Genomic DNA, 72089 nt, shown 5'->3' on the forward strand with positions numbered 1-72089 from the left:
GGTTGCAGGCAATTCTTGTACTATGCACAGAAGTTAGCATTAACCAAGTTCACCAGTCTTTGGTGCTTAATAGGCAAATGGTTACCACTCAGGAGGGTTCTTGCTGGTTTTCAGAGTGAGATTCATTTTCCAGGACATCTTCAACTGATTCCTTCTCAGTCAGTCTTGCTGACAAAACTTGCCCCCTTCAGGGTTCTCCAGATGATCCTTCTTCTTTCAGGTCATCTTTCAGACTGCCAATCTCCTCCATTGACCAGGCATCCTTCCAAAGTTTGCCAGCTTGTCCTTTAGGAACCTGTTTCTGTGTCTCTCCTCTCTGTTTCACACCCTCCCTCTCTGAGAGCAAACCTCTTCTCCCCTGCCTGCTCTCCCAGGCAAGCTGTTGTCGATACTTTGTACCTGAACCTTTGTTGTTTGTAATATGTATTAGTGGGTTTGATGAAAATGTATATAGTCAGATGGGTACATTTGCAAGTGACAAGAAAATTGGTTGAGTTGAGGATAGTGTTACAGAGTTCTGTGTTGTGTATTGGCCTATGTGTTGTGTGGTTTTATGTTAAAAAGTGACAGTTTGCCTTAGAGAGCCAAGGTGAAGGTGGACTGCTGAGAGTGTGGGAGACGGACTGAGCATGTGCAGAAAATGATCTAAAAATTTCTGGACTTGGATGATAGACCACCACAGGGGGCCTGTGGAGTGGAAGAAGGCCCAGAGCATGAGTCATTGTCTGGAAGACAGTTTAGAATGTTGGGATTCCAATAAGGATGAACATTCTGAAGGCAGCCAGAAGGGTCCAGACCAAACCAGTTGTTCCTCTCTCTGCAAACAACACAAGACAACTTCAAATTTTGTGCTCTCTCTCTCTCTCTCTCTCTCTCTCTCTCTCTCTCTCTCTCTCAAAGATCTTTTGGCTTCAGTTTAGTAAACAAACTGAATTTTGTTTATGATCTTTGCTTCGGTTGAGAGCAAAATTTTGTGAGTCTTGTGTGTTTTGTGTTTGTTTTGTGTCTAAGCTTTTCTGTGGACTGGTTGGAAGTGTAGCTTAGACTTTGATTACATATGTTATATTTAGGCTGGGGAATTTATTAGTTTTACACTGTTATAGAGATTTGCATAGTAACCAGTGGGCATTGTTATAAAAGGGGGGATTTTTAATTAAAGTTTGAAGTTGAATTTTTTTTTAATAAAGTAATTGTTCATCTTTACCCCTGTGTGATGTGCCTTCTTTGTGGTTGCTGGTTTGATCTTGTAACATAATTTGGAGTCTTCGTCCGGGATCAAACCAATTTGGAAGCTTTAGGGGTGATTGACTTGTGCTTAGTGATCAGTTGTCTGAGTTTGACTCAACCTCCAGCTTGAAATTAAAAATAAACAGTGAGTGTATAAACCACCAGCAGAAAAACCAGCAACTATGAATATTGACCAGTTCAAACCTAACCCTTCAGTGGTTAATTTAAAAATGCCTAAAAAGTCAGAACTGATGGTTATATTTGGCAAGTTAAAACTTCTTACAGTAATAACTGGGATGAAAAAAAAAGGAAATTGCCCAAAAGATTGTTAAGCACAATGTAGGAAAGGGGATATTTGAAGAAGCTGCATTAGAACAGTTTTCAAAGGAGAAAACTTCAGAGGAAGTAAAGTTGGCTTTGAGAAAACTAGAGTTAGAGGAAAAAAGAGAGGCAGAAAGGAAAGCCGAACAGGAATCAGTAAGATAGGCAGAAATGGAGGAAAGGGCAGCTGCAAGGGAGGAGAGAGAGAAAGAACGGAAGCATGAGCTAGAACTAGCTAAATTAAAGCTGATCATAACGCAAGGAGAGGGAGAAGCCCAAAGCCCATGTGCTGGTCATGAAAGAGATTTCTGGTCAGTAGAAAAGTGAGGTTAGTTCCTCCATTTGAGGAAGCTGAAAAAGACCAGTATTTCTAGCATTTTGAGAAAGTAGCTGTAAATTTAAAATGGCCACCAGACGAGTGGTCACTTCTGCTACAAAGTGTTCTTAAAGGGAAAGCCCAACAGGTGTACTCATGTCTCACGGTGCAACAAGCAGCTGATTACAAATTTGTAAAGCAAATTTATGAACTAGTTCGAGAGGCTTATAGACAAAAGTTCAGGAGTTTAAAAATAGCAGCAACCCAGCCACAGGTTATGTGTTTTGATCAGTGGTGTGCCGCAATGAAAGTAGAAATTAACTTTGACTTTTCATTCACTATTTTTATTTATTCTGTAAGGTGGTTTATATGAATGTTTTTACTGTGACGCTACTGCAAAACAATGAATTTTGTGACTTGTTCATGAACAAGTTCTGATTCTGGTCTTCACAAATGCTCTCAGCCTTCGCAGAGTGATGAACATAAATAAGTGTGGATGTGAATTTACAGGATTAGTAAAAGGCCTGCTCTTCATCATTAAGAACTCTATCTGTGGTGAACAGTGGCCCTTTGGGTTAGAATAAAAGACAGAGCATGTTATTCTGGCTGTAGGCCTGAAACTAGCCATGTTCAACACTGGGGACCCTGTTGTTTGAGATGATATATTAATGTTTGGGACAAATTATAAGTGGGTGGGGAGGCAAGTTTGTAGATGACACAAAGCGTTATGAGCAGTGTAGAGGGTAATGAAAGGTTACAGCTTTGATTACCCTCATTGGATAGCACTCAGTTACAAACATGAAACAATTCACATGAAACCTTTATAAAGTTATTTCCCAACAAGGCTAAAAGTTAGGATGAGGTGCAGTTGGAATAGTTTTGATTAAAATGGACAAACAGTAAAAATAACATTTTGACAAGCTCCTCAAGAGAGTGGTTTTTAAAATTAGAATATTTTGTAGCTGTATTCAGTCAGCAGTTCAATGAAAAGTTAGACTTCAAAACCACTTTTAATCTCAAAATGCTCAAAAAAATTGATGCTTAAATTTTAGATCATCTGCAAGACTGCAAGTACTGTTAGTTCAAGATTAGTAACTAGATCTCCCTGGAGCCTCACCAACCTTGTGTGATGCCCTCTGCAAGAATGTTTCTTCACCCAATGAGCCACTTAAAATTATAACTCCACTTAACATTCCAGAATTGTGCCAATTTTGGGAAAATTTGCAGAAACCCCAGAGTGCTCTCTTCCAAGTTGTTCAAGAGTGATACAGTCAAAACAATTTCATGAATTTAGACAATTTCTTAATCATTGCCCAGTGTTATCTCCACACTAAAGTATGATTAAGCTGATTGGTATAATGGTAAAAGCATTTCAGGAAGCATAACTTGTTTTAATAAAAACACATGGATTTGCCAACCAGATGAATCCTGGTTGGTTTTAAATTAAAGTTTGCCACATACACTAAGGTATAGTGAGAATGCCCATTTTATGAGTGGTCCAGCAGTATTTTTAAAAAATATTTTATTTAGCAATTTTTAAACCGCAACATTAAATATCAGGGTGGAGAAGTAAAACATACCACCTCATTTATGAAACATGGTGGTGGGGGTGTAGCCTGGGTTGCCACAGGTACTGGCACACTTATCTTCATTGATGATGTAACTGGTGATGGCAGTGGCAAAATGGATTCTGAGGTGTATAGTGTTACAGTCCCAGAGGACCCGAAAACCCAGCAACAATAGATATTCACCAAGACAAATGGTTACTTAAACAAAAGTCATTTTTAATTTTCTTTAAACATAAAGATAGGATCAAACTAACTTATTACTATTAACTTAACCTAACTTAACCCTCTTCTAATTCTAAGCGCATGTGTTTATAATCTGTATATGTTCAGGAAAGTTCTTTGATTCACAGTCCAATCTCACTTCTCACTCCTCCAAGTTCACCAGTATCAGGCAATTCTTATACTGTTCACAGAATTTAACATTTATGAAGTTCACCAGGCTTTGGTTCTTGGAAAGTAAATAGTTACAGCTCAGGAAAGTTCTTGTCGATTTTCAGAGAGAGATTTGTTGCTCATTGGACACCCACAACTGATTCCTTCTGTTCACCCACTTCAGTGTCTTGCCAAAGAAATTTGCCCCATCAGGGTTTTTCAGATGATAATCTGTTTCTTGCAGGTCACCACAGAGTTCCTTTATTGTTTCCCTTATCTCAGGCGATACGTTTTGCAGCCAGCCATCTCCTCTTGTATGGACCACAAGGGGTTTGAACAGGTTGAATTAAGAATTCACAACTCATCTTCAAAATGAAGCTTCAACAAGCTTCCAAAAGTCACTGCAGAAGTCAGTTCTCTCTATTTATTTTGTAGGACTCTATAAGGTTGGCACAGCATCAAGGACCGAAGGGCCTGAACTGTGCTGTTAGATTCTACATTAAGGCAATTTTGTGTAATATGACATTTCTGTTTTATTACCATGACAATAAATAATATCTGATTTATTCTGAGATGAAGGGGAGCCATGACGGACAGAGACCGTAGATTGGAGATGCTATACAAAGGGGGAGAGGAGGCAAGGCAAAGCAAGGGGTCAGGTGGAGGAAGATGAGTCAAATGGGGGGAGTGGGTGGTTAGAAGACAAAGACTGCTAGTGCTGGAATCTCATAGGAAGAGAATGGGTGAATGGATGGAAGAGAAGAAGTACATTAGATGAAAGCATAAATTAAATTATCACAATAAGCTCAGAAAGAAAATGGAGAATAAAAAAGAAAGGATGGAAAAGTATTCAGTTGCAGTTAGTGCGAGAAAAATGTGATATTTCAGCTATGCAGGCGGAAGGGAGGAACGGTAAATTTCTTTACGATCATTTGAGGAGGTCAGAGAAATGCAGAAATAGTTTTCGAATGATTTTAACATGATCACATTTCAAACTCAAGGCATTATAGAAAACGAGCCCAAAGTTAGAAAAGATCTTTCCAACTTTATAATCCCAAACATAAATATAGTCAATCGTTGTCAAGCTTTTATAACGGGAGCCCCGAACAATTCCTGCTTTTTGCTTGAACTATTGCTTCTCTGCATTTTAAAATGTCGGGCTGATTTACATGAAGTAATGGAGAATTGCACAATTAGTAACACACAATAAGACGTTTCATGTAATTTCATAGGTTTCTTCACAATCTCGTATTTATCAGGATATTTAGTTTCATTATAATGTAATGACTATATTAGCATTTATGTGCACAACTTAATGAAAATATTGTTGTAACCTATGGTACACTTTTGTTTCCAGAAAACTTAATCCTTGTCATGTTTCAAGTTCAAGTTTATTGTCATGTGTACCAAAGTGATATGATGGAGCTTCTTTTGTGAGCCAATCTCATACACAGTACAACAATAAGATGATATACAAAAGTTCAGTCATGCAGAGTGACAGGGTGATCAGTTGGTACAGAGCAAATACAACATGAATGAACTGTTTGGCGGTTTATTCTGGAATCTGATAACAGCGTTAAAAGAAACTGGTGGTCCATATGACACTCTTGAATCTTCTCCCTGACAGGAGAGGTTACGGGAGAGTGTGGCTGGGGTGGATGTGTCTTTGAATATGTCCAAAACAGTGGGAGTCAATTGATGAAGTCAGTTGTGGGGGGGAAATTATATGTGATGGACTGAGCCACTGTGGCTGGGATCAATATTCGAGCAGAAAGATTTACTGGTGCTACTCAGAATGATGCAAACTAGATTGGCAGGGGAATGAGCATTTGGGGGCTAATACTGTACTCAAAGAGGAACTGTGGTGGAGAGGAGAGGCAGGAGCTTGACAAGGTGAGAGAAAATATGGTGGTATAAAGTGCATTTACTTCAATGCTAGGGGGAAGATGAGGTAAAGCAGAGGGGCTCAGGGAGTGGATTGACTCGGGAGACTGAGACCATAATAGAAACAGAAGGACAAGACTAGCAAGGTAATATTCCAGGACTTAAGTGCAACAGGCACTGCAGAGGAGAAGGTCAGAGAGGAAAGAAGATTGCTTTTGGTTGTGGAGAACATAACAGTGCATGAGAGGACATTCTGAGCCCATCACCCAGGGAACCTATATGGGTAGAACTTGGAAATAAAAGAATGACCACTTCTATGAAATTGAACTTTTGGTTAATACTGTTTGTACATACATATCTGGCCCACCCCTTGATGATTGTACCCGTGGGTCTTCCCCCTTGATTCCCCTAATAAAGGCGGCAATGTCATAACCCCTCCCCCAGTACAGGTTCAGATCTCAGGTCAGCAATGTGAGACATGCCATCTGTTTATGGTAATAAAAGCTGATCAGCAGATAACTTCTAGTCTTTGGGGTTATTGATAGTGCATCATCCCCCAAATTGTCAACAGGAATAAGAAGATCAGATTTGTAGGGAAATTTCAGATTACGGTGAGGATAATAGTGTGGCATTTCCAAGAGAATTTGACTTCCCAAGTAATAAATCAGGCATCCAAGTGTGTGAAGTACTTTGACGGGGTGAAATATGTTAAATGTGAGATGATGCAAATGACCACCCAAAAATGCTGGAGAAACTCAGCAGCTCACGCACCATCAATAAAGAGTAACCAATGTTTCAGGTCTAAGCCCTAAGTCAAGGTATGGACAAAAAGCAGACATTCACCTGACTAAGAAGTGGGAGGGGGTGGAGGATGGAAGGGGTAAGAAGTTTCCCACAGCAACATGTCTATCCATGTCCTTATGAATGGCCAAACTGAGGCAAATTGGAGGAATGCCACCTGATGTCCAACCAGACAGCATTAACATCAACTTCTCCAATTTCTGGTAAACCCCTCCCCTGAGTTAATCTCTTTTCTTATCCCTCTGTCTCCTTCCCCCCAGGTCCCCAGCCCCTTCCTTCCTATGATAAGAGAGCTAACCCCTTCCCCTATCACCACAGCTTTTATCTCTTCAACCCTCCTACTGTGTCCTCTTACCTGTTAGCCTGTGCTTCTCCCTGCCCCTTCCTCTCTCCCCTCCTCTCCTTCCCCTCCACCTACCTTTTCATTGAGGCACCTGTACCTTGAAGAAGGGCTCAGTTTGTCATTGGTTAACATCCACTTCCTATAGATGTTGTGTGACCTGCTGTGTTTCTCCAGTGCTTTTGCCTGCTGCACTCCAATCACAGCATCTGTAGACTTTCTGTTAAGGACAAGTGACTGACGTGTGAGAAGGGGGATAATTTGGGTCCAGTGACCATTTGTTTTAAAAGAGATATGGAGAGAGATGGGATTGGTCCATGTTAAGAACTTAAATTGGGGAAAGACAATTAGGCAGGACCTTGCAGGTATTGATGGGGAGAAGATCTTTCAAGGTAAGAGGAAGGAAGGAAGGTAAAATGTTTTTAAAGGTGATATATCAGAGTTCAAGCACAACGTGTTCCTGTCAGGATGAATAGAAAGGTGGGTTAGTTGAGTGACAAGGAATATTGAGTCTCTGATCAGGAAAATGAAGGAGACATATGTTGGATTTAAGTCATCTGGATCAAATGGATTTCTCGATGAGTATAGGAGGATATAAGAATGATGAAATAGTGGATAGCAGTAATGGGATCAGTCCGAATCAGCTTGGATTTACAAAGAGGAAATCACGCTCGATAAATCTTCTGAAATTGTTTGAGGATGTAATAATGAAACTGGACAGTGTCGTGACAGTCGGTGTCGTGAACCTGGACTTTCAGAAACACTTTGATGAGGTCCCACATAGGACATTAGTGGGCAAAATTAGAGTACATGGTATTGGGGGCTAGCGTAATGACATTGACAGAATGTTGGTTGGTGGACAGGAAACAAAGAGTGGGGATTTACAGGTCCCTTTCAGAATGACAGGCTGTGACTAGTGGGGAACTGCAAGGCTTGGTGCTATGACTGCAGCTGTTTACAATATACATGAATGATTAAAGGGATTAAAAGTAACTTTAGCAAATTTGCATTTGACACAAACCTGAGTGGCAGAGTGAAATGTGAGGAGGATGTTATGAGAATGCAGGGTAACTTGGACAGGCTGGGTGAGTGGGCAGATGCAGTTTAATGTGGATAAATGTGAGGTTATCCACTTTGTGGCAAGAACAGGAAGGCAGATTACTATCTGAATGGGTGGATCACACTGAGGACAGAAAAGGCTGATCACAGTGTCCTTTTATGGAGCCCAGAACAATGCGCTGGCTTCCCAGAGCAAAAGAGGGTGGGACATGCAGCACAGTCCCCCGTTCCACTGCCTGACAATCCCCCTCCCCTACTGCCTGACAGACCCCTCTGCTACTTGACAGCCCCCAATTGCCTGACAATCCCTCAACCCACTGCCTGACAGTCCCTGCCCTGCTCCCTTCCTCCTCCATTCCGTTCCCTCTCCGTTCACCTCCATCCCCACGCCCTCTCTCTTTCTTCCATTCCCCCTTCCTCTTGCCCAACCTCCCCACCATCAGCCCCACACCGATCCCACTGCCCTGCTCCAACCTGACAGCCCCATCAGAAGAGAATGGCATGAGGGAGAGGGCTGCGTCAGGGATTCAAACGCCAGTCCCGATCACTGGTGCTGTAAAGGCATTGCGCTAACCATTAGATTTTTCCCAGAGATATTTATAATTATGAGTGGGGTAGACAGAATAAATACAGGTAGTCTTCTTCTACTGAGGGTAGGTGAGATACAAACCAGAGGACATGCGTTAGGGTGAAGGCCTCAGTATCTTTTGAATATTGATAATCTGATTAGTGATTCGAGAATTAGAGGGCATGAGTTTAAGGTAAGAATGGAAAGATAAAGGTTCCATTCCTGTCATGTAATATTACATTTAGAATGTAACACACGCAAAGTTCTTTACCTTTTGTCGACTATAAGGCAGACAGAGAGTTGCTACTTTGTCCAGCGCCCCTCACAGAAACTGACAGCACCTGGTGTTCCTGGGTGGTCACCCCTCCAAGAACTGACAGATTATGTTGTATTTATCTTGTATATAGATATGATTTTGGGAGATAAATTGGGGAAGGATTTTTAGTGTAGGTCACATACAAACACTTTAAAACAGATCTCAGGTAAATACTGGAGCTCTGCTAATGCCAATCAGTTTGGCACCAAGAGCCTTTGCAAAAAGCTTTGGAGAGTGTTCCAGAGACTTCACTAATGGATTATTGTTTACAAAAAGGCAACAGATGAAAGAACCTGTCAGAGCCACAGGCTGTCTGGAGTACAGCTTGCTGTTCTAAGAGGGTCTGGTGGTTTTGCAAGCAGAGAGAGACAAACAGACATTTTTCTCCGTGTGTGTGTGTGTGTGAGAGAGAGAGTTCAGTTCTGCAGTACTACGTTCAACAGCAACAGCTGGGACTGGAACAGGACAAGCTGGCAAGCTTGTGGAAACCTCCATTTGGAAGATGGATTGTGAGTGCTTATTTCAGCCTCCAAAGTCCTGGTGGTTCATGCAAGAGGAGTGGACTGGCTGTCTAATGTTTCACTTGAAATAAGAGAAACAAAAAGAAACTTTGTGGTGACCTGAAATAAAGATGTTATCTTCTGTAAAACCCTGATGGGGCAAGTTTCTTCGGCAAGACAACTGATAGAAGTACATCAGTTGTGGATGTCCTGGAATAACAAATATCTCTCTCTGAAAATTGACAAGAACCTTCCTGAGTGGTAACCATTTACCTTTCAAGCACCAAAGCCTAGTGAACTTTATAAATGTTAAATTCTGTGCACAGTATAAGAATTGCCTGCATCCAGTGAATGTAGAGGAATGAGAAGTGAGATTGGACTATGAATCAAAGAACTTTTCTGAACTTACAATGCATACACGTGCATTTAGAATTAGAAGGGGTTTAAGTTAGGTTAGTTAAGTCAATAGTGATAAGTTAAAGTGTGATTCTGTTTTCATGTTGAAAGATAATTAAAAGCAACCTTTGTTTAAGTAACCAGTGTCTTGGTGAATATCTATTGCTGCTGCGTTTATGGGTCTTCTGGGCTCATAACACCGGTCCTGAGCCTGTTTAGCTTCCAAGATGTCCAGACCGTGATGCTCTCTGACAAGTTGCTTTCAATGGTGCATCTGTAGATGTTGTGAAGGGACACTGGTGACATGCTAAATTTTGGAAGATTTCTGTTTCCCTTTTGTGGGTGGAAAGTTAAGGAAATTGTTCAAGAAGCAAAGCCTTTCACCTGTGGAGCACACCAATTGGATTTAGCTTTTGGCAATGCTGAACACAACATTCTTACATAAGATATTTAACTTCGTCAAGGAACAACACAAAATGAATTTGCGGTTGAATCAAATTCAAACTTCAGAAAGTATTGATTTTCAGACTATCAACCAGTTCAGGCCATTACTTCAGCAGCTCTTTAGGCCTTGAGATCTATAAGCAGAAAAATATTTGAAGAATTCCGACACTGACTGATTCGCACCAAGCTTTGGTTACAGCGGCTGCTCTTATGTTGGGCTTTCAGTTCATTTTAATTGTTGGAAAATAAAAATAGACATGGAATAATGGGGAGCACAAAGTTTATATTGGATTGTGTAAACAATGGAAATCATTTCATGTATATCATATTGTGCATGTCTGTAATTACTGCAATATCATCTCAAAGGTGTACTTCGGATACCATGGAACCAGTCCCCAAAGCATGGAATTTTATCGATCTAGCTTCCTTAATCTTTAGCAGAATATATTTCAAAGATTGTGTGCCTGCAGAAATAGCATTATTTACATTCCCTGCCCATCTCTGTTTATAGATAATCATGATGCTAAATTGTTTATCTATAATTTATAATTCCATTGGATTTTTTTAGTGATTCGACATTAATCTTTGATCTGAAATTTTAATGTCAAAGTGTGGAAGCAGCATCGAACATAGTTACCCATATGGGAAATTGGCAATTAGAAATCAAGAATGATAACTTTGGTGACTGCAGGCAAAAGGGAGTGGGGGTAGGATGTGTAATGACACTGATTTCTCCCAGCTTACAAACAAATAAAGAACACACCCACCCATTTCTTCCAGCCACCATGAAGCCGACTTTCCTTTATTATTCACGGGACACAACACTGCATTCTTCACCTTCCCAAATACCACCAGGCAAATCCCTCCCACCTTCTCATTGTCCCACTGCCACACGGGTCATCCTGACACTCTCACTCTCCTCCTCCTCCTGCGTCTGAGACCCATCACCTGTATACTGACGCTTAACACACCTATGCATGCGTGCTTACATCATCAACGGTGGCCGGCACCTCTCCCAATGAAGGTTAGTAGGCAACCATGACACCCCCCCACCCCCAAGCCACTGAGCCATGCAAGGAGGTGACTGATTGGAATTGTCCAATTACGTAATGGTCTGGAGGGCTGACAGTTCGGCCCAACCTCATATTATAGGGCAGGATAGGTGATGCACGGTCTGACTAGCAAGGGTGTTACTGGTCCTCTGACCCTGGCTCCAGTGCAGAACATGGATATATGCCAGCTTCAACCTGTCGATTGAAACCGTGTCATCTTTTCCATTCTTGTCAATCACAAAGGGCTTTTGGTAGCGTGGTAAGATGTGAAAAGGAACGTTGTAAATGATTTTGAGCAGCATTATGCTGGAGGAACACATGAGTACAGCATAAATCATTCGGCACTTACACTGCAGGTGAGGCCTGACATGTAGGAGCAGGTTGGAGTAATCTCATGTTTTCCCAAAGACGATCAACATATCTAGCCAGATCATGCTTAAACTTGGATACACAATCTCACCTGGCCAGGTTAACATGGTGCCTTAGACTAGCTCTGCCGCTGAATATCCAAGATCTGGTTTAACAGCAGTACCCACTCCAAGGAGAACCAAGGGCAAACGTTCACTCCACGTAGATGCATCCTCACCTGCTCTTAACGCTGCCTTCAACTGTCGATGGAAATGCTCAATGAGGCTATTGGCCTGTGGAGGATGAACCATAGTGTGAATATGGGTAGTGGCCAGAAGATCAGTGAAAGCTCAGAGCAACTCCAACTCGAACTGAGACCCTCGATCCACTAGTGACTGGAACACAGAAAGATAGAATCCCATTACCACAAAAGCCCTAGTGACTGTCTCTGCAGAGATGTACTCCTGCCATCTGGTAGTCTGGTATTCACATGCGAGAAGATGAATATATCCCCGCGATGGTGGAAGCAGGCAAAAATCCAGACAATAATATCCCCCAGTTTGTATTTTATGCATCTGGAGACTACAGAGCATCGACACAACAAGCAGAAACTCAAACGTGCTAAAAAGGATATTTACTACCATCTTCATTATATCAGAAGACTCATCTGATATCCGATAGTAAACACATACTAGATCTATTTTCACAAATACGTTTGCCATGGACGTTTGCTGAAAAGTCTGGTAAATTGGGAATGTTGAATCAGTGGAATTGTTCAGGGCACGATAATCACCACAAGGCCGCCAATCTCCAGGAGATTTTTGGAACCATGTGCAATGGTGAAGCGCAGCAGCTGTCAGATCTGTGGACTATGCCCAACCCTTACATGTGGTGTAATTCTGATTTTGTGATGTTAAGATGGCCTGGGGGTAATTCACGAGTCCGTGCTACCACCAGAGGACCCCGAGTCTCTATATGGTTGGTTACTGTATCTTTAACGTCATTACTACCCACTGCCTTGTGGGCAAAGCCTCTTTAGGCAAAGGCTAAGAGGTGGTAAACTCTGAATTCAAACCACGGGCTCGGCTCGCCCAGCCGTCAGTACCTGGAAAGGGCCCCAGCTATGGGCAAATAGCACATGTCAGTCTGGCAGCTGTGACAGTTTCTAAGGCGGTCTACAGCAGCAAACACGGTGGGTGAAGGATCCGTAAGGACAATGGCCAGCGAGCATGGTCTTGAAACAAACCACTGCAGGGCAATCCCACGTCACTCTGGCTGTCGTGCCTCACACTCCATGAGGCTCAGTGGTGTGGGACCCAGAGGGAGGCATTTGTCTTGGGCAAGCACTCGCCTCCAAGTCCTTGCCCCGGCACACGGTGCCTAAAGCTGAAAAGTTACAAAGCACCATGTTCATCTTCACTTGCAAAGGGATGGGCCATGGATGGATGGGATGGAACATCTGTGTGACGATATGATGGGGTCACTAGGTGAAGGAAACATGAGCAAGTCTTGGAAAGGGACGGAGACAGGTTGAAGGCTTGTCAGGCAGCTGACAACATTGGAGGGACGTTAGATGCAGTTCACTTGCATACAAGAGCTGCAATCCACGATGCAGTGATATTTCAAATCCACCAACAAGAAACCTGCTCCAAAAAGGGGATTTGCTACATTTGCTACCGTGAAAACCAATGAAAAGGTTTCTTGAGACTGAAATCCAACATGAGTGACCTTTGGCCATTTGTATGAATATGAGAATTATCCACGGCTGAAAGAACACATGACATATTATGGCGTCTATGATCTTCCATGGTTGGAGTCTCATTGAAATCTCTGTACCAGAATCAACAAAGAATTTAACACCCAAGAGAGGATCTTGGAGGAAAAGCCAGTGTCCGATGTGTCCATGCGCACCAGGTGCCTTTACTGCCGGGCCTGGTCATTTCCCAGCTGCCATTTGTAGAAGTTGCAAGGTGTCTGACAGGATCAGGCAGGAGCATCAAATCTCCAATGCTTCCAATGCAGGGAGAAGGTCACATTTCTAAATGTTTCTGGATGGTACAGGTTGGAATCACAGATTCAGTTCAGCTGAAGCAGGAGCCTTGGAGTCAAAGTTAAAACATAAGATTTCCCACAAAGAAGTGATCTACTTAACCTTGAGGCAATTCAAGGAAGATTCACCAGACTGATTCCTGGAATGTTGGCTGAGAAGAAAATTGTTCAATGGATCTGCATTCACAATCTATGATTGTATTGTCTGGTGAAGTGAGCATAAAGGGTAGAGTGGCCTCTAATTTCTCTGCTTCTTTCATCATGCTGATGGGATAAAGTAAATGAAGGAAGCCCACTACAGCTGTGAGGTATCAGTTCACCAGTTGTGCTCTTCTAATGGGCAGCAAGTCATGTCTTACAACTGTTAAAGTGGGAATCTCCTTTTTGGTAGTTCCTCAGCAGGAAGGGGGCTTCCATTCTGAACTGACTATGAAGTCGATGCCATTGTACTCTCCACACTTGAGGCCATTCACAGGCATCCTGTGTTGTCTTGATGTATGGTCTGGAGGTTTTCCATAAAATCCCAAATGCTCCTTTTTCATTTTGAAGGCTCATGGGCCAGAGGTTTCCAAGAGGCAGGGAGAAGGTCACATTTCTAAATGTTGCTGGATGGTACAGGTTGGAATCACAGATTCAGTTCAGCTGAAGCAGGAGCCTTGGAGTCAAAGTTAAAACATAGGATTTCCCACAAAGAATGAATAAATGACACCTACTCACAATAACAGAACCCCAGAAAACAGATTAGGTGTGCCAATTTATTAGACCTTTGGGTGCCATGAAAGGCTTGTTCGATGACGTGATGTGGATATTCCAGAAAATAAAATTATAATTATAATAAAATGGCAACTTTGGTCACAGAAGCCAAAGGTCAGATGAGATCATGAGCCACTAATTGAGTCTGACCAGGAAGATTAACTGACTATTTCTACCCGTGGATGGTGCCAGACCTGCTGAGTTCCTCCAGCCTCTCCTTCTTCGTGTAAGATTCCAGTCTCTTCAGGTTTGGTGTTTCTCCATTACAGACTGAATCCCAACAGTCGATTGAATCCACAAGGTCTAATGTTTGGGCTTGTCAAAGAGATGGAAATAAACAAAACAGCTGGAGGAACTCAAAGGGTGAGGCAGCATGTGCCGAGGGAAGCAGACAGTCGTCATTTCAGGTTGAGATGCTCCATCAGAACAGAGGAAGGCAGCTAGTCGAGAGGGAGGGATAAGGCAGAAGCTGGCAAGCAACAGGAGGATCTAGATCAGGAAGGGTTAATGGGCAGATGGAGCTGGTGGGAAGGCAAAAATGGAAATAGAAACCGGGGCTGGGTGGGGGGAGGGGGATGTAGAGACTGCGGGTTATGAGAAAGGGACCAGATAAGGGAGAATAGAACAGTGGGATAGGGGAAACCCTGGATAAGAGTGTAGGGCAGATGGGTAGAAGAAGCCAGGTAGGTGAAAGAGAAAAAACTGTAATGATGGACACAGATTGCAGCGGAGTCCATCGTCCTCATCCAACATAATGGTAATGGAGTCACAGAGGTATACAGTGAAGAAATGGGTCCTTCAAATGCCAATCTCTTTTGTGCACACACATTCATCCTCAGAATCTGAATTTACTGTCACAAACAAGTCATGAAATTCATTATTTTTGTGGCAGCATCACAGTGCAAACCACCTTACAAAAATAAATAAAAATAGTGTATGAAATTAAAAAGTCAAAGTGAGACAGTGTCTTTAGTTCATTGATCATTCAGGAATCTGATGGCAGCGGATTGTGCCTCTGAGTGCTCGTCGTTAGGCTCCTGTAACTTTTCCCTGAGGGTCGCAGAGTGAACAGGGCATGGTCTGGGTGGGTGGTGTCTTTGAGGATAGAGGCTACTTACCGCCTCATATAGATGTCCTCGACGGAGTGAGGTCTGGTGCCTGTGATATTGCAGTTCGAGTTAACATCCCTCTGGAGTTTATTCTTGTCCTGAGTGTTGGCACCTCCGTACCAGCCAGCGATGCAGCCAGGAGGATGCTCTCCATGGTTCACTTTGACATCATACATAATCCTTCAATGCTTTTGCCATTTTTGTCTGTCTGAACTTCTCTTCCCCGAGGAATGCATCTGAATGCATCCCTTCGTTCAGATATCATTCATTTTCCATGTAAAAATATTTTCCCCTCAAATCCCATTAAAACTCCTTCCTTTCATCTGAAACCAATATTTACTTCTCTTTTGCACCCCTACCTTAGACAGATCCAACATCTGCACCTGTTTACAATCCAAGATCAACACAAACAAGCTCATCAGAATCATAAGTTTAAAGGAGACTTTGAAACCCAGTTAGAGTGTTAAATTTCAAAATGTTGTGAAACTAATTTTCATGCATTTGTTTATTTAAGAGGAAAGTAAGTGTGACTTTACTGTGTGTCACAGAAGGGCTGGACAAACTCAGCATCTACAGGGTTACCAACATTTCGAGCCTGGCCCCTTTGTTGGGGTATGTGCAAAATCAGACAGGAGGCAAAACAAAAAGGCAGGATGCACGGGAGCAGTCTGAGAACTTTGAATAAATCAGGCAGACTTGTTAGAGCTTCTGTCAATTGCTCTGTGCACCAAGACCTCTCAAAAAAGTGCATATCATACAGCTCTCTTCCATCCCCATATGATGTACTAAACCCTCAGTAGTGTTTTGGTCTTCCATATCTATACATTAGGGACTGGAACAATGATTGGTTTCTCCCCGTGAGGCACTATCCACTACAGTTTGGCAGAATCAAGAGCTGCACTTTGAAGTTCCTTTCCTTTCATTATCTGAGCATGATGGAAAGATTTTTTTTTTGTCAGCAAAAGCCGAAAAATACTTAGGCTTATTACTCCAAACTTCTAACAGCACGTTGATTTTCCATTTACTGTGATGGAGAAATTGGCAAGGACCAACCTCCACTTTGTACAGTCTTTACTCACGACCTTAGATGTTTGGGAAGGCAGGGCTGAGCCCAATGATTTGTCTTTCAACAACCACCAGGTTTCCAGTCCCATGCCAAGTGAAATTTTAACATGCTGGTGGTACTCTTGAGGTTAAAGTGCAATGTTAAACAGAAAGGTTGACATTGACTGTTTATCCCAAATATTGCCCCCTGTCAAAAAAGCAAAGTAAAATCCATACGACACTGGGTTGTTTATTTTAACAGTACAGCATGTTAGAAGGCCCTTCAAGTCCATGAAACTCATGCTACCCAATCACACCCAATTAACTGACCAACCTGGGATGTTTTGAAGAGTGGAAGAAAAACAGAGCAGGTCACGCAGACGGACAAATTCCTTGCATACATTGCCAGTTTCAAATTGGGGTCATTGGCCCTACCCGGTGAGTTCATCAATGCACCTCAAAACCCCCAGCAGTCACCGCATGGCACACGGGCCTCTTACGTCCCCAGCGAGCTGTACTCCAGTAAGTTTTTAACAGGCGGGGCCTGTCCACAGCACCTCTATAAAGTACATATGAAGGGCCACACAAAGTCATCCAGTGTTCAGGATCCACTTTCACACTGGACATCGGTGGTAAGAGGGAACTGTTTATGGTGGACAGGTTAAAGCCAGCCCACCTCGACCCCACCAAACCAGTATTTGTGGCCCAACCCAAGAAGTGAGGCCGCCCAGCAAAAAAGGACATTGACGCTGGTTCTGGGGTGGCTGTATGGTGGTACGCCATTAGGCAGGTGAACCGGCCCCGCTTATCGTACATGCAATGGGGCAGCTGGCCAAAATGGTGCCATCGGAGGTTTCTTCCTGACCTCGACATCGGTCTCAGAAGCCCACGCTTGGCAACCCACGTGATGCCCCGGTGTCGTGGGGGCACCCAGCGTGGTTCTTAGCCAGAAGCCAGGTCCAGGCTGGGAGTATAAGACCAGCCAGGCAGCCAGCAATAAATCAGTTTTGCTCACTGAACTCAACCTGTCTGGTTGTGTAATTGTTCAGTTAGGAGTGTAGGCGCCGCTACATGTTCATCTTTACCCCTGTGCGATATTCCTTCTTTGTGGTTGCTGGTTTGTTCTTGTAACATAATTTGGGGTCTTCATCTGGGATCAAACCAATTTGGAAGCTTTAGGGGCGATTGTCTTCTGCTTAGTTATCAGTCGTCTGAGTTTGACTCAACCTCCAGCTTGAAATTAAAAATAAACAGTGAGTGTATAAATCACCAGCAGAAAAACCAGCAACTATGAATATTGATCAGTTCATAGCGAACCCTTCAGTGGTTAAAAAGTCAGAACTGATGGTTATAGTTGGCAAGTTAAAATTTCTTACAGTAAGAACTGGGATGAAAAAAAAGGAAATTGCCTAAAATATTGTTAAGCACTATGTAGGAAAAGAGGTATTTGAAGAAGCTGCATTAGATTGGTGGTGTTGTGGACAGTGAGGAAGATTACTGTAGATTAAAAGGTGATTTAGGAAGGCTGGAGGTGTGGGCTGAGAAATGGCTGATGGAATTTAATACAGATAAGTGTGAGGTGTTACATTTTGGAAAGGCAAATCTAAATAGGTCATATGTATTAAATGGTAGGCAATTGAGATGTGCAGAGCAACAAAGGGATTTAGGAGTTCTGGTAAATAGTACCCTCAAGGCTGATACTCAGGTAGATGGTGTGGTGAAGAAGGCATTTGGAATGTTGGCCTTCATAAATCGGAGTATTGAATTCAAGAGTAGGGAGGTTATGATGAAATTGTAAAAGGCATTGGTGAGGCCAAATTTGAAGTACTGTGTACAGCTTTGGTCACCAAATTATAGGAAAGATATAAACAAAATAAAGAGAGTACAGAGAAGGTTCACAAGAATTATGACAGGATTTCAAGATTTGAGTTACAGGGAAAGGTTGTGCAGACTAGGGCTTTTTTCTCTGGAGCGTAGAAGATTGAGGGGGGACTTGATAGAGGTGTTTAAGATTTTAAAAGGGACAGACAGAGTAAATGTGGAGAGGCTTTTTCAATTAAGAGTGGGGGAGATTCAAACTAGAGGGCATGGTTTAAGATTGAAGGGGGAAAATTATAAGGGGAACATGAGGGGAAATTTCTTTACGCAAAGGGCGGTAGGGATGTGGAATGAGCTTCCGGCAGACATGGTTGAGGCGGGATCATTGGTTACATTTAAGGATAGACTGGATAGTTACATGGAGAGGAGAGGATTGGAGGGGTATGAACCAGGAGCTAGTCAGTGGGACTAGGAGGGTGGGGATTTGTTACAGCATGAACTAGTAGGGCCAAACTGGCCTGTTCTGTGCTGTAAGTGGTTATATGGTTATATGGTTATAGAACAGTTTCCAAAGGAGAAAACTTCAGAGGAAGTAAAGTTGGCTTTGAGAATACTAGAGTTTGAGGAAAAAAGAGAGGCAGAAAGGAAAGCCACTATTGTAAGAAGCCAGGGCACATAATAACAAATTGTCCTGTACTGAAAAGGAAGAAAGAGAAAGGGGTGGTACCAACTGCTTGTGTTCAGAGTGAGAAAGTTAGGGATATTTTTAAACCATTCATGACTGAAGTTTTAATTTCTGTTAAAGAAGGATCAAATCAAGTGCCAGTTAAAATCCTGTGGGATACTGGAGCAGCCTATTTGCTTGTATTAAGCAATGTTTTGAATTTTGGTGAGGAGTCCGAGTCCAATTAAAAGCATTGGTGGTGAAGCAGAGCCTATACCTTTGCATAGAATAGTGATTAAATCAGACTTAGTCAATGGCCCAGTTACAATAGGGATATGATCAAGTCTGCTGATGGATGGAGTTTTTCTTTTGTTAGGGAATGATTTAGGAGAGGATAAAGTCATAACTGTGGTGAATCACACATGTGAGCCATTGGTTTATGAGTCTGAAAAGGATTTGGAAATCTACCCTGCATGTGCCATTACTAGAGCCATGTCTAGAAAAAGGTAGAGGTAGAGAAAGTCTGTGATGATCCTGTCATGGAGGCAAGCATTGAGGACAAACCTAAGGATCCAGCTTTGCTGTTGTCAAGAGAAGAATTAATAGCTAGACAAAAGCATGATCTTGATCTTGCTGTGATAACAGATAAGATTCTGTCTAACCAGGAAATTAAAACTGTGCCAGTAGGTTACTTTGTTCAAGCTGGAATATTGATGAGAAAGTGGAGAACACAAGTGATACCTGCCAGTGAAAACTGGGCAGTAGTAAGGCAAGTTGTAATTCCCAAAATTTACATGAATGAAATATTAAAGTTGGCTCACAGTACACCTTTAGGAGGTCATCTTGGAGTGAAGAAGATGGTAGAAAAGATAAGGAAAGTGTTTTATTAAGAAAGGATGTTGTGAACTTCTGTAGAACCTGTCATACTTGTGAACTGGTGGGCAAGCCTAATCAAGGACCACCAGTGGCATCTTTACAACCCATTCTTCGGGGAGCTCTTCTAAAAAGTGATAGTGGATTGTGTTGGTCCATTTCCAAAAACCAAAGTGGGAAATGATTATTTGTTAACACTCATGTGCATAGCTTCAAGGTTTCCAGAGGCTATTCCCCTGAGAAACATTAAAGCAAAGACGATTGTGAAGGCTAAGGGCTTATTGCGTTGAAAATAAAAAGGATTGGGATGAAGGAATCCATTTGTTATTGTTTGCTCTTAGAGAGGCAACTCAGGAGTCTCTTGGCTTTAGTCCATTTGAGTTGGTGTTTGATCATGAAGTCAGGGGTCCATTACTAATATTGAAGGAACAGTAGATACATTGTGAGATTGCAAGGAAAAATTTTAAAACTGCTCAGGGAAAAATGAAAATTCGGTATCATCAAAAAGAAAAAAATAGGGACATTAAACCTAGTGACAAACTATTGGTTTTGTTTCCAATGCAGTCAACCCCTTTGAGAGCTTAGTTTTCAGGACCATATAAGGTGAAATCAAAAATTAACCAGAGACGCCTCATCATCGAAGAGAGACACAGGTCTGTCACGTGAAAATGCTTAAACCTTACTTTGAGAAAATGACTGAAGAGGAGACTAGAATTCCAACCAAGGTGCTAGTTATAGAGGAAAGTAAGGAGGAGATAAGTTTTGTGGAAGGTCATGGAGCACAGAAAGTGATAAGCCCCAGACCGGAAAACTCTATAGTTTTGCAAAACTAAGACGCCAAGTTAATGCATTTGACTAACTCAGAAAGGGAAAAAATGAAGGCATGAAATTTAAGGATATATTCCCAGATGTTCCAAGAAGAACTCCTGTGGCTTGTCATGATGTGGAGGTCAATGATGCTAAGCCTATTAAGCAGCATCCTTACCAAGTTAATCAAGAAAAGATAGATTGTTGGATCAAGAGGTGGATTATATGCTCAAAAATGACATCATCTGAAAACCAAGTTCAAATTCGAGTTCATCCTGTGTTCTGGTGCCTAAGCCAGATGGCTCAATTAGGTTTTGTACAGATTATCGAAAGGTAAATATGGTGACAAAGACTGATGTATTCCCTATTCTCAGAATGGATGATTGTATAGATAAGGTGGGGAAGGCTAGGTTTCTTACAAAGATTGATCTCTTAAAAGGATACTGGTGTGTTCCTTTGACAGAGAAAGGCATGGAGCTTTCTGCATTTGTTACACCTTCGGGATTGTATGAGTATAATGTTATGCCTTTTTGGGATGAAAAATGTACCTGGCACATTTCAGAAAATGATTAATGCAGTAATTCAGGGTTTAGAGCACACAGGGGCCTATATTGATGATTTAGTAATTAGTATGGATACATGGGAATTAGAGCAGTTATTTCAGAGACTGGTGGAAACACTCTTCAGAGTGAATTTGCACAAGAGTGAGTTTGGACATGCCACTATAATTTATCCTGGTTATGTGGTAGGACAGGGACAGGTGGCACCAATTGGAGTGAAAGTATTGGCTATCACTGTGTTCCCTATCCCCGGTAATAAGAAAGCTCTTCGGAGATTTCTAGTTATGATTGGCTACTATCGTAGATTTCGTAAAAACTTTGCAGAAATTGCACTACAATTAACAAAACTACTAGGAAAGAAAGAAAATATTATCTGCTTAGATGCACACCAGGAAGTATTTCTGAACTTAAAGGCCATTTTATGCCATCAGTCTGTACTTGTGTCCCCTAACTTTGAAAAGCCATTCTCTTTAGCTGTGGACACCAGTGACAAGGCAGTTGGTGCTGTACTGTTACAGAAGAAGGTTGGTGATGGAGTAGAACATCTTATTTCATACTTCTCAAAAAATTTTAATGACCATCAATGTAATTATTCAACCATTGACTAGTTATTAGTGCTTGTTTTGGCATTGCAACATTTTAATGTGTATATTTGTACCACTCAAAAACCATTAATAATATATACTGATCATAATCCATTAGTTTTTCTGTCCAAAATGAAAAATAAGAACAGAATAAGAATTGAAATGGAGCTTACTATTACAAGAGTATGATTTAATTATTACACACATAAAGGGGACAGATAATATAATAGCAGATTGTTTCTCAAGATGATAATCTGGGTAGATATGAATCTAATCACATACTTACTGTAAAAATGGAGAGTTTATTTTATTTTATTTATGTAATACCCATTAATTGTAAAAAGTTTGATCTTGTGATCTAATTTTTTTAGCAGGGGAGGAGTTACAGAGTTCTGTCTTGTGTATTGACCTGTGTGTTGTGTGGTTTTATGTTAAAAAGTGACAGTTTGCCTTGGAGAGCCAAGGTGAAGGTGGAATGCTGAGAGAGTGGGAGATGGACTGGGCATATGCAGATGATCTAGAACTTTCTGGACTTGGAAGACAAACCACCACTGGGTGTGGCTGTGAAGTGGAAAGAGGTCCAAGCAGTGTCATTGTCTGGGAGGCAATTTAGAATGTTGGGCATTTTAAAAGGAATGAACATTCCGAAGGCAGCCAGAAGAATCAGACCAAGCCATTGTTCCTCTCTCTGCAAGCAACGCAAGAAGGCAACTTCGAATTTTGTGCTCTCTCTCTTTCAAAGATCTTTTGTCTTCAGTTTACCAAACAAACTGAATTTTGTTTATGATCTTTGCTTCAGTTGAGATTGAAGTTTTGTGAGTCTTGTGTGTTTTGTATTTGTTTTGTGTCTAAGTTTTTCTGTTGGCTGGTTGGAAATATAACTTAGATTTTAATTACATATGTTATATTTAGGCTGTGGAATTTTTTAGTTTTACCCTGTTATAGAAATTTGTATAGTAACCAGTGGGCATTGTTATAAAAGGGGGGATTTTGAATTGAAGTTTGAAGGTGAATTTTTTGTTAATAAAGTAATTGTTCATCTTTACCCCTGTGTGATATGCCTTCTTTGTGGTTGCTGGTTTGATCTTGTAACATTAGCAAGGAAAGTTTCCAAAGCTGAATATAGACCAGTTAGAAATCTGGGCAAAGCAATTGCAGAGGAAGTTGATGTGGAAAAATATGAGGTGATGAATTTGGAAGGTGAAATGTAAATTTCATGGTTATTCATCAAGGAAACAGGCCCATATGCCCAACACATCCATGCCAACCATGCTGTCTACCTGAACTGGTCCTGGTTGCCTGCCTTTCCCCACATCCCATTACTATTCATATAAAGGCCCCTCTCATTTCCTCATTTCAAAAACTCATGACTAAATGGCTTCCCTCTGACCTTAAATTTATTGCCTCAAGTTTTAGAGTTTGCTACCTGAGGTAAAAAATAGACTGTAACCATTTCCTTTACCTCTGGCCCTCTGGAGGTTATATAGTCCATCCCAAGCATTTCCAGGATGAAATGTCCCAGCTTAAATCAGCTCTCCTTATATTTAAAGCCTTCCACATCCAGCAACATCCTTGTGAACCTTTCCAGCATAACAACATCTTTCCAGTAGCTAGGTGGCCGCAGGGGCCTGTAAAGTTCGACCATATTGACCCACTTGTAGCATTCACTGCTCTGAGCGATGAAGGCAAGCATACAAAACACCTTCATCACGACCTTGTTTACCCGTCATGCCATGTTCATGGAGCTAGGTACCTGTACTCGCAACTTCTCTTTGCTCTACAACATATGATAGGGTCCTTAACTTTCCATTGTCATACAAAGCTATTAATATAGATGACAAATACCAGTGGACCCAGCACTGGTCACAGGCCTCCCTCAGCAGTGTTGCTGTATGGAGAAGTTTTGCAATGTGTGATAAGTAGAAGTATTGCCTTCATTGATTATAAAAGCTGTAAAGTACTTTTGTAGGTGCATGAAATTTTGGTTAGGTAACACTGGAGAGTTTTGTACAGTTCTGGCATTTAAAATTGAGAGAAACAGATTCTTTTAACAAGGGTAATAAAGTCAAATGCTGGAGGACATAGGATGAAATCATGTTTTTCACAAAGAAGGTAAATACCTGGACAAGCTGTCAGAGGAGTTGGTAAAAGCAGAATCAAAAGTAAAGGGGCATTTTGACAGATGGATGGACAGGCAAATAATATGGAGGAATGGGCCATGTGCCGGCAAATGGAATTAGTTTCAAATGGCATCACGTACAACTCATACATTGTGGGCTGAAGAACCTGTTTCTGAGCTGTATTATATTGATATTCTTTTACTCAAGACAGACATAGAAAAGAGAACATGAAAGCACAGTGCAGGCCTGTCAGCCCTCAATGTTGTGCCGATCCATATATTCCTACCAAAAAAACTCCCTACCTCATAACCCTCTATTTTGCTTTCATCCATATGCCTAAGAGTCTCTTAAATGTCCGTATTGTACCACCACTCCCGACAAGGCATCCATACCTCTCTGGACAAAAAAAAACTTTCCCGTGATGTCTCCCCTAAACTTTCCTCCCTTCACTTTATTCAGATGTTCTCTGGGAATCAATACCTCTTCTTTAGCGTAAAGCCTCCTTTAAATGGTGAACTTGTCAGCATCATTCCCTTCAATAACTATTGATCACAAACTCAAACGGACTAGCCAATTTAATCACTGTAGCCTTCAGTGTGCATTGGAGTTGATGAAGAGAGCTCATTACTATAGATGTACTTAGTGTACAAATGCACCAGCATTCTTGATATCTTAAAATGTATAGTTTAAAATTAAGGTTAACTGTATTAAATCGAATTTTTGGCTTTGGCTGTTGCGAGGAAATGTGTAGCCATTACTTCGAAATCTGATATTGGTTTAGGGATGCAAAGATGGCACACTGACATGAGATCTTGTACCCCTCTTGAAAAAATAACATAATCTTCATGATAAATATTTTTTTGAAAATATGGTTAAAAGTAGGTTTAAAAATCTAAACTCTCAACAATTTGTCCTGATGGAACTTGGCTCCACAGCAGTAAATAGGAATTTACATATTAATCGATAATCTCTTTTCTTTCTTCTTCTTTGGGGTGTTGGGGTGAGGGGGGTGATGGGGAGGGAGGGGGGTGTTGTGGGGAGGGGGTGGTGGGGAGGGAGGGTGGATATACCACATGTATTCTTTTCTATATATACATGGATAACTTTTTATTAAGAGAATGTACTGTGGGGAATTTTTGTAAAATTTTAAATAAAGCTTTAAAATATAATTTTAAATATAAGCTTTAGTCCTGATAAAGGGCACTGTCCTGAAACATTAATTGACCATTTCTACTGATTTCTACCAGCAGCTCATTGGCTGATGAAGATTCCGGCTTCGGTGGTTTTGTGTTTCAGAATTCAGCTCTTGTATTTGGACTAGGGCTGGAATGATGAGATGGATCAAATTTACAAGTACTATGAACAGATGGACTGAAAATGAGACTGCAGCCTCACAGGTACATGAGGTTCACCAACTATAGTAGAAATTAATCTGGCAAACATAAAAAGAGATAAATAGGAAAGGACAGATCAACAGTTGGAGTCAGTGCAGAAACAGTAAGTGATGTTCCATAGTGCGGACAGACCTTTAGGTGGTCCGCAAGTAGTTTATAGTTAGGGAGGCTCAAGTTTCTCAGTTCAAAAACTGTTCTTGAATTCATTCTTTGGAGATCTACAATTGGCGTGAATTTCCATTGTGTACAAGGCCCAGATCAGGGTTGTAGAAGAAGAATCGAAGATATCTTAGAATTATGGGATTATAGCAGAACAGTATGACCCAGAGAGTCTTATTCCCCTGGTCTTTCCCTACAGCCCTTCAAATTTTTAAAGAACATTGCAACAACATTCTGCATAATTTTAAGGAGAGGACTTCGAACTGCAATAACTCATTCAATTCAAAATTTTTTCCTCATGCCACTATGGGTTATTTGCCAAACACATTAAATCCTTCCCCTGCTGTCTTTAATTCCTTCACTTGTGGAGACCATTGCCCTCTCATTCCTTTCTGTAAACTCATTATTTTGTACACTACAATCAAATCTCCTGTTGGAGCTCTGCGCAGAACAGCGGCTTGTCATTACAAACACCCTTTTTCAGCAGAGGGACAGCCTTAAGACCACCTGGATGCATCCCCGATCCAAACACTGGCACCTCCTGGACTACATCCTGGTGCGAGAAAGTGACAAACGAGATGTGCTCCACACCAGGGTCATGCCTAGCGCGGAATGCCACACTGACCACCGGCTGGTTCGCTGCAAGCTCAACCTTCACTTCAAGCCAAAGCCCAGGAACAGTAAAGCCCCCAGAAAGAGGTTCAATGTTGGAAACCTGCAGTCAGACGAAGCGAGAGGAAACTTCCAGGCAAACCTCAAAGCAAAGCTCGACGATGCAACCCGCCTCACGGACCCGTCCCCTGAAACCCTCTGGGATCAGTTGAAGACTACCATACTGCAATCCACTGAAGAGGTACTGGGCTTCTCCTCCAGGAAAAACAAGGACTGGTTTGACGAAAACAGCCAGGAAATCCAGGAGCTGCTGGCAAAGAAGCGAGCTGCCCACCAGGCTCACCTTACAAAGCCGTCCTGTCCAGAGAAGAAACAAGCCTTCCGTCGCGCATGCAGCCATCTTCAGCGCAAACTCCGGGAGATCCAAAATGAGTGGTGGACTAGCCTCGCCAAACGAACCCAGCTCAGCGCGGACATTGGCGACTTCAGGGGTTTCTACGAGGCTCTAAAGGCTGTGTACGGCCCCTCACCCCAAGTCCAAAGCCCGCTGCGCAGCTCAGACGGCAAAGTCCTCCTCAGCGACAAGATCTCCATCCTCAACCGATGGTCAGAACACTTCCAATCTCTTTTCAGTGCCAACCGCTCAGTCCAAGATTCCGCCCTGCTCCAGCTCCCTCAACAGCCCCTAAGGCTAGAGCTGGATGAGGTCCTCACCCTGGATGAGACATATAAGGCAATCGAACAACTGAAAAGTGGCAAAGCAGCAGGAATGGATGGAATCCCCCCCAGAGGTCTGGAAGGCTGGCGGCAAAACTCTGCATGCCAAACTGCATGAGTTTTTCAAGCTTTGTTAAGACCAAGGAAAACTGCCTCAGGATCTTCGTGATGCCACCATCATCACCCTGTACAAAAACAAAGGCGAGAAATCAGACTGCTCAAACTACAGGGGAATCACGCTGCTCTCCATTGCAGGCAAAATCTTCGCTAGGATTCTACTAAATAGAATAATACCTAGTGTCGCCAAGAATATTCTCCCAGAATCACAGTGCGGCTTTCGTGCAAACAGAGGAACTACTGACATGGTCTTTGCCCTCAGACAGCTCCAAGAAAAGTGCAGAGAACAAAACAAAGGACTCTACATCACCTTTGTTGACCTCACCAAAGCCTTCGACACCGTGAGCAGGAAAGGGCTTTGGCAAATACTAGAGCGCATCGGATGTCCCCCAAAGTTCCTCAACATGATTATCCAACTGCACGAAAACCAACAAGGTCGGGTCAGATACAGCAATGAGCTCTCTGAACCCTTCTCCATTAACAATGGCGTGAAGCAAGGCTGTGTTCTGGCACCAACCCTCTTTTCAATCTTCTTCAGCATGATGCTGAACCAAGCCATGAAAGACCCCAACAATGAAGACGCTGTTTATATCCGGTACCGCACGGATGGCAGTCTCTTCAATCTGAGGCGCCTGCAAGCTCACACCAAGACACAAGAGAAACTTGTCCGTGAACTACTCTTTGCAGACGATGCCGCTTTAGTTGCCCATTCAGAGCCAGCTCTTCATCGCTTGACGTCCTGCTTTGCGGAAACTGCCAAAATGTTTGGCCTGGAAGTCAGCCTGAAGAAAACTGAGGTCCTCCATCAGCCAGCTCCCCACCATGACTACCAGCCCCCCCACATCTCCATCGGGCACACAAAACTCAAAACGGTCAACCAGTTTACCTATCTCGGCTGCACCATTTCATCAGATGCAAGGATCGACAATGAGATAGACAACAGACTCGCCAAGGCAAATAGCGCCTTTGGAAGACTACACAAAAGAGTCTGGAAAAACAACCAACTGAAAAACCTCACAAAGATAAGCGTATACAGAGCCGTTGTCATACCCACACTCCTGTTCGGCTCCGAATCATGGGTCCTCTACCGGCATCACCTACGGCTCCTAGAACGCTTCCACCAGCGTTGTCTCCGCTCCATCCTCAACATCCATTGGAGCGCTTTCATCCCTAACGTCGAAGTACTCGATATGGCAGAGGTCGACAGCATTGAGTCCACGCTGCTGAAGATCCAGCTGCGCTGGGTGGGTCACGTCTCCAGAATGGACCTTCCCAAGATCGTGTTATATGGCGAGCTCTCCACTGGCCACCGTGACAGAGGTGCACCAAAGAAAAGGTACAAGGACTGCCTAAAGAAATCTCTTGGTGCCTGCCACATTGACCACCGCCAGTGGGCTGATATCGCCTCAAACCGTGCATCTTGGCGCCTCACAGTTTGGCGGGCAGCAACCTCCTTTGAAGAAGACCGCAGAGCCCACCTCACTGACAAAAGGCAAAGGAGGAAAAACCCAACACCCAACCCCAACCAACCAATTTTCCCCTGCAGCCGCTGCAACCATGTCTGCCTGTCCCGCATCGGACTTGTCAGCCACAAACGAGCCTGCAGCTGACGTGGACTTTTACCCCCTCCATAAATCTTCGTCCGCGAAGCCAAGCCAAAGAAAGAAGACAATCAAATCTCCTCTCTACCTTTTCTGATCTAAGAGAACAACTAAGTTCTCTCGTTCTTTGTTACCAGAATTCTTCATCTCAGAATGATAAAAGTGGGTGGCAAGGTTAGTGTAGTGGTTAGCACATTACAGCACCAGCAACCTGGGTTCGAATCCAGTGCTCTCTGCAAGGGTTGTGTACATTCTCCCTGTGCCTGCATGGATTTCATGGAAACATAAAAACTTAGAAAAGTTACAGCACAATGCAGGCCCTTTGACCCACCAAGTTGTGCCGAGCATGTCCCTACCTTAGAAATTACAGGTTTTCCCATAACCCTCTATTTTTCTAAGCTCCATGAACCTATCCAAACGTTGCTTAATGGACTGTAAAATATCTGCCTCTGTTACTGTTGCCGGCAGCCCATTCCATGCACCCACTACTCTGCATAAAACACTTACCCCTGGCATCTCCTGTGTACCTACTCCCAGCACCTTAAACCCATGTCATCTTGTGGCAACCATTTCAGTTCTGGGATAAAAGCCTCTGACTAAATGATAGCCACATTCCAAAAACTTGCAGAAATTTAGGCTAATTGATGTATTTTGGGGCATGGGGTTGAGGACTAGAAGGGCTTGTAACTGTGTTGTATGTGTACAATTAAACTGAAATTAATCCTGCACCTTCTCCCATGCCTTCACCCCCTTCCTAAAGTGTCCTGGTCAGATGTTAGTCATAGACTGCATTGCATAGGTTAAATGTTACCTTCTTGCTTTTGTATTCCATTTTATTTGAAGAATCCCAAAATCCCAACTCATATACTAGTAAATCATGAAAATCTACAGACACTGTGGTTGAAATAAAAATGCAAAATGCTGGAGAACCTCAGCAGGCCAAGATGAAGGCCTCAAGCCCAAAATGTCGGTTGTGTCTCTACCTTTGCTACATTAAAAGGACATTGTTTGACCTGCTGAGGTTCTCCAGCATTTTGAGGTTCTACTGCAACCACAGTGTCTGCCAGCTTTTGTGTTTTACTTCAGAGGGGAAAGAAGACACTCTTTTGTTTCTTCTGATATTCGAATCTAACTGCTCAGATCCTGAGACTCAATGAGCCAGGGTGTAGAGCTGTGACCTGTATGATCTGAGTCACTGGGAATGCTAGGGGGCCAACCAGGTCCTGGAAAGGATAGCAACAACAGCACTGATCAGAGATGTTACCCACTAGTTCTGATCTCGGTGTGAGTACGAGAAGAGACCTTTAGATGAGGACAAAGGACTATGCACACATAGATATTGGGATTATGGTGAAACCTGCACAAGACTTCACTTCACCAGTAAGACCATCATTTACCAGGCATCTCTAAATGGCTGCTGAACTGAAAGGATTATGAAACAATTTCAGAAGGCAGTTAAGAGTCAATGACTTTGGAAGGACTGGATTCATGTTTAGGCCAAGCTTGATAAGAAGAAAGCAAACTGGAGAGTTTTCATAGCAGCCATTCCCAGCCTTTAAATCTAAACATTTAATTAAACACCACAGCTGTCTTTGTGACATTGAAAGTATTCTCATTGGATCAACAGCCTATACATGAAATACCACTCCGGTTATTGAACCATATTGTGACAAACACAGAATTTGTCACTACATGAAGATGAGGAAACATTTCCAGTCGAGATCATTGTGTGGATTCGACCATCTTGGAGTTCCTATCATTAATCTCCCTTGTGACAAACAGTTTCCACAAAGTGTTGGTATTCATTTGGAGGAGGGCTTGCCCTACGGCTACCACAGAAATATTGATCTCGAACTCAAGGGGTGGTTGATGAGACAGCCTGTGTATGGGGTAACTTAGTAGTGAATGAACTGGAATGTTGACCATTGTGGCAACATCATGGAGGTAAGAAAACATTTGCAGACACCAATTAAACCACACGCCATCTCTTGGAAATGAGAGAAATAGGAAAAATCTAGACCATCTCAGGGAAGGTGTGCTCCATTCTTGCAAGTTTTCCTGCTGCATGATCTTGGAGAATTGTGTATACACACGAGTATAATGGTTGAAATTCAGGTTCTGACAGTTTATCTATAGTTTTGCATTTCTCATTACCATTTTTGCCATTTTCCTTCTCCTCCTCCTCTCCAAAGTCCTCTTCTCCTTTCCCTCCACTTCCTTGTCTTCCTACTTTTTCTTTCTCATTCTCTTATCCCTTCTATTTCTTGTTCCTCTTGATCCTCTCTATAATGAGGAAAGGGTTTGCTCACTTATGGTGAGGTTTAGTGTATGTAGATGGTGAACAAATGTAAGATCTTCTCTGAAGACGATAAACCAATTTGAGTTATTCTATAGAACCTCACCACTGGAGACCATAGAACATAAAACAGCACAGTACAGGGCATTCAGCCCTCAATGTTGTGCTGACCCATATATTCCTTCAGAAAAAAAGTACTAATCCCTCCTTACTCCATAACCCTCTATTTTTCTTTTATCCATGTGTCTAAGAGTCTTTAAAATGCCCCCAATGTTTCAGCTTCCACCACCATCCCTGGCAAGGCATTCCAGGCACCCACAACTCTCTGTGTAAAAAAAAAAATCCCCTGATGTTTCCCCCACACTTCTTTCCCTTCACTTTGTACAGATGTCATTTGGTATTTGGCGACGGTAGCAAATGACCTCTTCACCAACCAATGCCACCACTTTCATGGAACTATGCACTTACACCCCCAAGCCTCTCTGTTCTACAACATTCTCCTTGGACCTGCTTTAGTTAACCTACCTCACACTGAAGAGTTAGATTCCTTGGCCCACTTTCCAATGCTATTTAATCTTCTTTATAAAGCCATCAATTTTAGTGTCATCCACAAATTTACAAACCATGTTAACAACATTGTCATCCAAGTCATTAATATCGAAGACAAACAACAGTGGACCCAGCACTGATCCCTGTGGACAAACAACAGTGGACAACTGCTCTCCTTCCTTTCTTAATTGCCCTGAATGTGTGGATGAGGGATAGAATCTAAGGATGCTATTGGGAAAGATGAGTTGATGGGAGTGGGAGTGTTTTTCTAAATTTAGACATACAGCACGGTAACAGGCCCATGCTATCCAATTACACTTGATTGACCTACAAACTCCATTACGTTTTGAACGGTGGGAGGAAATCGGAGCCCCCGGAGAAAACCCACTCAGTTAATCGACCATGAAACGGAATCATTGTAGAATTAGTACAAGTGATGGTTGATGTGGACTGAATGTGCTAACAGGTCTCTTTCTGTGTTGTTTGACCTTGAGCCCCTAATTCCCATCAGAAAAAATAACTGCAGCAGCCATTTTGAATCAGATAATCTACTTCAAACAGAACAGAATTCCTTTAAAATTAGGCTCTGTTAATGAGTTCAGGGGCCCTTCAGGGGAAAATTAAAGCTAAAGAATAACATTTGTAAATTCCCATTACATTTCCCCTAATTCTGCCCATGAATGAAAACAAGTTTCAGATATCTCCCTGACAAATTGATTAACTGTGAACCTATCCAAAATAGTTTAAAGTAATGATTTTTTGCTCATGGTTTAGATGATATTTGCTGATCTAAAAGGTACGGATAAGAAAAAGATTGCTTGAATATTTAATCTGACACTTTACTGTTGAAAACAGAATATGATCCTAATCCAATTTGCGATTGATGACAGTAATCAGTTGGTTCACTGACTTTCTTTATTGTACTGATGATACTAGACTCTAAGTCATCAGTAATTTAACATCAGTTGCAAGTTTAGGGATAAATTATAATGATTAAGTGAGCAATATGGACAACACTGAAACATTTGCAAATATATTCAGCCAGAAATGCTGAATGGATAATCCACCCGAGTTTCCTCCTGGGATCTTTACCATTACAGTCTTCAGCAATTTAACTCAATACCAATAAACAGATGAGAGCACTGGATGCAGCAAGGCTTTTATGCAAGCCCACACCCTGCTGCATCACTGGATATCTGCTCCAGAAGTAGTTGTAACTCCCGTCAAGCTCTTGCAGTGCGGTTACAATACTGGGACCGATCCAATCCCCTGGAAAATTGCCCTGTTGACATAATCCAATCCTACACATTAGCAGGCAGACAGTATACTCTCAATTATTGGCTAAGTGATGAAATCTGCTATCAGTAGCTGGAGTAAATAGCACCTGTCTTTGATAACCTAACTTTTGTGTTTCACTTGAACCCGTCAGCATCACACCTCACGTGGCTGAATACAGCATCCAACTTTGGTAGGTGTGCTATGAATAGGATACTGACTGGTTGTAACACAGACTGGTTTGGAAACTTGAGTCCCCTTGTATGCAGAAGGCAGTAGAAAGTGGCCACACAGCCAGGTCCATTATAGGTCCCAACCCCGCATCCATTAAGTCATTGGCGGCACAGTCAGCGTAACAGTGAGTCCAGCGCCTTTACAGCACCAATTCCCGCACTGTCTGTAAGGAGTTTGTATGTTCTCTCCATGTCTACGTGGGTTTTCTCCGGGGGCTCTGGTTTCCTCCCACCATTCAAAAAGGTGTAGGTTAATGGGGTGTAAGCTCATAGGGCCGAATTGGCCTCTTACCGTGCTGTATGCCTATTTTTTTTTAAATTTTAAATTTATGTGAGTCAGTGCTTGAAGAAGATGAGCATTATAAAGGTCCCCTCCACATTGTACCTTCAGGCAGAAGATGCAGGAGTCTAAAGTCCAACACTTCCAGCTTCAAGAACAAATTTTTTCCCAACTGCTATGAGGCTTTTGTACCTCCTGCATTCCCCTTTCCCCAACCCATAACCCACTCGAGGAACACCAAAGATTTAACTGTACTGTTGAAATATCACTTTTTTTCTTGCACTAACTACATCTGTGAACATTATTTATCTAACATTTTATATAACTCTTTCTCAGGCTTGCAATATTGCACTGATTTAAGTCATATTATTGGAATTGGTGCATCTGTTTGGCTGCAGCAAGTACCGTATATTTTGGCATATATGGATTTTATGGTGTATCCAGCGAATAAGTCAACCCCCATTTTCTGGATGCTTGAGCTTGCCCTGTTGACCGTCAGATATGTCAACCCCCAAAGATCGAGATGCCTGAGATGGGCTGTTGACCGCGATTACGTCAATTCCCCCCATAGATCACCTGGATTGATCTGCTAGGCGTTGGATGGATATGATTGCTATCATGGAGGATCCATTGACACAACACAACACATGATGAAAATATGAAGCTGTGGCAATGCTAAAGGCAGAGCTGTTGAAATAAATGCTGTCCACACCAAGCAAGTAAACCAGTAGCTGCCTTTTATTCAAACTACTCATGATCTGCTTTAGGGGAGGGGACAGGCAGTCCTCTGTGCCGTGCAGTGCTGACTGTTTGCTATGGTGATTCAGCCCAATACCTGCTTGTAATGGAAGATTTCGACCAGCTTATGCAAGAAGGGATGCAGTTGCATCAGAAGACATAATCTAATTTACACCATGAGGCCCAGGATGCATATGAATCAGTAGAGAAATCTAAATTCCACCATGAGGCCCAGAGATGCAGTTGTCTTTTGTTGGTCACAGACTGTCAGGAGACCTTGAAGATAATTAAATCATTTATTCAAAGAGATAAGCTATGAGTAAACAACTTTTGGGTAATATAAGCCATGGTCCCACTGCTGAAGTTTGAGACTCTCTGAGAGGTGGCAACATATCTCAGCAAGAAGAAGAACTTCTAGACTCCAACCAATGTCCTGGTCAAGGGAGATGGAGAAGCTGCTACCGGCGCCCAGACAACCTACTACAAGTGTGCAGTCGTTGCCTCGCTTTGGCAGTTGGGACCAGTCCAGGCATTGATAAGTATAATTGGGAAGGGCTTGCATATTGCAGTTTGAATTCAGCTTTAGATTTAGTAATAAAGATTTGTATAAATGGAAGTGCTCTCGATGTGTGTGTCTGTTTTCTTTTTGTAGCTCAAACACTGTGACCAATCTAAAATGAACAAAGTGAGAGGTACAAGTTTACCCAGGACAATCCGTGCGTTGCTGGCTGTTTGCTACTGTGATTCAGCCCAATACCCCCCCACCCCCAAGAATCGCAGTCTCTTTGGGTGAGGTTTGGGAGATGGTCTTTGGGTGGGCGCACCCGCACCATCGTGTAGGGGCAGGGTAAGTCTCTGAACAGTCCAAGTGGGCTTTCTTGAGGCAGTCGACTGTAAATGCATTGTGCCTGCCTCCAATGTCTAGAGTATATACAACCTTGAAAAGCCCTTTGTAAGGACACTGCAGGGGGGAACCTGGTTTGACCCATCTTACAAAGACCAAGTCTGTGGCTTTGAGTTCTTGTGGGACATGGCTGGTTGGTGTCCCATGGGTGGTGGTAGGATGTGGACGTGAGTAGGCGGTGTGGTTCCTCAGCCGCTGTAGGACCTCCAGTATGTTCAATGGAGGGTCTGTGGAGCCAAAATGGACATTGACTGGGATGGAGAGCGGTGCGCCATAGACCATTTCCGCTAATTAGGTGGGGAGGTCCTCTTTAGTTGCCCAGCAGGACCCATGGGAGTTCATCCATCCAGTTGGGCCCAAGCAGCTGTAATTTGAGGGCTACTTTTAGATGACGGTAAAAGTACTCAACCAGCCCATTGGATTGGGGGTGGTAGGCAGTTGTGTGGTGTAGCTGGCTGCTGCAAAATTTGGCCATGGTCGCCCAGAGAGAAGAGATAAACTGGGCTCCCCAGTCCAAAGTTATGTGGGAAGGGACACCAAAACGGGAGACCCAAAGGCCCTCACACCGGTCTCCATGTCATAGGCCAGCATGGGTGTTGCCTCTGGTCAATGTGTAAAGCGTTTGCCACTGTGAAAAAGTATCTCATCCCCTGGCTGAAGGGAAGGAGCCCTACGATGTTCGCGTGCACGTGGTCGAACCTGTAGGTGGGAAACATTGTACTGGGCCTTTAGTGTACCAATTGACTTTGGCTCACAGGCATTGTACACAGGTTTTTGCCCAAAGTGAATCTTCACACCAAAGCCTGTGCCATACGAACCTGTCTGAAATGAGGCGGACTGTTGACTGAATGGAAGGATGAGAGAGTCCATGCACTTGATTGAATACCCGCCATCTCCAGGTCATGGGCAGGATTGGCCAGGTGTGGCCTGTAGACACATCACACAGGAGTGTTGAGCCTCCTGGGTCTGGAGCAAACTCCTCAATTTGTAGGCTGGTGACGGAGGTGCGGCATGCCTGTGTGTCGGCATCTTCAGCCTGGTCCCTGGCGAGTTGAGCTATGTCGATGCCACCATCACCTTGGAGATTGTTGGCCTGGATAGTGCATCAGCTTCCACATTGGATTTCCCTGCTATGTGGCGAATGTCTGTTGAATATTTGGAGATGTTCAAAAGGTGTTGTTGTTGCCTCGCCAACAGGGGTCCGAGATTTTGCCCAGCCCCAGCGCCTGCACCACCGGCTTGTGATCCATGCAGGCTGTGAACACTTGGCCTTCGAGGATGTAATTGAAATGGTGTATGGCCATGTACATTGCCAGCAGTTCACGATCAAGAGCGCTGTACTTCAGCTCGGGTGATTGGAAGTGTTTGCTGAAGAAAGCGAGTGGCTGCCACTGGTGATCCATCCACCCACTGCTGCAACACTGTGCCCACTGTCATTAACGACAGGGATAAGACTGTATCCGGGTATGCCAGAAACGTGGCTTTGGAAAGTGCTGTTTTGGTCTTCTCAAATGCCTGGAGTGTCTCCACAGACCAACTGGGCTCCTTGTTACCTGCCTTAATGAGGTCGAAGAGACTTTTAGAAAAATACTAAAAAAGACAATGTTCTTTGTCCAGAGTTGAAAAATCACGTTGCAGAATGAGTACGTGAACAGAGGCGAGATTGCTGCATAGTCACCCAGACCTCGGTAATGATTTTGAGGCTGCAATCAGCTGGTGTAATTGTTCATGAACAGGAAAAATCTGGTATTACACAAAAAACAAAAATTGCACAGAAACTAACACAAGATCTTGATCATCAAGTTGTAAGTTTTCACCAGTTTATTATATGGAAGTGACAGAAATACCAGTTTGCATTGGCAAATATTGGAAATATGGATGAAACCATCCCCCACCCCCCATGAATTTTGACATGATAGGCAATAGAACAGTGGAATGGAAAGGTGTGAAAACTGTCCAAACCAGAAGCACAGGCCATGAAAGGACCAGTTTACCCTGGTGTTATCGTGCATGGTTGACAGGACAAAAGTTAAGACCCATGGTAATCTTCAAATGCAAAATTAAACAAAAATGAAATTCCCTGCAGGTATTTTTGTACATTTTCAGGAAAAAGGATGGATGGATGAAAAAGGTGTAAAATTATGGATACACAACGTGTGGAACAAGTGGTTTACACAAAAAAATGGTGTTTGCTGGTCTGTGATATGTTTCGCAGCCACTTAACGAAGAAGACTAAAAGCAGATTAGGTCTAAATAATACTTACATGGTGGTTATCCCGGGTGGTTTGACCTCTCTATTGCAACCTCTCTGTCTGCTTGAACAAGCCAGTCAAACACCATGTGTGTGAGGAATGGAAAACACGGATGTCAAGTGCAGAAAAGTCTTTGAAAGAAGGCGGGGAAAAGTGTGCTGCATCACTTGATGTCCTGTGTAACTTCGTGCTCAAGGCATGAGACAAAATTAAAGTAGTGACTGTGATAAAATTGTTTAAAAAGTGTGGCTTGTGCAATTGATGGCAGGGAAGAGGATTTATTGTGGAACACTGACAATGAACCTGAAACTGCCTCAGGAGATATAGACTGGGACTCATAGTTTAGACTGTTTAGACATATAGACTGTTTAAACAGTGAGAGTATGGATGTGCTTGCCATCAACTTTGCCTCAGTCAATTCAATGATAGCGAGAGTGATTTTGAAGGATTATAAATGTGTTGTTGTTTTCAGACATTGATAGTGATTTTGAAGGGTGCTAATCGTGTAGTCGTTTTCAATAAAAAATGCTATGAAAATCTGTCATTCAGATTTCTTTTGGTTTTTAAAGGGTTGAATTATACACTAGATCAGCACAGATTGGAATTTGAGCTAAATTTAAGGTCTCAAAAGTATATCCTGTGATGAGTTGACCCCAATATTTTGAGAGATTTTTTGGGGTTTCATGACGACTTATATGCCAAAATATATGGTAAGAATTTCAGTGCATCTTTACATTGTATATGACAATAAACGTATCTTGTCATCTCATCCTTTCAGCCTTTGTTTAAAAATAAAGAGCTGAATTCTTGAGAAACATAAATGCTGCAGATTCTGGAATCTTTGGCACACAATGAGCTGCTGGAGGAGCTCTCCACATCAGAAATGGTTGTGGTTGTGGTTCCACGTGGGTAGAAATGGTTTCAGGTCATGACCCTTAATCAAGACTGAATGGTGTGATGTTATGTATATGAAGGGGGAAAGAAGCTAGGAGGAGTCAATAGGTGATAGGTTGGTGGGAGACAAGTGGGAGCGACCTTAGGCAATACTACGAAAGTAAAGGGAAAAGTATGAACAGTGGAAACAGTGGAACCAGATTGAGGTGGGGTTACCCAAAACTAGAAATAAAATCAATATTCATGTGGTTGGGTTGACGGCTGTCCATGAGACCATAAGACATAGGGGTAGAAAGTAGCAATCCAGCCCATGGAGTCTTCCCTGCTGTTCATCGTATCTGTGAGGAAGATGAGTGTGCAGAGTAACTGCCCTTTGAAAGATTATAATAACCATGGAGCACTGGAAAAACTGTGATCAATGGCCTTCAAGGGGCAAGTGTATCAACGATTTAGAATAAGAAAAGATGGTTGTGATTGTTGGTGGCCAATGGTGGAGTCCAAGGATCTTGTCGCAGTTCCTCAGGTTCTGGCCCAACTGTTCTCCTAACGTTTCATCCATTTAGTGTTACACAGAGATCTTTCAAGCCCACTTAACCATTCATCACAATCGTAACCGATCATCCATATTCAACACAGAGTTCCAGCTTCCTCCTTCTATACTTCAATTCCTCTGGTTCAAAAGGCAAAATCCATCCATTTCTGAACATACTAGTGATTTGGCTACTCGTTTTTTTTGTGTGGTACAGATTTCAACAGGTTCAACACTCTGTGGGAAAGGAAATGTCTCCTCATTACATAGTTTCCCCTTTCCCTTGAGACTGTAATCCTTTTCATGTATCCCTCAGCCACAAGAACATTCTTCCTTTCCAATCTATGAGATTCTTCTCCATCTTCAAAACTCCAGCCATGGACCCAAAATCTCTTCATGTGTTAACCCTGCCATTTTAGGAATCAGTCTGGGAAATCTTTTGCTCTACTCTCCTCATAGTAAGAACGTCTTACCTCCATCTTCTAACTTGAATGAATATGCCAGGACTGTCACGGACTTCATCAAGACTGGCATGGATGAGCATGTGCCCATGCACACCCGAACAAGAAGCCGAGGGTAAATCAAAGGTTCACTACCTGCTGAGGGCGAGATTGATGGTGTTCAAGACTGATGATCCAAATCTCTACAGGAAGTCCAGGTATGACCTTTGGAAGGCTATTGCTGCAACAAGGCAGTTCAGAGGGAAGCTAGCGACAGCAAGATACTTGCCAGCTATTGCAGGAAGTGCAGGCCATACATCCTACATGGCAAGGATGTGATGGTTGACTATCTGATATGCTGAACATCTTTTATGCTTGCTTCAAAAGAGAAAATTCAATGGTACCAATGCGAATCCTTGCAGAAGCTAGTGACGCTATGATATCTAACCCTGAGGCCAATTTCAGATCATCTTTTAAGAGGGTGAACCATCACAAGGTATCAAGATCTTAACCCACTGCAATTCAGCTACTGCCACAATTGCTCCACAGCAGATGCAATATAATTCCGTTCTGGATCACCAAGACAACAGCAACAGGTTCGTCAGATGACTTTTCATCAATTATACCTCAGCTTTCAACACCTTTTAGCCCTCAGTACTGGTCAGCAAGCTTCAAAACCTGGCCTTCTGCACCTCCCTCTGCAACTGGATCCTTGTCAGTCAGCAGGAGTTGGAAACAATGGTACCTCCTCATCTTCTATGTTTCTATCTATTGGATGCAGATGGGATGTTTCCAATTATGGGAAAATCCAGAACCCGGGGCCATGGTTTGAGGATAATAGGCAAACCATTTAGGACCGAGATGAGGAGGAATTTCTTTACCCAGAGGGTGGTGAATCTGTGGAATTCATTGCCACAGAGGGCAGTAGAGGCAGGTTCATTAAATATATTTAAGAGGGAATTAGATATATTTCTTCAGTATAAGGGTATTAAAGGTTACGGAGAGAAGGCGGGGAAGGGGTACTGAACTTTAAGATCAGCCATGATCTCGTTGAATGGCGGAGCAGGCTCGAAGGGTCGAATAACCTACTCCTGCTCCTATCTTCTATGTTTCTATGTTTGACAATCAATTCTGGTGCAGTTCAAGAATATGTGCTTAGCCCACTGCTCTACCCATTCTTCACCCATCAAAAGCCATCTACAAGTTTGCTGATTACACCACAGTTGTCAGCAGAATCACAGACAACAATGAGGAAGTGTACAGCAGGGAGATGGATCAGCTGGTTGAGTAGTGTCACAACAACAACAACCTCACGCTCAATGAAAGCAAAAGTAAGGAATTGATGGTGGACTTCAGGAGAAGGAATTCAGGAGAACATGAACCAGTCCTAATCGAGGGGTCAGGAGTGGAAAGAGTTAAAAACTTCCAATTACTGGCATCAATATCTCTGAAGGTCTGTCTTGAGGCCTCCGTGAAGAAGCCACACCAGCGGCTATGGTTTGTGAGAAGTTTGAGGAGATTCGACATGTCACCTAAGACTCTTACAAATATCAGGTGTTCAGGTGTACTATGGAGAGCATTCTGACAGGTGGCATCACTGTCTGGTTTGGAAGTGTCAATGAACAGGTCAGGAAAAGACTTCAGGGAGCTGTGAACTCGGGCAATGCCATCACGGGCACTGGCATACACTCTATCGAGGATATCTACAAGAGGCAGTGTCTCAGGAGAGCAGCCTCTATCCTTCAGGACCCCCACCACCCAGGTCATGCCTATAGTAATGGGCCATTTTGAACCATGAGTCTATGCTGCCCAATTACACCCAATTAATCCACAACCCCTGGTATGTTTTGAATGGTGGGAAAAGGATCCCCCGGGAAAAACCCATGTAGACCTGGGGAGAACATACAAACTCTTTACACTGCTACCATAAGGAAAGAGGTAAAAGAGTGTGAGGATGAAAACTCAATGATACACTTCTTGCCCTCCACCATCAGATTTATGAATGGACAGTGAACCACAGACATTAATTTTTTTTAAATATAATGAAATTAATAGTCATTTTGTGCCTGTTACGCTGCCGGAAAACAATGTGGTGATGTTCATGGCAATAAATTCTGATCCTGACATCCTACATCGAATCCAGAGAGCAAATACACAGGAATGGGAATACCACCTCCCAGTGAGAATGATGCCCAACTTCGAACCCAATTGAAAGGTTGCTGCGCCAAGGGCTTTCTCTCAATATTTCTCCTGTGGCTCAGCTCAAGGCTAATTGTTGTGGTGAAGAGAAAGCTTTGACAAATTGTGACTATTCAATTTGGACAGGTGAGCATTAGACAGGTGTGCATTGGACAGATGTGCACTGTGTCAATTCTGGACTGCCAGTATTTTCTTCATTCTCACTTCAAGGTTAAAGGAACAAGAGAAAAAGTTAAATGTTCAAGTTTCATACCCAGCTGACAGGTTTCATTTCTGCTACATCATCTAGTGTAAAATTTCCATTCCTTACATCTATTATCCATCATAATGGTTGAACTGCATGCTGTGTTAACCTTTACAAAATCAATTTGGCTTACATTACACATTGAAACCTAAATTTGGTAAAGTACTGATGGCAAATTGTCTCTCCCAGATGAACCCAATGCCTTCTACACCCGATTTGACAACAGTAACAACAAAGAACTCCCACCTCCCCTGACAAACCCACTCTGTCCGTATCTGAGGGTGATGTGCGTGCTTCCTTCAGGAGAGTGAATCTGAGGAAGGTATCCATCCCGGATGGAGTTCCTGGTTGAGTACTAAAGATCTGTGCCGACCAACTTACAAAGTATTCGTGGATATCTTCAATATCTCACTCCGGCAGGGCATGGTACCCACCTGTTTCAAACAGGCATCAATCCTACTGGTGCCCAAGAAGAGTGTAGTGACCTGCCTTAAAGACCAGTACACACTAACACTTACATCAACAGTGATGAAGTGTTTTGAAAGCCTAGTGTTGAAGCAGATCAGCTCCTGTCTGAGGGGTGACATGGATCCATTCCAGTTCGCCTATCGTGACAACAGAACTATGGCAGATGCCATTTCACTGGCTCCACACAAAGCTGTGAAAAGCTGGACAGAAAAGATACACACATCATGATACTCTTTATCGACTACATTTTGGCATTTAACACCACCATCCCTTCGAAACTGATCAGCAAACTCCAAGACTTGGAACTCAACACACCACTGTGTAATTGGATCATGGATTTCCTCAACCCCAGACCACAATCAGTGAGGATTGGTAAGAACTTCACCTTCACAATCTCCAACACTATTGGAGGACCACAGGGCTATGTTCTTATCCCCGCTCTAATCACTTAACACCTACAACTGTGGGGCTTGGTACAACAATAATACCATCAACAAATTTACCGATGATACCACAGTAGTGGGTTGTATAAAGGAAGGGGATGATTTAGCTTACGGAGGGAGAATGAAAACTCGGCTGAATGGTGCACCAACAACAACCTCGTACTCAATGTCACCAAAACCAAGGAGATGATTGTGAACTTCAGGAAAGGAAAGCCAGAGGTGTACGATCTAGTGATCATTGGAGGATCAGATGTGAATGGAGTGAGCACATTTAGGTTCTTGGGAGTCATGAAGAAAGCACGTCAATGCCTCTACTTCCTCAGGAGTTTGTGGAGGTTTGGCATGACATCAGAAACCCTGGCAAATTTCTACAGATGTGTGGTGGAAAGTGTGCTGTCTGGGTGCATCGCGGTCTGGTATGGGGACAGCAATACCCCTGAGTGTAAAGCCCTTCAAAAAATGGTGAACACAGTCGGCATTATAGGCAAAACTGTCCCCACGATTGAGAACATCTAAAGGAAATGCTGCCATCGTCAGAGAGCAGCAGCAATCTTCAAAGATCCACGCTACCCAGCACACGCTCTGTGTTCACTGCTGCCATCAGGAAAGAGGTGGAAGTGCCTCAAAACTTGCACCACCAGGTTCAGGAACAGATGCTCCCCCTCCACCATCAAACACCTCAACAACAAACTCAATCATTTAAGGACTCGCACTTGTGCACTTTATTGATTTTCTTTTATTCTCCCTGTATTCGACAGTCAGTTTATTTATATTCGTTATCTGTTTACAGTTCATTTATTTGCTTATATGTTTACATTGCGTACAGTTTATTTTTTGCACTACCAATTAGAGGTGATTCTGCCTCAATCTGAAATCTAAAATTGTGTTTTGTAAAAGCCAAAGAAGGAATGTGGAAACTAAAACAAGTTGACAGTAAATGCAGTAATTTACAAAAGGTATTAAATCATTTTTTTTATTTTGAATTTATATGTTTAACATTTTATTTAAATGTAGAAGATTCTGGCCACTGAAATTCTTGCTGCCCAATTACACCAAATAACCAACAACTCCATGCATTTTGGCGGATGAGAGGAAACAAGAGTACCCAGGGGAAAGCCACATGTGTCACAGGGAGAATGTATAAACTCCTTTCAGACCATGCTGTTATCGTGCCAAGTTAAATGCTATGCTAACCATATGTTGTAACATAGTTTCTGATAATTTCCAACACAGCATTTTATTACAATGTGCAATTTGAAACTGTAGCAATCTCCAAAGGCAATCTCCAATCTCCATTTCTCATTATGTTTTTCCTGATCCACACCTGGCATCCATTCAGGGGACGGCTTATGGTACTTCATTAGGAAAGTTTTAGATGGAAGCAATGTCTTTCACAGTTTTATGATAGCAAATGGATAGTGTAATTTGAAAACCAATAAAAATTTCTCCACTGGTAGATGTGTTTATGGCACAATAAAGAGTACAAACTGAGAAATGAGTTACTTTGAAATTAATTAACCAAATATCTTAACAAAATGCAAGAGGCAGACTTCAAAGTACAGCCTTAGGTGACCCAGGTTAAAACAAGAAAGCCACGAACGACCAACAGGGAGAGGGGGGATGCCAAGAAACAATACCGAACTAGACTTGAGTCCCAAACATACCTCACAGATTACTGACAGTCCAGGATCTCCAACTGGAAGTCTCTTCCTGACAAGTTGATTTGGAAACCATAAATATTCCTCTATTACTTGCTCCCAGTTCATTTTCATTTGAGTGGGACTGTCATTTAAGAGAATAAACCAAGGTGGAAGTCCTGCAAACTTTGGAGATTGACTGTGGGCTGACAGACTGGGGACATCGTGTACTCAAATTATCTACTTCTGAAGTGAGAGGAAATGTGCCAGGAATACAGGTGCAGAGACCATGTAATGAACATATTAAAGAAACAGTACATTTTTTTCATCTGGGGCCATTTTAAGCAATTCTCTGAGAATTACGGTACTGAAATGATTTTGTGTGGCCAAAGAAAAGGTCATGTTTGAAGGGAAATTGTTTAAACCCCCATCAGGACCATTGTGACAGTTATTTCAGCCGACCCATAAAAGAGTTCTGGAAGCTTTGTGAATGCCACTCGCTTTGTTTCCCCTATAAAAGGAAAAGGGGAGTTTTGACTACCATTTGTCTGAAAAGACATTCCTCGGGAAGCAATTCAACAAGGATTTTATGAGTTTACAACAATTTGTCGCATCACTCTCTTACAGCTCATTCGAAAACAATTTTTTTGCATCAATTTATGAGTCTGCATGTCAACATTGGATTCAGAGAATGGACATTGAACTGATGTTCAATAATTGAGCTTAAATTGGAATGGTTTGGGGGATTTACACACACACACACACAAACACTCAAACACACACACTCACACAGAAACACATTCACACAAACACTCAAACACATTCACACAAACACTCAAACACATTCACACAAACACACACTCTCAAACACATTCACACAAACACACACTCTCACACACATTCACACAAACACTCAATAACGAACACTCACACACACATCCTCACATACTCACACAAACACTCAAACACACAAACTCAAACACACACTCCCACACACACACTCACACAAACACTCAATAACACACACTCACACAGACACACTCACACATACACACACTCTCACACAAGAAACTTAAACTAACACACACAATCCCACAAACACCACAGACACGCACACCCACACACGCATGACCACACACATACACACACACTCACATCTAAACACACATCCACACACATACACTCACAAAAACACTCAATAACACACACACCCACACACATTCACATAAACACTCAAACACACACACTCACACAGACACACACTCACACACACACTCTCACACAAGAAAAATAAACTAATGCACACAATCCCACAAACACCACAGACACACACATCCAGACACATACAACCACACACACACTCACACACAAACACAAACATACACTCATACACACACCCACAACCAAACACACATCCACACACACACACTCACACAAACACTCAATAACACACACTCACACACACTCACACAAACATTCAAACTCACAAACTCAAACACACTCTCACATACACACTCACACAAACACTCAATAACACACAATCACACACACATACTAACTCATGCACACAGACTCACACTGAAATACAGTCACACACACAAACCAACAAACACCCACACACACAACCACACACACATGCCCACACACACCCACAAACACACACATACAACCACACACAACTGCCCTCACACACACACTCTCACATACACACTCACACAAACACTCAATAACACACAATCACACACACATACTAACTCATGCACACAGACTCACGCTGAAATACACAGTCACACACACAAACCAACAAACACCCACACACACAACCACACACACATGCCCACACACACCCACAAACACACACATACAACCACACACAACTGCCCTCACACACACACTCAAACATACACACACACACACTCACAATCACACACACCCACACACATACACCCTCACTCACACACTTACACACACACTCACACATACACACACCCACATGAACACACATACACACACATCCACATGCACACACAAACAAACACACACAAACACACACACTCACACAAAGACTCAAAAACATGCACTCCAACACACTCTTACACAATCAACTCACACACACTCACACACACATACTCTCACACACCCACACAAATACACAATAAACACACACACTAACACACAAACAACCAGATACACACAACCACACACACACATGCCCACACACACACATTCACACATACACTCAAACACCCGCTCACACACATTCAGATATAGCCAAACACAAACCCACACACACATACTGACTAACACAAACATACTCACTCACACACACTCTCACACTCAAATGAACACCCACACACACTCATACACACATACTCAGACACACACAAACACTCACACACACAATCCCAGAAATGCACACACATACAACTACACACACATGCCCACACAAACCACAAACAAACACACAGTCACACTCACATACACACATACTCTCTCTCTCACACACACACACCAACACACACTCATACACCTAACCACACACCCAAAAACAAACATACACCCACACACTTATACACACACCCACAGAAACACACATGATCAATAACACCCACCCCTAAACACACACAAACACAAAAAAACCACATGCACACACACACACAACCACACTCACACACACCCACACACACTCACACATAATCTCAAACATACATACTCACACAGTCACAATCACAAATACACATACTCACACACACATTCTCACATACCCACGCAAACCTACACTAAAATACACACTCACATGCACACCCACAAATACCCACACACACACACACACACACACTCATGCACAGCCAAACACATACCCACACATATATACTCACATACACACACATACATACTCACATACACACACACAAACACACACTCAAATATTCACTCACACACATACACAACCAAACACACACACCCACACACATACTCACACACCCACACACCCCCAAACACACACCCACACACATACACCCACATGCACACTCTTATACACACACATTCACACATACACCCACACACACATATTACACATACACACATGAACACACATACACACACACCCACATGCACACACAAACAAACACACACACATTCACACACACTCACACAATGACTCAAACTCATGCACTCCAACACACTCTTACACAGTCACTCTCACACACACACTCACACACACATACTTTCACACCACACAAACACACACTCAAACACACAGTCACAAAAATCCTCAAACACCCACACACACGTACATGCATATCCACATACACACAACATCACACACCCCCACAAACACACATACACCCACACACACACTCAAACACCCACTCACACACAGCCAAACACACCCACACACATACACCCATACACACACAAACACACATTCAAACACCCACACTCAAAAACACAAACACACATGCAAACAAACCCACACCTACACACATATGCCCAGACATATACACATTCTCACTCACCCACACAAACACACACTCAAACACAAACTGTCACACACACAAACCCACAAAAACCCACACACAGCCAAACACACACAGCAAAACACACCCACACACACATGCCAACATAAACACACAAAAACACACACTCAAATACACACTCACACATACACAAAAATCAACAAACACCCACCCACACACACACACATACAACCGCACACAACTGCCCACACACACCACAAACACACGCACATTCAAACATGCACTCACACACACATTCACAATCACATACTCACAATCACACACACACACTCACACATACACCCACACACACATAGTTACACACACACCCACACATCCATACACACCCACATGCACACACACAAACACACACACTTGCACAAAGGCTCAAAAACATGCAATCCAATACACTCTTACACAGTCACACTCACACACATTCACACACACACATTCTCACACACATACACAAACACACAATCAAACACACACTCACACACACAAATCCACAATCACACACACACATACATGCACACCCACTTACATACAACCACACACACACATCCACAAACACACGTGCACCCACACACACACACTCACCCACACACTCAAACACCCATGCACACCCACTCACACACACACAAATCCACAATCACACATAGCCAAACTCACATCCACACACATAAACCCACAAACTCAAACACCCATGCACACCCACTCACACATAGCCAAACACACATCCACCCACATAAACCCACACACATACATCCACACAAACTCCCCCATACACACACAAACACACATTCAAACATCCACACACAAACACACAAACACACATCCAAACAAACCCACACCCACACACATGCCCACAATCACACACACACACTCACACACACACACACACACACACACACACACACACACACACACACACACACACACACACACATTCACTTGCCCACACTAACACACACTCAAACACACACGCCCACAAAAACCCACACACACATGCCCAACCACACACACACATGCCCAGACACACCCACAAACACACATATGCACACACACACTCACACACACTCAAACACACACTCACACATGCACAAAATCTCACAAACACCCAAACACACCCGCACACATACATACAACCACACACAACTGCCTACACACACCACAAACACTTACACATACTCAAACATGCATTCACACACACAACGGCACACCCACAGACATGCACCCACACATATACACCCACACAAAGGCACACACACCCACAAACTCAAACACCCACTCACACAGACTCACACACACCCAAACACACACCCAAACAAACCCACATCAACACACACATGCCCACAATCACACACACTCTCACTCGCCCACACAAACACACACTCAAACATACACTGTCACACACACAAACCCACAAAAACCCACACACACATGCCCAACCACACACACACATGCCCACACATACATGTGCCCACACACATTCACACACACACACATACACTCAAACACAAAATCCCATAAACACCCACACACACACATACAACCACACACAACTGCCTATGCACACCACAAACATCTACACACACTCAAACATGCATTCACATGCACAACCAAACACACACCCACAGACATACACCCACAGACATACACCCACAGACACATACCCACACACATACACCCACACAAATACTCACACACCCACACATGTACACCCACACACATACTTACACACACCCACACATCCATACACACAATCATGAACACACATACACACACACCCACATGCACACACAAACACACACACATCCACACATACTCACACAGACTCAAACACATGCACTCCAACACACTCTTACACAGTCACACACATACTCTCACACACCCACACAACCACACGCTCACACACACAAAAATCCACAAACACCCCCCCACTCATGTACATGCACACCCACATACACATAACCACACACACACCCAGAAACACACACGCAGAAACACACATATACCCACACACACACATACACCCACACACACACACTCACCCACACACACACAGCCAAACACACACCCACACACATAAACCCACATACCCATGCACCCACACAAACACACATTCAAACACCCAAACTCAAACACACAAACCCACAAAATGACCCCCATGCACACACACAACCACACACACCCACAAACACACATATGCCCACACACACTCATACACACAAAATCCCACAAACACCCAACCACACACACACATATCCACACACATATACAACCACAGAAAAAAACTGCCGAGACACACCACAAACACATTCACACACTCAAACATGCATTCACACACACTCACATAAACACACAACCAAACACACACCCACAGACATGCATGCACACAAATACTCACACACCCACACACTCAAACACACACCAACAAACACCCACATGCACACACTTACACACCTACGTACACACACACTCACACACATCCACACATGTACACACATACACATATCCATATGCAAACACAAACACACACCCACAAACACACACTCAAACCCACAAACACTCACACACACTCATGCAAAAACTCAAACACACACACTGACATAGTCACACTCACACACACACAATCTCACACACTCACACAAACACATACTAAAACACACACTCACACACAAAAACCCACAAACATCCAGACACACATGCCCACACATACCCACAAACACACATGCGCCCACACACTCACAATCGAACACACACCCACAGCCAAACACACACTAACACCTACAAACACACATACACCCATACACACACTCAAACACACACACACACTCAAAAACACACACTCACACAGTCACACTCACACACACAAACCCACAAACACTCACACACATACACAACCTCACACACAAATGCATGAATCAGACACACGCATGCCCACACACACATACTCACACCCACACACTCAAACACACACACATACTCACAGACCCACACACTCAAACACACACCCACATACACACCCTCAAACACACACAGATACTCACACACACACACACACTCAAACACACACCCACAAACACACACTTACACTCACACAAACACACACACATCCACACACACATAGAAAAAAATCACATCCACACACACACATACACAGCCACACACACTCACATAAACACTGAAACACACATGCTCACATTCACACTCTCACACACACACACAAACCCACAAACACCCACACACACATGCGCATACACACACCTACACACACAACCACACACTCACATTCCGTCACACACCCACAAATGCACATACACCCACAAACGCACATTCACATGCACACTCAAACACCCACTCACACACACACTCATACACAGCCAAACACACACCCACATACATACACCCACATACTCTCACACAAACACTCAAACATACACTCTCTCACACACACTCACACTCTCACACACCCACACAAACACACACTAAAACACACACTCTCACACACAAACACCTACACACACACAGATGCACGTCCACACACACACATGCCCATACACACTCACACAAACTCTTAAACATACACACAATCAGACGCAGCCAAACACACACCCACACACGTACACACACACCCACAGACACACACAAACACACATACCCACACAAACACACATGCACAAACACACCCACCCACCCACAAGTACACACTCACACACATGCACACACACACACTCACAACCACACGCACACTCACAACCAAACATACACTCACAGCCAAACACACATATACACTCACAAACACACATTCTCACACACACACTCACACACACACACACATTCTCACACACCCACACAAACACCTACTAAAACACACACAACCCCACAAACACGCACACTCACACATGCACACCCACAATAACCACACACAAATGCCCCCCCACACACACACAAACACAAACACACATGCCTACACACACATACTCACACACACACACTCATACATGGTCTCACAACACTCACACACCCACTCTCTCTCTCTCTCTCTCATACACACACACACACACACACACACACACACACACACACACACACACATGCCCATGCACACCCACAAACACTCACACACCCTCAGAACCACACTCAACTGCCCACACACACCACAAACACACACAAACACTCAAACATGCACTCACATGCACACTCACATATACACACAATCAAACACACACCCACACACATACACCTGCACACATACTCACACACCCACACACTCAAACTCACACCCACACCCATACACCCACATGCACACACCCATGCCCACACACACCCACAAATACACTTGCACCCACACACACATGAACACTTACACAAACACACACACACACAGCCAAACACACACCCACACACTCATGCCTACACTCACACACACCCACACAAACACACTCTTACACACACAAACCCACAAACAACCCCCACACACACACACAATTACCCACACACCCCCATACACACACACATACACACATACCCACACCCACATGCACACACACAAACTAACACACACCCACACACACTCACACAAACACTCAAACATACACACAAAAACACACACACTCACACATCACACTCACACACTCACATGAACACATACTCTCACACACCCACACAAACACTCACTCACACACACACAAATCCACAAACACCCACACACACACGCGCACATGCACACACACACACACACACACATATGCCAACACACACACTCAAACACCCACCTACACACAAACTCACTCAGAGCCAAACACACAACCACACACACACCCACAAACACATATGCCCACACATGCACTCAAATACCCACTCACACACACACTTACACACACACAAACACCCATTCAAAAACTCACAGTCACACAGAAACACACACCCAAACAAACCCACACTCACACACAAATATGCCCACACTCACACACACACACTCGCTCACCCACTCAAACAAACACTCTAACACACACACAGCCAAACACACACCCACACACATGCACCCACATGCACACAAATATACATTCAAACACACACACTCACACACACACCCAAACAAACCCACACACACATGCCCACAGTCACACGTACCCACACAAACACACTCTCACACACACAAACCTACAAACACCCCCACACACACTCACACACACACACTCATTCACACATACACACACATCCACACACACCTATACATTCAAACACATGCACCCACACACACTCAAACACAAACACTCACACAGTCACACTCACACAAACACATACACTCACACGTACAAATCCATGAACACCCACACACACACACATGCACATGCACACCCACACACACACAACCAAACACTCACACAAACACACATATTCCCACACACACACTCAAACATCCACTCACAGACACATTCACACACACACAAACACACACCCAAACAAACCCACACCCACACAAAAAATATGCCCACACTCATGCACACACTCCCACTCACCCACACATACACACACTCAAACACACAAAATCCCACAAACACCCCCACACACATGCACAGCTACACACACACATATGACACACAACTGCCCACACACCACAAACAGACACACACACTCAAACATGCACTCACACACACTGACATACACACACAACCAAACACACACACAAATACACCCACACATACAAAGACACACCCACATACACCCACATGCACACACAAACACTCAAACACACACACTTAAACACACATACTTACACACACATACTCTCACACATCCACACAAACACAAACTCACACACACACAAATCCACAAACATCCCCACACACACACGCACATGCACACCCACACACACACCCACAAACACACACATGCCCACACACACACTCAAACACCCACTCACATACACACTCAAACACCCACTCACACACACACTCACATACAGCCAAACACACACCCACACACATACAACCACACAAACAAACACACATTCAAACACCCACACTCACACACAAACACACACCCAAACAAACCCACACCCACACATAATATGCCCACACTCACACACACATTCTCACTCACCCACACAAACACACACTCAAACACACACACAAACCCACAAACACCCACACACGCACGCACAACTACACACACAACAACAAGCACACACTTGCCCACATACTCAAACACACAAAATTCCACAAACACCCACACACACCTACACACAAATACAAACACACACAACTGCCCACACACAACACAAACAGACACACACTCAAACATGTACTCACACACTCTCTCATACACACACAACCAAACACACACCCACATACATATACCCATAGACTCAAACACACACCAACAAACATGCACATGCTTACACACATACTTATACACACAGCCACACACACATATGCACAACCACACACACATGCCCACACACAAACATACTCTCTCACACACACACTCAAACACACAAAATCCCACAAACATCCACACACACACCTGCACACACATACAACACACAATTGTCCACACACACCACAAACAGACAGACACATTCAAACATGCACTCACACACTCTCACATACACACACAACCAAACACATACCCAGAAACATACACCCACACACATACTCACACATCCACACACTCAAACACACACCCACAAACACCCACTTCCACACACTTACACATATACTTATGCACACACTTACACACTCACACTTACACACACACAAACAAACAAACCAACACCCACACACACATGCCCACACATACCCACACAAACACACTCTCACACACACACAAAATCACAAACACACCCCACGCACACTCACTCACACATACACCCACACACACACACATGCACAACCACACCCACACACACAACCTCCCACACACACACTTACACACACACCCTCACACATCCACACACACACATACACACACATGCACACACACATCCACACGCACATGTCCACACACACACTTACTCACACACACACCCACACACACACATTCCCACACACACTCAAACACACACCCATAAACATCCACTCACACACCCTCACACATCCACACACACACATGCACACACACATCCACACGCACATGTCCACACACACTCACACACACAATCCCCCACACACATCCAAACACAAACACATACACTCACACACCCATAATCACCCACACACTCACATACACTTACACACACTTACACACACCCTCACACACCCACAGACACACACGCATGCGCGCGCACACACACACACACACACACACACACACACACACACACACACGCACATATGTTTGTACATAGTTGTGTTTGTTAGATAAGTTTAGATAAGTTAGATAAGATGATATATTATTAGTAATTAATAATAAAATATTATTTTAAATATAACACTGTATTGGTTAATTTCTGTTGCAGCTGTGAGTAGATAACAAAATTAGGGGCAGCGTATTGTGTTTTTTTAATTAAAGGGAGTAGATATGTTATTATCTGTCTCTCAGAACTACATTTCCCAGGATGTAATGGGTGGAAACTGAAGTGGCATATGACGGGAGTTGCAGGCATTGTCCTTGTAAGTCAGTTAAAGCAGCTCTAGGAAAATGAAGTCATTTAAGTGTTAAATCCACATAAAGTTGTTCTTCTTGAAAGAACAAGAAAAACACTAATGCTGTAGGTCAAATTGGTTCAATTGATCATCACTGGCTCCTGGGCTGAAAGGGCCTGATAAAGTGCTGTACGTCTAAATTTAAAAATTTTAAAACTTCACAAACATATCCCAAGTCTTGTACTCTATACTTTGATTTATGAAGGACAATATGCCAAAAGCCATCTACCCATGAGGCCACTTTCACAGAATTACAGTATGTTTGTCCTTCTAAAGTGTAATATCTTATGTTTTAATTTTTAAAAAAAGTTAGACATGCCATTTCAGCCCATGGTGCCATTTCATGCCACCCAATAACACCTGATTGACCTACACCCCCACCCCCCCCTGGGGAAAACCCATGAACATACAAACTCTTATGAATGTGTGTGGAATTTGAACCCTGATCCCGATTGCTGCCGCTGTAAAGGTGCTGTAGTAACTGCTACGCCAACTGTGCTGCTCCAAAATAAATGACAAGTAACAGTGTGGACCCAGCACTGATCCTTGAGTCACACCATAAGGGATAGGCCTCCAGTCAGCAAGGCAGTCATCCACGATCTGGCTTCTCCCATAAGGCCAATGTCTAATAAAATTTACTGCCTCACCATGAACACTGAGTGACTGAACCTTCCTAACTAACTTCCCATGTGGAATCTTGCCAAAGGCAAGATTAAAGTCCATGTAGAGAACATACAGGCCTTTCCTTTATCAAGTTTACTGGTAACCTCCTTGAAAAACCCATTTAATCGCAACCTTCCACACACCTTCCATGTTGACGCTCCCTTATCAGTCCCTGTCTATCCAAATGATGTTATATTCGATCTCTTCGAACACCTTCCAATAATTTATGGAATGGTTAGCATAGTGGTTAAGCCAACAGCATTTCAGTGCCAGTCACCTAGATTCATATTTCTGCAAGGAGTTTGTACTGTTACGAGCCCAAAGGACCCCAAAACCCAGCAGCAATAGACATTCACCAAGACAAGTGTTTTTTTAAACAAAAGTTACTTTTAATCAACTTTAATCATGAAAACAGAATCAAACTTTAACTTATCTCTATATTCAACTAACCCTTCTAATTCTTAGTGCACGTGTATGTAATGTGTGTGTAAATTTAAGAAAAGTTCCTTGGTTCACAATTCAATCACTTCTCCTTCTTCCAAGTTCTCTGGTTGCAGGCAATTCTTATACTGTGCACAAAATTTAACATGTATAAAGTTCACCAGGCTTTGGTGCTTGAAAGGTAAATGTTTACCGCTCAGGAAGGCTCTTGTAGGGTTTGCAGAGAGAGATTTGTTGTTCCAGGATTTCCACAACTGAGGTACCACCATTAGTCACCTCAATGTCTCGCTGATGAAACTTGCCCCATTAGGGTTTTCCAGATGATAACTTCTTTCTTCAGGATATCACAGAGTTCCGTTCTATTCCACTTATTACAAGAGAAACATCAGACAGATAGCAATTCCAGCATCCACTGCTCTGGAACTTTCTGTTTCCAACCAGCTCTTCCTGGCTTGTTTCAGCCATTTTCAGTGTCACACACACACAAGTTGAGAGGGCTTGTCTTCTCCCCCCCCCCCCTCTCTCTCTCTCTCTCTCTCTCTCTCTCTCTCTCTCTCTCTCTCCACCCTCAACTTCCAACTCCCAGGAAGCTCACGTGACTCTCTCACTTGTAACAGAACCCCCACCTTCACCAGCAAAAAATAGGAGTTAATCTTTAGTCAAGCTGTTGCCTTAGGTAAACAAAACTCAAGAGTGACCTTTCTGTCCACTCTGTCAAAACCCTTGAAGAACCTTCAACAGCCAGTGTATCCAGTCCATTCATTTCATGAAATCATTTCAATTATCACCTAGTTGTGAAATGTGCATCACATTTCCAGAGATCCTGCAATGTTATTTAATATGAATTCTTCAGTCTTTCAAATAAAATCTGTTTTAACATGTATGTATGCATGTAACCTACTCTAAATCTTACCAAATTCCCAAATATTTATAATCCATTACAATACATTCTCTTTGTGTCTGCATGGGTTTCCTTCAGCTGCTTCAGTTTCCTCCCACCCTTCAAAAAGTTCTGGGGGCTGTCGTTTATTTGGGGTATTTGGGTGACATGGGCTCAAGGAATGGAAGGGCCTGTTACTGTCCTGTTTGTCTAATTTTTAAAAAAAATGCCCACTACTGATGTCAGGTTCTCCAGCCCATATTTCCTGGATTATTTTTAGTTTTACTTAAACAACAGAACAATATGAGTGGCCCTTCAATCCTTCAGCACCTCACCCATGAAATATATCTTTCAGGGACCCTGTAATTTGTACACTAGTCTCCCTCAAGGTCCAAGGGAATACCTTGTCAGGTGCTGGGGATTAATACACCCTTATTTCTCTTAAGACGGCAAGCACTTCCTCCTGTCCAATATGCATAGGTTCCATTATCTCACTACTTGTTTGCCTCATTTCTGTAGACTATGCCAGTCTTCCGTGGATACTGATGTTATGACCTTGACAACCAGCCCCCTCACATCTCCATCGGGCACACAAAACTCAAAACGGTCAACCAGTTTACCTATCTCGGCTACACCATTTCATCAGATGCAAGGATCGACAACGAGATAGACAACAGACTCGCCAAGGCAAATAGCGCCTTTGGAAGACTACACAAAAGAGTCTGGAAAAACAACCAACTGAAAAACCTCACAAAGATAAGCGTATACAGAGCCGTTGTCATACCCACACTCCTGTTCGGCTCCGAATCATGGGTCCTCTACCGGCATCACCTACGGCTCCTAGAATGCTTCCACCAGCATGGTCTCCGCTCCATCCTCAACATTCATTTGAGCGCCCTCATCCCTAACATCGAAGTACTCGAGATGGCAGAGGCCGACAGCATCGAGTCCACGCTGCTGAAGATCCAGCTGCGCTGGGTGTGTCACGTCTCCAGAATGGAGGACCATCGCCTTCCCAAGATCGTATTATACGGCCACCGTGACAGAGGTGCACCAAAGAAGAGGTACAAGGACTGCCTAAAGAAATCTCTTGGTGCCTGCCACATTGACCACCGCCAGTGGGCTGATATCGCCTCAAACCGTACATCTTGGCGCCTCACAGTTCGGCGGGCAGCAACCTCCTTTGAAGAAGACTGCAGAGCCCACCTCACTGACAAAAGACAAAGGAGGAAAAACCCAACACCCAACCCCAACCAACCAATTTACCCCTGCAACCGCTGCAACCGTGTCTGCCTGTCCCGCATCGGACTTGTCAGCCACAAACGAGCCTGCAGCTGACGTGGACATTTACCCCCGCCATAAATCTTCATCTGCGAAGCCAAGCCAAAGAAAGAAGAAATATATATATATCTATATATATATAGATATATATATATATAAATATATATAGATATATAATATATATTTATGCTTTTGGGAGATAAATTGGGGCAGGGCTTGTTAACATAGGTCATGTACAAACATTTAAAAACAGATCTTATTTGAAATACTTGAGCTCGGCCCCATGTTAGACATATTGGCTACACAGCTTTTGCAAGAGTTTTGGAGAATGCTCAAGAGACTTCATCAATTGATGGTTGTTTACAAAAGGCAACCGATGAAAGAGCATGTTGGAGCTGCTATGACTCAAAGAGAACTGTTCTGAGAGGGTTATGTGGTTTGTAAGAAGAGAGAGAGAAAGAGAGAGAGAGAGAGAGAGAGAGAGAGAGCGAGAGAGAGAGAGAGCGAGAGAGAGAGAGAGAGAGAGAGAGAGAGAGAGAGTGATCACTTGACAGTGGCACCCAGCAGAAATAGCTGGACTGGAACAGGACAAGCCATTTGACAGCCTGGTCTAAGCCCTTGTGGTTCATGCAAGAGGAGAGGTCTGGCTGCTTAATATTTCACTTGGAATAAGAGAAAAAAAAAGGAACTCTCTGGTGACCTGAAAGAAAGAGGTTATCATCTGGAGAACCCTGATGGGGCAAGTTTTGTCAGCAAGACACTGAAATGGCTGATGGAAGTACATCAGTGGTGGATGTCCTGGAACAACACATCTCTCTCTGAAAACAAGCAAGAACGTTCCTGAGCGGTAACCATTTACTTTTCAAGCACCAAAGCCTTGTGAACTTTATAAATATTAAATTCTGTGCACAGTATAAGAATTGCCTGCAACCAGAGAACTTGGAGAAATGAGAAGTGAGATTAGACTGTGAACCAAAGAACTTTTCTGAACTTACTCACACATTACCTACACATGAGCTTCGAATTAGAAGGGGGTTAAGTTAGGTTACTTAAGTCATTAGAGATGTTAAAGTTTGATTCTATTTTCATGTTCAAAGATAATTAAAAACAACTTTTGTTTGTAACCATTTGTCATGGTGAATATCTATTGCTGGATCCTCTGGGCTCATAAAAATGTAAAATCCCATTGAAGATCTCCCACATCTGTTTTGGCTCCATACACAGTTGACCACTTTGATCTACAAGAGGACCAATTCCTATTCTTTTACTTTTTACGAAGTAAGTGCTGAAGCCAATTTCTGTGCAGCTAAATCCCAGCAATAAATGACCATTAAACTGACTGAAAGAAACCATCATCATCCTATGGGATGGAAAGCCAGATAGCTAGTTTCAAAATAATGGGAACTCACTGCCAGCTTCTCAGAGAAATTAGGGATGGGCATTAAATGCTCACATGCTGTGAATGTGAATGTCAGACTACACTTGGAGCACTTAGTGTGGTTCTTTGACTAATGATGCTGCTCTTCTGAAGAACTACTAAAATTGGTAGAGTTCATTGACTTCTCAAGGATAGTATTAATAACACTGCTGGGTGGTCATGAGGAGGAACACAACAGAACACCTCTGGATAAACTGAAATGCATCCAAAGGGAGAATGTAACAGGGGCCCTGATATGCCTTGCCAGGGATGGTGGTAGAGGCTGAAACATTGGGGGCATTTAAAAGACTTTGAGACAGACACATGAATGAAAGAAAAATAGAGGGTTATGGGTTAGGGAGGGATTAGAATTTTTTTAGGATGAAATATATGGGTCAGCACAACATTGTGGGCTGAAGGGCCTGTTTTGTGCTGTACTGTTCTTGGAGTGGTGTCTGGTCCAGCTGGAACAATGGGGTGCCAAATAGCAGATAGAATTTATAAGGAGATTGTACATTCTCCCTGATACTATGTGGGGTTCTTCCAAGTGTTCTGGTTTCCCCCAACCCTTCAAAATGCAGCAGGGGGAGGGAGGGGCTGTTGTAGGTCAATTGGGTATCATTGGGTAGCACGGGCTTGTGGGCTGAAAAGACTTGTTACTGTGCTGTACGTCTAATTTAAATTTAAAATTTAAATGCAGAGAAGTGTGAGGAGAATGAGCCAGGGTAGGATTTACACAGTAAACAGTGGGCACTGCAGGGTGTGGTAGAAAAGAGAACAGAGAGATCTGGAACACAGATACATAACTCCTTTAAAGTGGTGTCTCAGACAGATAAAGTCATAAAGAAAGCTTTTGGCACATTGACCTTCATAAAGTATTGAGGGTAGTAGTTGGGATGCTGTGTTGAAAGACATTGATAAAGCCAATTGTAGGGAATTATATGTAGTTTTGGTCACCTAACTACAAGAAAGATATCAGAAAGTTGGAAAGAGTGCAGAGGATATTTACAAGGATGTTGCCGGGACTTGAAGGACTGAGTTACAGGGAAAGGTTGAATAGGTTTATTCAGTGTCGTGTCAGTGAATAAGCGGAGATTTGATGGAGGTATACACAGTTATGAGGGGTGCACTTAGGGAAATGGAATCAGGCTTTTTCCACTAAGTTTGGGAAAGATAAGAAGGAGAAATGAAATGTTTAAGGAGAACATTAGGGGAAACATCTTCACTCAGAGGTTGGTGAGAGTGTGAAATGAGCTGCCAGCAGAAGTGGTGGATGCAGATTTGATTTTGACATTTAATAGAAATTAGGTAAGTACATGGATGGGAGGACTACAGGTGGATGCGACCAGGCATGGGCTGGATGGGCCAAAGGGTCTATCTCTGTGCTGCAGCATTCTACGGTTCTATGAATCAAAGAAAAGGAATAGGAAGAAAAATAAAGTTTAAGAAACAAAGTTATTATCTTACTAACTGGTGAAGTTGATCAAGGGATTAATAAGCCTGCTTCTGCCCCTCCTTCTCATTTTCCTATACCTATCAAACATTATCATTGATACCTTGCTTGATCCTTTCAAATATCCTCTCGAGTCCCTGAAAGGTTTGTGCTGGACTTCCCAAGATCACAAGTAAAGGAACTGAAGTAGGCCATTCAACTCATCAAGTTTGCTCCATAAATCCACCCTGAGTTCCTACATTTATTCCTACATTTCCTACATTTAGTCCAAGTTCCAGCTTTTTCCTCACATCCTTTCAAACATTAACTAATTAGATAGCTATCAATGTCCCCCTTAAACTGTATGTGGCAATTAATTCCAAAAATCCAAGACCCTCTGGCTGAAGAAATTTCTCCTCATCTCTGCTTTAAATGGGTACCTTCTAATTCTAAGACTGTGCCTTCTTGTCCTGGATTCACCCACCAAAGGAGACATCTTATTCACATCTACTCTGTCCAATTCTTTTAGCATCTAAAGTGTTTCTATCAGATCCCCTCTCATTCTTCTATACTCCAATGAATACAGTTCAAGAGTCGCTAAATGTTCCTCATATGTTAGCCCCTGCATTCCAGCAATTATCCTGGCAAATCTTCCCTGCACTCTCTCCAACATCATAACTTCCTTTCTAAGATAAGGGGCCCAGAACTGTACACAGTTCTCCAAATGAGGTCTCACCGGTGCCCCATAGAGTCTCTTCAACTTGAAATGAATGTCAGCATAGCATTCACTCTCTTTACTGCTGATCATTATGCATCACCCAATCCAAAACTGCCAATTCTTTGGTGGGCTGATCCAAAAAGCCATCATTTTGGCATTCTACAAACTCTTTTTCCTGAGATCCTGCACCTTCCTGATATTCCCAATCCCCTTTCATATTAAAATCTCCCATAATAATCTTGACCTTCTCCTTCAGACACACTTTTTCTATTTTCAGCTGTAACCTGTTGTCCACGTCCCGGCTGGTGTTTGAGGGCCTGTATATAACTGCCATTAGAGTCCTTTTACCCTTGCCTTATCTTAACTCAACCCATACAGATTCTACCCCATCTCTCACTATGCCCCTTCTTTCTAGTGATTATCATCAGGGCCACACCACCCCCTCTACCTATCTGCCCATCTTTCCTAACAATATGTACCCTTGGACGTTCAGCTCCTAATCACATCCATCATTAACCCACATCACAGTGATGGGGACATTGTCATATCTTTCAATGTGTAGCTGTACAATGTCATCTATTTTATTCCTAAAGCCCCATGCATTTGTCCATTTCCCTAAGACCAGAATCTGTTACCGATGTTGCTGTCTTTCTATTGTACAATAAATTATCCATCTTTTCACTTCCCTGTCCTTTTTGTCTTTGCTGTACTTTATTTTGACAGTTTTTCTAATTTCCTCTTTCTTTTCCCTAACTCCCTGGTTCCCTTCTACCCTAATCTCTGCCCTCACGTTCTGATTCCCACCCCCCCCCCCACCAAACTAGTTAAAACCCTCCCCAACAGCTCCAGCTGCCCATCAAGATATTGGTCCCCTCCAGTTCAGGTGCAGTCCATATTTTTAGTACAGTGATCTCTTCCCACAGAAGAGATTTGAATGATCCACAAATTTGAACCCCTGTCCCCTGCCCCAATTCATCTGCCACAATTTCCTGTTCCTACCCTCTCTGGCACGTGGCACAGGCAGAAATCCCGAGATCACCACAAGAATCATTAAATTGGTGTATTCCATGGATTTGAATTTTGACATCAGCTTGAACCACATCTATATCCATGAACTGAATGTCAGAACATAGGCCTGTATATCAATATTTTCAGGTCACACTAAAAGACAACCTTTCTATTTAGATACGAGAGATTCTGCAAGTGAGCAAAACTGGGAGATGGAGATGAAAAGTAGCAAAATTTACAGATATCCTCTGGCATATTTCCTAATAGTGAGAGTCAAGGATACAAACTTGTATGCAGGAAAGATGAATCACTCGACTTTATCTTTGGGGAAATTATCCTCGATAATTAAGTATGTTTATGACAAAGGATTTATACAAGGTCATCAAATACTTAAAGCTGGCCTGATAATTTTGCTTCACCTGCTTATATTTTCTCTCAGATATTCCTCTTTTCTGCAGCAAATTAAAAATTCAAATTAATATTTTAAATTTAAAAATAAAAATGTGGAAATTTGGGCCTCATGGTCTATTGTTGGCTCCCTGTCCAACGATGGTTTCCTATTTCCTGATTATCTGGGGATTATGAATTATGACAAGGGATTCTCTCCACTGTAGGTAAAATATTGCTGGAGATGTGATTCAAATTTCCTGCAGATTTTCCAGCCTGTAAATTCCACATCCTGACAAAATGGTAAGCAACAAACAGAAGTGTGCAAGAGGTCTGTATTTCCGTTTGCCTAATCCTGCTGGATATTTCTGTTAGATAGCTTTCTGTAAGAACTCAATTTCATTCCCTTCATTTCTCCAGTTCCCTGCACATAGGAACCAAATGAAGGAGAAGAGCAAGGAGAAGGTTAGAGTGCAATAAGAGAAAGCTTGTAGACAGTGTTTGGGGGGGGGGGGGAAGGCAGGTGATAGGATCGTATTCGCTTGAGTTCAGAAGAATGAGAGGAGATCTTATAGAAACATATAGGATTATGAAGGGTATGGATAGGATAGATGTAGGAAGGTTTTTTGAGCTGGCCGGGGAAACTAAAACGAGAGGACACAGTCTCAAGATTCGGGGGAGTAGATTTAGGACAGAGATGAGGAAAAATAGTTTTTCCCAGAGAGTAGTGAATGTTTGGAATTCTATAACCAGGGAAGTGGTTGAGGCTGCTTCATTCAACATATTTAAAATTTGGTTAGATAAATTTTTACATGATAGAGGAATTAGGGGATATGGGGAGAAGGCAGGTAGGTGGAGTGAGGTCATAAATTAGATCAGCCATGATCTTATTGAATGGTGGAGCAGGCTCGATGGGCCATTTTTGGCCTACTCCTGTTCCTACTTCCTATGTTCCTCTGTAAAAGGGAGATGCTCTATATGAAGATGGATAGAGGTTGATTGCTAAAGATCATAAGAGAGAAGTTGGTAAAGATAGGGGCATACAGGAAGTAAAAAGTGGGAAATCTCTAAAATGCATATATTTTAATGCTAGGAGCATTGTAAGGAAGGTGGATGAGCTGAAGGTATGGATTGACACTTGGAAGTATGATGTGGTAGCAATTAGTGAAACATGGTTACAGGAGGGATGTGAATGGCGGCTAAATATTCCAGGATTTAGTTGCTTTAGGTGTGATAGAACCGGAGGGGGGCAAGAGGGGGTGGGGTTGGACTACTTGTTAGAGAAAATATTACAGTGGTGCTTAGGTGCGATAGAATAGAAGGCTTATCCAGGGAGGCTATTTGGGTGGAATTGAGGAATGGGAAAGGGGAAGTTACAATTATAAGGGTGTATTATAGACCACCGAATGAGGAACATGAATTAGAGGAACAAATTAGTAGGGAGATAGCAGATATTTGTAATAAGCACAGTGTAGTGATTGTGGAGGATTTAAATTTTCCAAATATTGATTGGGAAACCCATTCTGTGAAAGGGCTGGATGGGTTTGAGTTTGTAAAATCCGTGCATGATAACTTTTTACATCAATACATGGAGGTACCAACTCGAGAGGGAGCTGTGTTGGATTTACTGTTGGGGAATGAGATAGATCAGATGACAGAGTTATGTGTGGGGGAGCACTTCGGGTCCAGTGATCATAGTGCCATTAGCTTCAAGGTAATTATGGAAAAGGATAGGTCTGGGCCCAGAGTTGAGGCTTTTGAGTGGGGAAAACCTAAGTTTGAGGAGAAGCGAAAGGATTTACAAGGGATGGATTGGGACAATTTATTTTCTGGGAAGGATGTAATAGAGAAATGGAGATCTTTTAAAGGAGAGGTTTTAAGAGTACAAAATCTTTATCTACCTGTTAGATTGAAAGGTAAGGTCAAAAGTTTGATAGAGCCATGGTTCTCAAGGGATATTGGAAATTTGGTTTGAAAAAAGAGAGAATACTACAATAAATATAAGAAACAGGGGAAAAAGGAGATGTTTGGGTACTATATTGAATGTAAAAAGAATCTTAAGAAAGAAACTAGTAAAGCTTAAAAAAAGGTACGAGGTGGCTATAGCAAGTAGGGTGAAAATAAATCCAAAGGGTTTCTACAAATATGTAAATAGCAAAAGGAAAGTGAGAGATAAAATTGGTTCAATAGAGAATCAGAAAGGACAAATGGGTGTGGAGCCAAAAGAGATGGGGTAGATCTTGAACAATTTCTTTTCCTCAGTATTTACTGAGGAGAAGGATATTGAACTGTGCAGGGTAAAAGAAGCAAAGGGGGTATATATGAAGACTATAGTGTTTAAGAAAGAGGTAGTACTGGAGCTTTTGAAACATATAAAGGTGGATAACTCTCCAGGTCCTGACAGGATTTTACCCAGGACCTTAAGAGAAGTTAGTGTGGAAATAGGGAGGCTCTGGCAGTGATTTTTCAAATGTCATTAGAGACGGGTATAGTGCTGCAGGATTGGTGTGTTGTGCATGTGGTTCCTTTGTTTAAAAAGAGTTCAAGGAGCAAGCCTAGCAATTATTTTGACATCTGTGGTAGGTAAATTGATGGAAAGCATTCTTTTAAAGAAAAGTTTTCATTTTTCACACTGTGAACCATATTGACCAAAATACACATAAACCTTTCCCTCTTTAATATACACAGTGTCATTTTCTCCCCTTTTTCCCCCTCCCTTCCCTCCCTCCTTCCCACCCCCCTCCCCACCCACTCAATGTTCAATATATATGATACATTAAACCCATTAAACAATGTCATCACACAATGAAAATAAATAAGAAAATTGTGTCATCTACTTTTACACACTGGGTCAGTTCATTTCGACTTCTTCTCATTCTGCCATTTTAGGCAGTGGAGGTCCGCGGTAAGACTTCTCTGTTGTGTTCCATGTACGGTTCCCAATTTTGTTCGAATATTATGATGTTATTTCTTAAATTATATGTTATTTTTTTTCCAATGGAATACATTGATTCATTTCTATGTACCATTGCTGTATTCTCAGGCTATCTTCTGATTTCCAGGTTGACATAATACATTTTTTTGCTACAGCTAAGGATATCATAATAAATCTTTTTTGTGCTCCATCCAAATCGAGTCCAAGTTCTTTACTTCTTATATTACTTAGAAGAAAGATCTCTGGATTTTTTGGTATGTTGCTTTTTGTGATTTTATTTAATACCTGATTTAGATCTTCCCAAAACTTTTCCACTTTCTCACATGCCCAAATTGCATGTACTGTTGTTCCCGTTTCCTCCTTACAGCGAAAACATCTATCTGACACTGTTGGGTCCCATTTATTTAACTTTTGGGGCATGGTGTATAGCCTGTGTAACCAATTATATTGTATCATGCGTAACCTCGTGTTTATTGTATTTCTCATAGTTCCAGAGCATAGCTTTTCCCATGTTTCATTCTTTATCTTTATGTTTAGATCTTGTTCCCACTTTTGTTTGGGTTTACAGCTTATTTCCTCATTCTCTTTCTCTTGCAGTTTGATGTACATGTTTTTTATAAATCTTTTAATTATCATTGTGTCTGTAATCAGATATTCAAAACTGCTTCCTTCTGGTAACCTCAGCCTGCTTCCAAATTTGTCCTTCAAGTAGGTTTTCAGTTGGTGGTATTCAAACATTATACCTTGAGTTATACGATATTTGTACCTCATTTGTTCAAAAGATAATAATTTATTTCCCGAAAAACAATTTTCTATTCTTTTGATCCCTTTTTTCTCCCATTGTCTAAAAGAAAAGTTATCTATTGTGAAGGGGATTAGTTGATTTTGCGTCAATATTAATTTTGGTAGTTGATAATTTGTTTTTTTCATTTCTACATGAATCTTCTTCCAAATGTTGAGCAAATGGTGCAGTACTGGTGAATTCCCCTGTTGCACCAGCTTTTCATCCCACTTATATAGTATGTTCAGATACCTTCTCCCCTATTTTATCTAGCTCTAATCTGGTCCAATCTGGTTTTTCCCTTGTTTGATAAAAATCTGATAGGTATCTTAATTGTGCTGCTCTATAATAATTCTTAAAGTTTGGTAGCTGTAAGCCCCCTTGTTTATACCATTCTATTTCTTTATCTAGCACTATACTCAGTTTCCCCCCTTTCCATACGAATTTCCTTATTATTTTCTTTAGCTCCTTGAAGAATTTCTCGGTTAGGTGAATTGGTAATGATTGTATCCTTGGGAAGATATTCATTTTAATGCAATTTACCCTTCCTATCAGTGTTAGTGGTAAATCTTTCCAATGTTCTAAGTCATCTTGTAATCTCTTCATTAATGTCTGATAATTTAATTTGTATAGATGGTCTAGATTATTATCTAGTTGAATACTTAGGTATTGAATTGCTTTTGTTTGCCATTTAAATGGTGATTTTTTTCTTAAACTTTGTGAAATTCGCATTATTCATTGGCATCGCTTCACTTATATTTGCTTTGATCTTGTACCCTGATACTTCTCCTTATTCTTTCAATTTCTTATGTAATTCTTTTATTGATAATTCTGGTTCTGTTAAGTATACTATGATGTCATCTGCAAATAGACTGATTTTATATTCCTTCTCTTTTATTTTTATCCCTCGTATTTTATTTTCTGTTCTTATCCGTTCTGCCAATGGTTCTATAGCTAATGCGAACAGTGAGGGAGATAGTGGACATCACTGCCTAGTTGACCTGCTTAATTTAAATTGGCTTGATATTTATCCATTTATTGTCACCTTCACCAATGGTCCCTTATATAATGCTTTAATCCAATTAATATATTTCTCTGGTAGGTTGAACCTCTGTAGTACTTTGAATAAATAATTCCATTCTACTCTGTCAAAGGCTTTCTCTGCATCTAAGGCAACCGCCACTGTTGGCATCTTGTTTCTTTGTACTGCATGGATTAAGTTAATGAACTTACAGATATTGTTCGATGTTCATCTTTTCTTAATAAATCTAGTTTGATCCAGTTTTACTATTTTTGGTACACAGTCAGCCAATCTGTTTGTTAATAGTTTAGCTATTATCTTATAATCTGTGTTGAGTAGAGATATTGGTCTATACGATGCTGATGTTAGTGGATCTTTCCCCGTCTTTGGTATTACTGTAATTATTGCTGTTTTGCATGAATCTGGCATGTTTTGTGTTTCTTCAATCTGGTTCATTACTTCCAGGAGAGGAGGTATTAATAAGTCTTTAAATGTTTCGTAGAATTCTATTGGGAGTCCGTCCTCTCCCGGCATTTTATTGTTCGGTAGTTTTTTTAATATATCCTGTATTTCCTCTATTTCAAATAATTTTATTAATTTGTTTTGCTCCTCTTCTTGCAATTTCAGTAGTTCAATTTTAGCTAGAAACTCATCTATTTTGTCTTAATTCTCAGTTCGATATAATTGATCGTAGAATTCCCTGAAGTTTTCATTGATCTCCTTTGGGTTATATGTAATTTGTTTGTCCTTTTTACTTGATGCCAATACTGTTCTTTTAGTTTGTTCTGGTTTAAGCTGCCAAGCTAGTATTTTGTGTGTGTTTTTTTCCTAGCTCATAATATTTCTGTTTTGTCTTCATTATGTTCTTCTCCACCTTGTTCGTTTGTAGTGTTTCATATTTTTTTTTGTCTGCCAATTCTCTTCTTTTTGTTGTATCTTCCCTTGTTGCTAATTCTTTTTCTGTACTTTCTATTTCCCTTTCCAGCTGTTCTATTTCCCGATTGTAGTCTTTCTTCATCTTAGTTACATAACTTATTATCTGCCCTCTGATAAATGCTTTCATTGCATCCCATTGTTTAAATTTAACTTTCACTGATTCCATATTTATTTCAAAGTACATTTTAATTTGTCACTCAATTAATTCTTTAAAATCCTGTCTTTTAAATAGCATGGAGTTTGATCTCCATCTATACGTTCTTGGTGGGATGTCCTCCAGCTCTATTGCTAATAACAGGGGTGATTGATCCAATAACAATCTAGGTTTATATTCAGTTTTCCTAACTCTCCCTTGAATATGGGCCGACAACAAAAACATATCAATCCTTGAGTATGTTTTATGCCTACTCGAATAATATGAGTATTCCTTCTCCCTTGTGTGCCTCCTCCATATATCCATAAGTTTAATTTCCTGCATTGATTTAACCATAAACTTTATTCTTTTTGCTAGTCTTTTGTCCAGTTTTTTCCAACATTGGACCCAAATTAAGGTTAAAATCCTCTCCTATAAATACATTCCCCTGCAATCTTCAAAAAGATATCTTGCATAAATTTTTGATCCTCTTCATTAGGTGCATATACATTGAGCAAATTCCAAACTTCTGAATATTTCTGACACTTTATCATTACATACCTCCCTGCTGGATCTATTATTTCCTCCTCTATTTTGATTGGTACATTTTTATTGATTAATATAGCTACTCCTCTGGCTTTTGAATTATATAATGCTGCCATTACGTGCCCTACCCAGTCTCTCCTTAATTTCTTGTGTTCCACTTCAGTTAGATGTGTTTCCTGCATGAATGCTATATCCATTTTTTTCTTTCTTCAGTAAATTTAACAGCCTCTTCATGTTGATTTGGTTATGTATTCCATTAATATTTATAGTCATATGGCAATTTCATACTTTGTTTACCTCTCATTTCCGCTTCTTCATCACCACCTTTCCCTAATATCCATTTTTGTTTTCTTTTTTTGAATGCACTGTAACACCACACTTCTAAAACATAAAATATTTCCACTATTCCCACATCTAACATTCCCTTAACCCCAAATGTCCCCCCCTCTCTGAGTTGCCCCTTGTCCCTTGCCGGGCAACCACAACTCCCTTCTCCATTTGGATTGTGAACCCGCTCATAAGTGTCAACTGATTTCGCAGTGCCTGTTATTCTCTCCCACCCAACCCCCTCCAGAAAAGACTTTTATCTTCACATATAACAAAGCTCACCCTCTTAATTCCCCCCTTATTTCCTTTCTTCCCTTTTCTTCCCCTCCTTAGTTCTTACTTATACATTATTTTTCTTCTTTATATGAAGTTTGTCATCATTCTTGTTCTTGTTACATCTTTTCATCTCTCTTTCTGTTTTGCAAACATTCTGCAAATTCTCGTGCTTTCTCCAGATCCGAGATCAGTCTGCTTTGTTGCCCCGGGATAACTATTTTAAGCACCACTGGATATCTTAACATAAATTTATAGCCTTTCTTCCATAGGATCGATTTGCATTAAACTCCTTCCTCTTCTTCAGGAGCTCAAAACTTATGATTGGGTAGAAAAAAAAATTTTGACCTTTGTATTCCAGTGGCTTTTTGTCTTCTCTCATTTTTTTCATTGCCTTCTCCAATATATTTTCTCTTGTCATATATCTCAGGAATTTTACTAAAATGGATCTTGGTTTTTGTTGTGGCTGTGGTTTCGGGGCTAATGTTCTCTGTGCCCGTTCTATTTCCATTCCTTCCTGCATTTCTGGCATTCCCAGGACCTTGGGGATCCATTCTTTTATAAATTCTTTCATATTTTTGCCTTCTTCATCTTCCTTAAGGCTCACTATCTTTATATTGTTTCTCCTATTATAGTTTTCCATTATATCCATCTTCTGAGCTAACATCTCCTGTGTTTCTTTAACTTTTGTATCAGTTTCTCCATTTTTCTTTTTAAATCGTCCACTTCCATTTCTACGGCTGTTTCTCGTTCTTCCACCTTGTCTACTCTTTTCCCTATTTCTGTCATGACCAGCTCTAATCTACTCACTTTTTCTTCTGTACTTTTTATTCTTCTTTTTATTTCACTAAATTCTTGTGTCAGCCATTCTTTTAATGGTTCCATATATTCTTGAAAATTTTTGTTATCTATGTACTGTCCATTCCCTATCTTCTATTTCTCTGTGCAGAGCTTGATGTTCTCCTTCTTCTTCTTTTGTGTCTGCTCTAGGGTTTGTGTCTTCTACTTCTCTTCCTTGTATTTGTGTCTCTTCTGACTTTCTTGTTAGGCTGTTTGCCTCAGTTTGTTGGGTTTTTTTATGGTGTCTTGATGTTGGTCCTCTTCTTCTGGTCTGGTTATCTGTTGTTCCTCTGGTTTCCTTTTTTCATTCTCATCCATCCTGTTCCTGTTATTTTCTGTATCTTCCCGCTGGGAGCCCTGCTGTCAGGTCTTTCTCAGCTGTTTGTACTGTGGAATTCCACTCCACAGCTGGTCCCCCCTCCCATCGGTGTTGTCTTTGTCACTCCTCTGTTTGGCTCCGTGAGCCATCTTTGAAATCCTGCGTTTGGTGTGTCGCGATCCTACAGGGTTTCCACTGACCTCACAGAGTGAGCTCCTCTTTCCATGGTGTGTCTCTGCTTCTTCATACAGGTATGGTCTTCACCTTTCCCTACTGGTGTCTTTCCTTCTTCTTTTCTTCCTGTTGTTTTTGGCTTTTCTTTCTTTGGTGCCATTTGCTCCACACCTTTATTTTTTATTTGTTGTGATTTGTGTGTCTGGGGCTTTGCTTTTTCTTCACTTTTTTCCTTCTTTTCTGGAGAGGGCTGGTATTCTCCTACCAGCCACTACTCCATCACATGACTCCTTGATGGAAAGTGTTCTTAGACATAGTATATATAAGTATATGTAGGGACAGGGTCTGATCAGGGGCACTCAACATGGATTTGTGTGTGGAAGGACGTTTTTGACCAATCTTGTTAATATTTTGAAGAGGTGACTAGGAATGTTGATGAGGGTAGAGCAGTGGATGTTGCCTATATGGACTTCAGTAAGTCCTTTGATAAGGTTCCACATGGGAGGTTAGTTAGGAAGGCTAAGTCCTTG

At 42.2% G+C, this 72089-nt stretch overlaps 1 protein-coding gene and 1 long non-coding RNA gene across 2 annotated transcripts; one reads left to right on the forward strand and one right to left on the reverse strand.

The window, feature by feature from the left end:
• Positions 1 to 16697: 16697 nt before the first annotated feature.
• LOC138739868 (uncharacterized) lies at positions 16698 to 56662 on the reverse strand. Its single transcript, XR_011342501.1, has 2 exons — positions 56345 to 56662; positions 16698 to 17700 (listed from the first exon to the last, which is right to left on the reverse strand). It is a non-coding gene; the product is annotated as an uncharacterized lncRNA (long non-coding RNA).
• On the forward strand, positions 42424 to 55559 carry LOC138739728 (LIM domain-containing protein A-like). Its single transcript, XM_069892328.1, has 10 exons — positions 42424 to 42562; positions 43471 to 43589; positions 45808 to 45949; positions 46977 to 47033; positions 48266 to 48340; positions 50360 to 50486; positions 51446 to 51498; positions 52108 to 52145; positions 52424 to 52713; positions 55517 to 55559. Exons 1-10 carry the CDS (start codon positions 42424 to 42426, stop codon positions 55557 to 55559), a joined length of 1083 nt encoding a protein of 360 aa, XP_069748429.1.
• Positions 56663 to 72089: the final 15427 nt, after the last annotated feature.

Source organism: Narcine bancroftii, chromosome 7 (genome assembly GCF_036971445.1).
Source record: "Narcine bancroftii isolate sNarBan1 chromosome 7, sNarBan1.hap1, whole genome shotgun sequence".
NCBI classification, from domain to species: domain Eukaryota; kingdom Metazoa; phylum Chordata; class Chondrichthyes; order Torpediniformes; family Narcinidae; genus Narcine; species Narcine bancroftii.

Excerpts from the sequence above, each read along its gene's own strand:
- LOC138739728 (XM_069892328.1), top strand. The coding sequence starts at position 42,424 with ATGATTGTGAACTTCAGGAAAGGAAAGCCAGAGGTGTACGATCTAGTG. Across the intron at positions 42,563-43,470 it reads ATGCCTCTACTTCCTCAGGA|CATTTTATTACAATGTGCAA; the intron begins GTTTGTGGAGGT and ends TTTCCAACACAG. Across the intron at positions 50,487-51,445 it reads CACACCCACAAACACACACT|TACACACACACACACACACA; the intron begins TACACTCACACA and ends CTCTCTCTCTCA.